This window comes from Eulemur rufifrons, chromosome 19 (assembly GCF_041146395.1).
Source record: "Eulemur rufifrons isolate Redbay chromosome 19, OSU_ERuf_1, whole genome shotgun sequence".
Taxonomy (NCBI): domain Eukaryota; kingdom Metazoa; phylum Chordata; class Mammalia; order Primates; family Lemuridae; genus Eulemur; species Eulemur rufifrons.
Window position 1 is genome coordinate 8,291,546 of NC_091001.1, and position 72,089 is coordinate 8,363,634.

Below are 72,089 nucleotides of genomic sequence, written 5' to 3' on the forward strand. Positions count from 1 at the left end.
TGCCCTGTGGAACTTGTGCCGAGGTGCTTTCTCCCTGGGGGCCGGCATCACATCCTTTGCGGGAAATTAGCTCAGAGGAGGAGCCCCAAAGGCCAAACCTCCACCTGCACCAGAGGCAGAGACGCCAGGAGACCAGGTTTGGTAGAACTGTCACCTTGCGCCATGGTGGGAGGAGGAGACCGGGGTCTCTGCCTCCTCCCAGGGGCGCCCCCCGCCCTGTTAATGCTCTGGAATAAAGCCAGCGCGGGCCTAACTTTTCATGGGGCCTCCCAGACTCTGAGCAGGAGCCAAGGTGACTGCCCGGGAAGCAAAGCTTCTCCAATATCCAGCAGTTCCCTGGCTCTTTGAGGAGCCCTAGCAGCCTTCAGGGGACCCTCATCCACCCCTCTGCCGGGGCTGAATGTTTGTGTCCCCTCAAAATCCACATACTGAAATCCTAGCCCCACAGGGTGACGGCAGGCCTCTGGGAGGTGAGGGCAGAAGCCTCCCTAGTGGGATTAGTGCCCTTAGAAAAGATGCCCAGGAGCGACCCCTCGCTCCTTCCACCACGTGAGGACACACCAGACACCAGATCTGGACTCGATCTCGGACTTCCAGCTTCGGAACTGGGAGAAATAAATTTCTGTTGTTTATAAGATACTCAATTTATGGTATGTTGTCCTAGCAGCCAGCATGGACAAAGATACTCTCCAAAGTCATCCCTTTTCTGTGTCTGCCTCGTCATAGGCAGTCTGACTCGAAATTAAACGAGAGGGAAAATGAAGAGAAGCCACCCGCTGGCAGCCCCCAGGGAGGGGCTGTGGAAGACGGCCCTGCCCTGGCTTCAGACTCGGGCTCTGCTGCCGATGGGCTGAGCGGCCCTGGGCAGGTTAGTAACCTTCTCTGTACCATGGTTTCTCACCTGGAAAATGAATACAATAAAATCCACCTCACAGGCACGTTCGGCACGTTCAGGGAGCGGATGCATGCAGTGTTCTGCACAGTGCGTGGCACACAGAAAGCCCCGCGGAAGGCTTAGCGGGTGATTAACCTGTCCCTGCAGGCCAGCCCCCTGGGGAAGGAATGTTGCCGTCGGCCTCGCACTACTGTGGCCTTTATTGGTATCCTGGCGGGATCAGTGGCAACCTTCCCGACTTCCCCAGGAGAACATGCTACTCCCTCGTCCCAACCCCTCCACCCGAATATAAACTCCTTCAAGGTAGCACCTAGATGCCAGGCAGAAGCTTTCCTTCCTGGAATCAGGTTCCTGGGCATTTGTCCTCGGGACTAAGTGGCTTGGAGTTGAGGTCAGTCGAAGTTCCAGAGGGCCTCCATTCTGACTTGTACTGTTTGTTGATTTGCAGCATTTATAAGCTAAAGTGCTCATCCTCCTGGCCTTTGGGGCCGGGGCCAAGGCCAAGGTGGCAGGCACAACAATGCGGCCCTTCTTCAGTGGCCCTGTTACCTTCCGGGAGCAGGCAGGGTGTGGCGAGGACTTCTGGGTGCCAGGAGCTCCAGGGTGTGGTGAGAACTCTGGGTGTGGCTGCCCAGAACAGGCCTTGGAGAAAGCGGCCAAGAAACAAGCCACGGGGCCTGGCGCCCAGGTCTGAATTCGGGGCTGGTGGTTCCTGCTCTGGCATGGAGTAGCTATGGGGACTTGCGTTCTCCGCTTCTCACTAGCCTCAGCTGTCAGCACAGCTGCAGCAGCGGTAACAACAGCACGCTCCCGCTCAGGACTTACAACCCGCCAGCGGCACCGTATCGCTCTCCCTTAGCCGTCACGACCAGGGGCTGCATGTGAGTCCTGGTACCCACACTCACTGGCTTCATGACCTTGGGGGCATGACTCAGGCTCTGTATTCCTCAACTTCATCTGTAAGAAGTGGGGCACTTAGGAGCACCTTCCTCTTTGAGTTGCATGAGGATTCAGTGAGAAAGCCCTACAGTAGTTTCTGGCCCAAGGTCATCCTGAAAGTATGAGCAATGACTGATGTTTCACATGCCTGAGCTCATGGCAGTCTTCTAACAACCCTGTGAACAGGCCCACTGCAGGGGACAGGCTTAGGGCACACTGAAAGAAGCAGCAAAGCTGGGATTTGATCCCAGGATTATCTGGGTTTTTGTTTGTTTGTTTTTAAGAGACAGGGTCTTGCTCTGTTGCCTAGGCTGGAGTGCAGCGGTGAGATGGAGCTCATTGTAACCTTGAAGTTCTGGCCTCAAGCGATCCTCCCCCCTCAGCCTCCCAAAGCACTGGGATTTCAGGCGTGAGCCACTGTGCTGGGCCCTTGAACCTCCTATCTCTTTTGAAGGCCTTAGCTAAAAGCATCTACCGCGTTTTGCTTGAAAATTCCTATATCTAGATTGAGGTTTAAAGTGGACTGTTAAATAAAATGAAACAAATAAACAAACTGGAGAGTCACTTCTCAGTTATCAGTTTATCCTTGAAAGACTAGAAAGATTTGGTAAGGGTCTGAGGAAAGGAAAGACCCCTACCGGGTATCTACCCTCTGGGGAAGGGCCTTCTCTGAGCAGTGGACTTTGGAAAATTGCTTCCAGATTTTGGAAAAGAGGTCAGGAAACTGTCACTCAATGAGCAACTGCAAGGAAAGTAGTTAATGAGATGGGCTATTTGCGGGTGTAACCCACCCCCACGCTGTGCCGTAGATTGATGCCCAGGGAGACTCAAAACACCAAAATCCAGTTCATGCATTTATGAAATAGGTGTTTCCAGAATACCCCATAGGTACTGTATGAGTCAGGGTTCTCCAGAAGAACAGATCCATGAGACTCAGGTATAAACCCAGTGGCACGTAACTGAACAGCAATGAGAGGCAGGCCTGAATTCAGTACTCGCCACCCAGAATCCAGTGACCAGGGAGCCCAAGCCACTAATGAGGAGGCGACTCGGGTGAGGAGAACCGCTACCGCTGTGGGTAAGGGCAGGGCCCCGGAGCCAGGTCGCCGTGCTCTGCCCCCCACTGACTAGCTGTAGGAGATGCTCCCAAGGCCTCCTGTTTTGGAGCTCTTGGGGAGGCGGTACATCCAGCCCACAGGTTTGTTGTGAGGATGAAATGGCCATCAGACGTAAGCGTTTACAACAGCCCTGGGCACTCAGGAGGCCTCTCTAAGTGCCAACGTGGTAAATTTACCCCAGTTCTGGAGCAGCCTCAAAAGCCTAAAGATCTTTCTCTGGCCGAACTGGAACATGGGCCTCCTAGGACTAGGTAAACCCAGAGTGAGCTTGAGGCTTACAGCCCCCTCTCTAGGGCCCCGCGCTGCCCACACACTTCTGTGATTGTGTCAAGACTTTGGACCCTCATGTACACATGGGTTTCCCTGAGCCTGAGAGCCTCGAGGTGCTCAGAAGAAAATCGAAGTCCCTACTAAGAACATCAAAGGACTGAACCGCAAAGCGAACGAGTCAGGGTCCCGTCAGAAAACAGATGGTGCAGGCTCACACAGCAGCAGAACCAGGACCAGAGCACAGTCTCCTGGCTTCAGTCTTGGGGCTTCTTACATTTGGAAAGGGGAAGAAAGGACTTCAAATGCACGGGAATAATGTTCTGGGAATGTCAAGCTGCACTGAGACACTTCTACAATGCCCAGCGGCTGAGCACTTCACTAGGCAGCAGGTTGTTTCAGTCCCTCCCTGCAGTCTTCACTCATGGGGCTGGGCCCCCCCCCAGGGTGGGGGCTTCATGCAACTCCTAGAGGGTGCGTGTCCAGGGCCCCGCAAGGATGGGGGCAGGGGGCGGGCCCAGAGGCCTGGCAATGGGATTGGAGGTGGCCAGGGCTGGTTTTAGAAGCAGGTAGACTTGTACCTGCAAGGCTCTGGAGAGACCGTGAAGTGGGTTGAGTTAAACAGAAACTGGATGCCTGAGCGGCCTTCAGAACAGGAGTTCTCTTTTTCTGTTAGGGCTGCAGGACCTTCTGTGGGTAGGGAGAGAAGGGCCTAGGGGTGCTGGCTCGGGTGTGGCCTGGGAGTTTCCAGGGTTGAGATAAGGTTCCCAGCCCCACCCATGTCCAAGCCCTGGAGGTATTAGAGCAGGACCCAGAAGATGCAGTTCTATCAGGAAGGAGCTTGGGTTTCACCCGACAGACAAAGTCTTAAGGGAACAGGACCTCCAAGGGGAACAGGTGCCTCTGGAATCCAGGAAATCTGAAAGAGCCAGAAAGCATTTACTGTTTCAATCAATTCAATTCATCCAACAAACATTTACTGAGCATACACTGTAGGCCAGGCTCTGTGCTGGGAGAGAAGAATCCAGCAGTGAGCAAGATGGATACACTTTTGCTGCCCACGTGGAGTTATAGTCGAGATGGAGAGACAGAAACACAATGAAATGGACATTTAATCACACTGCAGTGTGTGCCATGTGGCAGCTGTGAGAACAGAGGAGGAAAGCTGCTTTATAGGGTCATCGCAGGAGGGACTTTTCCTCGCTGCTGGCAGTGTGAGCAGCTCACCCTGGTGCAGTTCTCCCTTCTCCAGAACTGGCCCCTCCTAACTCCTATTGCTTCATCCAGCCCGCTGGTACTTTTGAAAGATTTTTTTTTTTCTTTTATGACTGTATCTAGATTTTCTGGTTTTTCTGGTCTTCTGTAGTATACTCTGTCCTACACAGAGGAGAAAGGATTCTTTTTCTTTCTTTTTTAACTACACAAATTGTACATGAATTCAGTATCTTTATAAAAATTACTTTTAAACAGTGGGAATATATGGAGTAAACCCGGAAAATTCTCTTTGTCCCTTTTCACCAGACCTCCCGCTGAAAGGTGACCATGAAGGGTGAACTCTCTCATCTTCCCTGGTGATTCTCCCCAGTGTGAAGTTGCAACACCCCTGGCATCTCTCTTCCTCTCACTTTCTGCGGTGTCTGGGAGAGGAAGGGGGAGGCTTAAGTTGGTTGGTGAATTTGGGCAAAATGCTGGGCATGCTCAGCTCAGGACTTCCCTTTCTTCCTCCTGGGAGTGAGCTGTCTGCGAGAAACCCAAATTCCCCTCTGCTTCGACATGCCCTAAACGCCACCTGCAGCCACCACCAGTCCTGAGTTGCCCCCTGGGCAGGTGAGCTGGCCGGATTCTGGGTTTGTGGCCATCTGGACCTCACACTAAGCATGTCCTTCAGCTTAGCCTTTAGCAGTAAAAAAGGGAATATTTTGGAATTTTTCTGAACCTGACTTTGAGGGAACCTAATTCTCACCCATAATCTCAGGTACAAGAGATTCCAGGACGTGTAATTTTTAGTTTGCCAGGCTCTGCGATTCAGGAAGGGAAAGCATAGGAGAATATGCCACTTTGGCCCCATGGATATATGAAACTCATCTGTTGATAAACTTCTGTTTGTTTTTTTCTTATTAATCTGTCTTTTGTTACACAGCCTGAGCTGAGAGCCTAAAAGGGTAGAAGAAAAAAGACTTTTTTTCTTCCACATAAAGGCATATTAGAAAGAGGTAGCATGAACTCAGAGAGCCGATTCTCCATGTCCCTGCTGAGTATAAGTAGTGTGTTTGATAGCTTATCTTACATCTACACCCTAGGGGCAGTTAGTTAGTCTTCGAAGTGTCCTAATCAGAACCCCACAGTTGAGGTGTGTAGCTTTTAGTATTAAGATTGTATCATCTACCTCTATTCACTGGAGTCAGTGAATTTCACCAGGAGAACCTGACAGTTGTTGCCCAGTCAAATTAGTTTAGATTGGTTTGCAACAGGTTCCTACAAATGAGATATGTACATGTTAAATTTTGATAAACACTATCAAATTACTTTCCAAAAGATCTTTATCAATCTGCCTATTAGTGTTTGAGAATGTCCTTTTCCAGTAGCTTCAGCAACTCTAGGGTTTCTTTCTTCTTTTCATTTGCTTGTCCTCCTTATTCATTCTGAAAGCACAAATAGTAATATAATGAAAATAATAACCATGATTATTGAGCAAAGTACTATGTTGCTTAAGCAGTTTGCAAACACTAATTCATTGGATCCTAACAGTCCCATCAGCTAGTTACGAGCTGCCCCTGTTGTACAGACGAGGCAACGGAAGCTCGGCGAGGTTAAATAGCTCGCCAGACGTGCATGCTGGCAAGGAACAAAACAGGAACCTCAACAAAGGCAGCCTGTTTTGCAGCCTGTGCACTTAGGAGCGAAGACGTCAAAAAGAGAGATATAATAACTAGGGTTGTTATTGTTTTAAGAATATTGTTTAGTTGGTATTTGATTATTCAAATGTATCTTGGGGTCATAGTTAGGACTTTCGGGTCTCATCCTCCAGCAGTGCAGAAATAAAGGCTTAGTGTTTAGATGGAAAATCATACTTAGGATTTAAGGAGCCGCCTGTGAATTCCAGGTGGGTGGCATTGATTTCCTCACTGCCCTGCGCTGTCTGTCTGGGAGATGAGCAGAAGTACAGGTGCCTCCATTCTGGGACACGAGGAGAAGCCCAGAGCTTCCCCGTTTCCAGTCGGTGGGTCCCGCGCCTGCGGTGCAGTTCGCCCTCATGGCGGTAGTTCCGAGGAAGACACGGGGGTGCGCATGCGCGTGCGCGCCCCCGTCGGAGCGGGGCAGGGTGTGTGCGTGTGTGGCGCGAGGAAACGCTGCCTGGCCGTCATTTCTTGAAACACCGGGAGACTTTAAAAGATGACGAGCAGTTCACCGGCTGCCGGGACCAGCTCTGGAGACACTGATTTCAGGGCTCGGTTTGTTCCCTCCGCCCCTCCTCGCGCCCCCCCGCCCGGCTCTCAGCCGCGCCGCTTCCCGCCCGCCGCGCACGTCCCTGGCGCGTCTCCGCTGGCGTGGTGACCAGCCGGGGTCGCCACGTCCCTGGCGCGTCTCCGCTGGCGTGGTGACCAGCCGGGGTCGCCACGTCCCTGACGCGTCTGCCGCTGGCGTGGTGACCAGCCGGGGTCGCAGCCCGCAGGGCGGGAGGTGGGTTTGCCGTGAGGCCGGCGAAGCTGCGGCTGCGGGGCTGTCCCCGTCCCGGCGCGGGCCCCGGCGTCGCGCGTGGCCGGGCAGTTTGCAGAAGGACAGCCGCTCCTCCCTGGACGGCAGCCGTAGGTTCTTGGAAACTGCGACTGTAACGGCAACGACATGTCACGAAAGTGGTTTTCCCATAGGCTCATTGATACAAATAAGGGTAGGTTCCTACAGCATAGTTCTGGTCACAAAAACGTCACCAAACTTCTAAATAAAGACCAAAACACTTCTGATATTAAACACTGAAATAAATAAAATGTATGTGAGCTACACATACATTTAAGAAACATTAATAAAAAGATTACTAAAAAGATAATTCTTTACCCGCTTATTACAGTTCAGGGTCTTGGGTGGCTGGAGCCAGCCCTGGACGGACGCCGCCCCTGGCGTCGCGACACTCACGCCGCCTCACCGGGCGGGACAGGTGTGGGGGGAGGGAGGAAACCAGAGGAGCCCGAGAAAACCCGCACAGTCGTGGGGAGAAGGCGCCAGCTCCGCACAGACGGAGGCCCCGTGGGAGTCAGTTGTTTTTCCTCGTCACTCTTCTAACGAAATGACACGGAACGAAACGACACTGTTTGAGGACCTGCCCTACACGTTTAAAACGTTTAACTGCACATTGGTCAACCCTGCTGTCTCCTTCCTTTCTGACTCCGTGTGCTAATGGTGCCTGGAGTAGCTGCAGGCACTTTGGGGCTTCGTCTAAAGGAATATTACCTAGGAAATTTCATTTCGTTCGGGTTTAGTCGGATATTCATGTGTTTCATGTTACTTCCATGCTGAGTTCTTGTTAGCGCATCCCAGTGTGGGAATAACGCCCAGGAAGGAATGCTCTCACCACCCCACTGTGCTGACTCGACCTGATGAGAGATGTGAAGCCGCAGGGCCAGAGGTGGTATGGCAGGGAGAGTGTGTCCTGTGACATCTGACCCAGATGTGCCCCGGAAGAGAAACAAGGTTTGCATGTGCAGGATCAGAGGCTAACCCTAGAAAATTCTTCCAGTCACCAGACTTGGACAATTGTAAGCAGGGAACTCGGTTCTCATCAACACCTGGTCCAAACAGAAGTTCTTTCTTGTCAAAAATCTACTTAATAATGCAATAAATATACTTATAAATAAATCATCTGTGATTTTCCTTTTTTGGTGGAATTGTATGAAATAGGTTTTATCAGAATTTTTATAAGGCATAAACCTGTAGCAGTTCTACAAAAGCAGGCACCTGTGTGTGTGAAGTCACATATTTTATGCATCTAATTATCAATAATAAAAAATAAATTTTAATTATCCATGCTGGGGAAAGATTGACTTGTCTTTATATTTTCTATGAAAAACATTACAAAATTATTGTCATAGAAAGGCTGTAAAGACTATGCAGCCAAAGAAAGGTAGAAAACAAGTATAGTAGAGATGATTAGGCAGGTCATTAAGAGATATTATGAAATTTTTCTAGATTTTATGATGTTTAATGTATCTATTAGGTTTTAAAATTTGTAGTTTATTGGGACTTCTTTTCTCATTTGAAATAAGTATTCATAATTATAACTGATTTTGTATTTGTTTTTATATTATTTTTCTTAAGTCTTTAGTGTCCCCCCCCAAATGGGTAGGTGTCAGGCCCCACAAAACCAGGACCTGCCCCCGACTAAATTATGCTGCATGTCTGAGGCTTATTTGCAGTGTGGCTGCCTGCTCATCCCTCTGGCCCTCCCACCCCTTCTAATAAACTTGTGTTTCTCCTTGATTTTTTTTTTTTTTTTTTGCCATTCTCACTTAGCAAGATAATCTCCTATTTAATCCCAGCCAACTTGTCTTCCCATGTATTAAATTCTTGTAAATATCAGCAGAGTGATTTTTGTAATGCCTGGAGGGCAAAATACTTGTAAGCATATTCAAGTTGGTCTAATTAAAAACTCAAATACAACCAACTGTTCACTACAGTCTTTGTTAGGGAAGACAGGTCTTTAAAAGAGAATAGCCAGGTGACTCCCTCCTTATTTCAAATATTCAGTTCAGCATTTTGCTCCACCACTTTATTTTTAGTAAGAAAGAAGTTCTGATTGGTAAGGTTGAAAGCTGTTGCTTATTGAAAAAAAAAATACAGCAAACCCAGGCTGGGTTGCACAATTGTACATGGATTTTCAAGGTGGTGGTCGTCGGGGGAAAGCAGCTGATAAAACTATGCGGTTAGCTGTGACAGTACTAACTAGACATTTCACTAACATTTTCTGTCCTGATTTTTTTTTTCTATAGAGAACTGAGTTACTCATGGACAGAATAATGATGACCCTACATGCTGAGCTGAGGTGTAAATCTCTCTTAGTTTCTTTTTTCCCTTCTTCCTTAGTTCTACTCCCTTTCTCCTACCCCTATGGGCACTTATTTTAATGTGTTTAAGTTGTGACTTTAAATATGCACGTTCTTGTAAAACATACTTTTGTTTTGCATGTATGTGTGTATCTAATTTATATGAATGGTGTGTGATATTGATACAGTGGTCCCTTCCTTATCTGCAGGGGATACATTCCAGGACCCCCAGTGGATGCCTGAAACGTTGGATAGATTGAAAACAAATGAGTTAGGCCGTTCTCTCAAGAAATTAAAAATATACAATAATAATGCAAATCCAAACAAGAAGGAAGGAAATAATGAAGACAGAAATTAATGGAATTAGATACTAACAAACTAACACAAAGCACTCCAGAAGATTAACAAAACATTGGCTGTTTGGAAAAAATTGAGAAGATAGACTTTTGGCGAGACTGATCAAGAACAGAAGGACAACATGAATGCATAAAACAGATAATAAAAAGGAAAACAGCTATAGACCTGGAGATTAAAAGCATTATAAAATGCTATTATGACTGTTTCCTAATAAATACGATAACTTAGATGAACCAGATAAATTTCTGGAAAAATATAAAGGGTGACAATTGGTAGAAAAAGAAACAGAATATTTAAATAGAGTAATTATTTTAAAAACCTCAAAGGACATCTTCTGCCCAGGATTTGGCCTAGGCAGTTTTTCAGAGGAATTTCACCAAACTTTTCAAGGGAGAATATCTATCCATTATTAGAGTTTCCAGAAAATTGAAAAAGAGTGAAAGTTGCCCAACTCAGTTGAGACTGACTGTATTAAATAAACAATGGCCAGACTGTGTATCAAAATAGAACTCTGCCTCACAATCTACAACAATTAGCCCAGGAAACTAACCCATTGTTTACAGTAATCAGCCTGATATCTACAGTCAGACTTATAGGACGTCAGACCACTATCTCTACCAAACAGTCCAGGAAGCCAAAAAATAACTTCTGTAACAATAGGTCTACAGTGACCAAGACTTGATTAATAATTGACAACATCCTTAATTTGTGTCCCTGCTTCAACTTAGGACCAAACAGACAAAGCTAAATATGCACCCTAATCTATCCATAGGGTACCATTCTTCGAGTCAGCTGCCTCCAGCTTCCCCAGGTAACAGCCCCCTCAGGGCACCCTTGAAGCCCTCTCTTTTTTCTATTATAACGCTTTCCCATTCCTCTGTCTACCCTTGAGTCTCTGCCAAAATGCACGTGCTGGTGGTGGCTGTTCCCTCACCATAGCAAGCTCTAAAAAAATGGTCTTTGTCTATTCTCACCTGGTTGGTCTTCATTCATTTTCACAGTTTGTGAAGCTGGTGAAACCTTGATCAGGCAATAGCTGATTTCATTTATTTTCATAAGTACAAAATCCTAAATAAAACATTAGCTAACCAAATTTTACATTTTATTAAAACATACATATTTATATATCCTGTGCACAAGTAGGCTTTTTATAAGAAATGCAAGGATGGTTCCACATTAAAAAAAATTTATCACTGTCACTTACCATATTAATGGCTTAAAGGAGAAAAATCATGAGTATCTAAATAGATGAAGAAGAGCAATTGTTAAAGTTCAATACCTATTTACATTAAAAACATACAGAAAGCTAGAAAAAGAAAGGAACCTCTTTTACCCAGATAAAGGGTGTATACAAAAAATTCTGTAACAGAAGTCATGCTTATTGGAGAAATTTTAAAAACCTCAAAGGGCATCATGAAGATCATTATAACACAAGGATGCCACTAATGCTTAACATGGTGTTGCATAGTTTAGCCAACATGATAAGAAGAGAAAAGCATAAGAGATATGAGGATTGAGGGGGAAAATTAAAGTTATTATTGTAGCTATTGCAGTTATTAAAACAACAACAAACCAATAGCATCAGCCAAAGTAATAGAACTAATTAGATAGCTTGGCTGGTTTGCCAGGTGCAAGATGATATTATAAAACCAGTAGAAAATATAATAGAAATAAAGCGGGAAGAGTAGGTCTACTCTAAACATTTGTGACACCTGGGGCAAGACTACAAGTGAAGATTACATTCTATATGTAAATATTTAAAATTAAAGCTATTTGAACTGTGAAATGGGAGTATATTTTATAGTAATAATATCTACCAGCAAGCTTACCACTACACCACCACCTGAAAGAAGAGATGGGGCCATTTCTTTCTGCCTCTATGCCAGTTGGTGCACGCCTAGGTCAGGTTCAGTAGAAACACACTCTGAGACAGAGATTTCCATGCAGGTTGTTTAATGGGGAACAACATCTGTAATAAAAAAGTCTCAGCCTGGCATAGTGGTTCCCACCTGTAATCCCAGCACTTTGGGAGGCTGAGGCAGGAGTATCGCTCAAGGCCAGAAGTTCAAGACCAGCCTGTAGACCTGTCTCTACAAAACAATTAAAAGATTAGCTGGGCATGGTGGTGCATGACTGTAGTCCCATTTACTTGGGAGGCTGAAGCAGGAGGATCGCTTGAGCTCAGCAGTTTGAGTCTGCAGTGAGCTATGAATCCTACCACTGCACTCCAGTGTGGGCAACAGAGCTAGACCCTGTCCTCCCCATGTCCCTGCCCCCACAAAAAAGAAGTCTTACGTGAAGTGAGGGAAATAGGACGGGACAGACGGAGACGCTGAGAAGTTTTGTTTAATTTTTTGGCAAAAATGAAATATTATGAAAATAAAACTACAGTTCTAGTATTAATATCCATGTAGTTGCCAATGTAAAAATTCAATATTGTGCTTCATGCATGGGTGGGAATTTCTTTGGATTTATCCTTTGAGGGTTTGCTGAGCTTCTTGAATCTATAGGTTTTTGTCTTTCAGCAAATTTGAGGAGTTTTCTCACATTATTTCTTCAAATATTTTTTCAGCCCTGCACTTTCTTCTCTCCTTTTGGGACTCTGATGAGATGTATGTTAGATCTTTTGTTATTGTGCCACAGGTCCCTAGACTCTGTTCAGTTTTTCAACCTATTTTCTCTCTGTTCTTCAGATTGAATAATTTGCATTGATCTATTTTCAATGCAAATATAATATTCATTCTGTTACCATCTAGTGAGTTCTTTATTTTAGATATTGTATTCTTCATTTCTAAAATTCCCTTTTCATTCTTTGTTATTTCTTCCATTTCTTGGCTGAGATTTTCTAGTTTTCCATTTGTTCCAAGAATGTTCTTAATTGCTTTTAGGACAATTTTTATGATAATTGCTTTAAAACCTTCATCAGATAATTCTGACATTTCTGTCATTTGGGTGTTAGTGTCTGTTGAATTCTTTTCTCATACAAGATGAGATTTTCCTGGTTCTTACTATGCAGAATAATTTTGGATTATGTCCTAGAAATTCTGTGTATTCTGTTATGAGACTTTGGTTCCTGTTCAAACCTCCTATTTTAGCTGGCAGTCAACCCATCTGAATTTAGAGCACACGTCCTGGCCCACTTCTGTGGGCTGTGGTTTAAATGTTAATTTCATTTTTGGACCTTTGCAGTACTGTTCTGGTCTGCCACTCTGTGCACTGCTCAGAGGCCAGTCTGAAACCTGGGTGGTATTCCTCACTGTAGTTCCGTTCTCAAAGCTTTTTCTGTGTTGATTCTGGTGAGTTTGATGCTTGGGCCACTCAGAGATGAGCCTGAGACTTCACACCTAGATTTAAAATATCTCTTTCTTCTGCTCTTTCCTCTCCATAATCCTCTCCTGATTCTCTAGTTGGAAGGGGGATGGGTGCTGTCTCTCTGGGGCTTGGTGCTGGGCAGGCATTGCCCACAGAGCTGCACCCCACGGCCTCTGGACACTGTGTGTCATGGTCAGGAAGACAAGTGCTGCCTCTGCTTGCGTTTATTTCATGCAGAACAGGAGTGGTCAGGGCTCCTCCCACTGTCCCTGCTGGACAATGGAAAGGGACCAGGAGCCACTTTGCTGATGTTCACTTAGTGCAGAGTGGGGATTCTTGATGAGGTTCTGTCCCACAGACTCCGCAGCACGGTGGTGACGGGTGTGGGGGGTGCTGGTCTTGTATGGTATTTACCTGGAGTACGGCAGTTCGAGTCAAAGGGGTCCAACCTGTATAGCTGTCCTCTTCCTGGTCTTTTGTTGAGAGTCGGTTTTCCTTGGATTTTTTTTTTTTTTTTGCCTGTACCTGGAGTGGTTCCAGGCTGTGAGTTGTTCTAGCTCCCAGACCAGGAAATATAGAAAGGGGAAAATACCCTGGAGAGCTTACTGCTAGGTTGTTCCTCAAGTCCTAAGTTCTCTAGCCAGTCAACCGTCTCTTCTTAACCTTTCAGAGTCTACTGATAGTTGCTTTATATGTCCTACTCTAGAGTTTTTAGTTGTGATTAGCAGGAGGAATAACGTGGAATGCATTTAATCATATTGTGACTAGAACCAGAAGCCCTTTTCTTAGGGTTTTGATTAATCCTATTATATCTTTAAACATATATTTTATAGTTTTCTGACAGTTTTATCATATGGATTTTTTGTGTCATGCTCTCCGCACTGTCTACTGGCTGTTGCTCACAATGTACACTTCCGTATGTGCTTTGTTCACTCAGTTGTGTCATGGGTTAAGTATGTTCTCCTAGAAGTGTTTCGTGTTTGCTTCTGTCCAGAGATTTACGGAGAAGGTCTCAATTTCAACTCTCCACCTCATTCAAAGCCAGGACTCGTTATCGCTGCCTTGGTGCCTGTTAAAACCGATCTCTTGCATAGAACAACAATAAAAAAAAACCCTTAAGTATAAATCTAATTAAATATGTGTAAGACCTGTACACAAAACCTGTAAAACACTGATGAAAGAAATCAAAGAAGACTTAAATAATTAAGTAATATACCACGTTCTTGGATTGAAATATTCAATTGTTCTATAGACTCACAGTAATCCAAATCAAAACCCAGCAGGCTTTTTTTTTTTTTTTTTTTTTTTTGTAAAATTGATAAACTGATTCTAAAATTTAAATGAGAAGGCAAAGGAACTAGAACAACCAGAATAATTTTTAAAAATAATAACAAAGTTGAAGATCTCATACTGACTTATTTCAAGACTCAGAATAAAGCTACTGTAATCAAAATAGTGTGGTTTTGGTGGAAGGACAGACACATAGATTAATGGAACACAACAGAAAGCCCAGCAACTGACCTACACATATATGGCTAATTAATTTTTAACAAAGGTACAAAACAATTTAATGGCGAAGGAACAGTCTTTTTCAATAAATGGTACAAGAACAATTGAACATACATATGAACCTTGACTTATGCATTATACAATATACAAAGCTTAACCCCCAATAGATCGTTGACTTACATGTATAGCCGAAAACTATAAAGAATTTAGAAGGAAAAAATAGGAGAACATCTTTGTGACTTGTGGTTAGGCAAAGATTTCTTATAGAGAACACAAAAGGTATGATCCATAAAAGAAAAAACTGATACATGAAACTTTATCAAAATTAAAGACCTCTGCTGTTTCAAAGACGTTGTTAAGAGAATGCAAAGATAAACCACAGACTGAAAGAAAACATTAGCAAAATAGGACTTACATGGAGAATGTATAGCGACGTCTCAAAACTCAGTAATAAGAAAAACAAACAACCCAATACAAAATGGGCAAAAAATTTGAACAGGCACTCGGTGAAGAAAGAAGACAGGGGGATAGCAAACAAGCACATGAAAAGATGTTCACCGTAAGTCATGAGGGAAATGCAAATTAAAACCACAATGAGATACCGTTCCACCTATTAGGCTGAAGAAAACGGAACACTTGGCAATAGCCAAGTGCTGGGCAGGGAGCAGGGTACCTTGGAACTCTCATACGTTGCTGGTGGACAAGCAAAATGGTACAGTGACTCTGGAAAAAGAGTTTAGCTCTTTAGTTAAAGAATTACTACACAAGCTAGCAATCCCACTTGTAAGCATTTACCCAAGAGTAATGAATACAAAAACAAAAAACGAGCAAAAAAGATTAATACTTGTACACAAATGTTTATGGTAGCTTTATGCATAATTGCCTCAAATGTTTTCCAATTGGAAACAATCCAAATATCCTTCAACTGGTGAATGTATAAACATTTTGTGGTATATCCACATTCAGTCATTATAAGGAACAAGCTACTAGTACGCGTAAGCACATGGTTGAATCTCAAATACATAGTGCTACTCAGTAGAAGACAGGCTCAGAAAGACTCACACATACATGAGGCAAAAGTACAGGGAAAAAAATAGGTAGGAGTTGACTACAAAGGAGTGTGGGAGCGTGAGGTAATTTTAGGGAAGAATGGAATTGTTCTATGTCTTGATTGTGATGATTACATGACTGGATGTGTTTGTCAAACCTCACTGGGATATACACTAAAATCATTTTATTTTATGTAAATTATACAGTATTCCTAACATTTAAAAAATACGTCAAGCCTCTTGTTGATGGAAACCAGCAAATTTCCCCCTTCCTTCACCACTTGGGGAGTTCTGGCTGTGCAAGTACTGAAGAATTAGCAGTATTTTCCTAGGTGAGGGATAGACAAGTGAGGCCTGCATGGTGGCAGGGGATCCCAGAAAATGGCTTGATATGGGCAAAGGCAAACTGTGTGCACTGAATTTTTAGAGGAAGCACCAAAATGGCCGGGAGGCCACCCAGACCAGAGACCTGTGTTTAATATTTTCAAGAGCATGCTCTGGATTTGAACTTGGGTCTTCACTTGCTATCTTTGTGACCTTGGGTAAATTACTTAACTTCTCTGTGCCACAATTTCCATCTGTAAAAAGAGAATGATAATAGATTACAGTGCTGAGAGTTAAATGAATTAATACTTGCAAAGTGCTTAGAATACTTCAGCACATATAGTAAGTGCTCAATTAATGTTAACTATTACTAGCCACTTGCTCATTTAACATACTTTCCTGGGCATATTTCCTAACACACACCCTGGTGCACTTTGTGCCTGGCCTTGAGGACTGGACACTGGGCACCTGGAGTAGAATCGTGTGAGGATGGTCTGAGATCTGGGGAGGGAAGGAGACAGATGGGCAAACTGACCATGCAGGGGACGAGTGCTAATAATTTTGGAAATCACAAGGGTTATGGGGCCAGAGAAGGAATTGGGGAGAGAGTATCTCCATGGAGAAGGGGAGTGGAATTCACTCAAGGAAAGCCCAAAGAAGAGGTGACTTTTGTGTGGGGTTTTGGAAGATGAGTAAGAGTTTAGTGAGTATCTCCCTGAATGCTCTGTGTACCCACGAAAGTCACTGAGTATGGAAAGTGATTGAAGGCCCTTGGGAAAAAAGGAAAAGATAAACAAAAGTTTGATGACATATGAGGCCTTAAAGGGGATGGGGCTGAATTAAGAATAACCAGGTTCAGGTGCAATGAGGGCCTTGGAAGGACTTTAAACAAAGGGGCAGTAACATGTTCAGTTCTTAATTTGGGAAGGATGTTCTTGGTGACTGGATGATTGAAGTGAGACAGTGAGGGCATTTCTGGGCTAGTCCCAGCGGGAAACAAAGAGGCCTGAGTTGGGGAAGGGTGCTGGCAAGGGACAGGAGAGGACAGACTCAGGAGGGGCCTAGAGGTGGCCAGCTGGCTGGGAAGGGTGAGAGAGAGGTTAGTGCCAGAGCTAGACGTGGAACTCAGATCTACCTATTCCCAGACTACTCCCTAACGATGCCTTCTCTGTGTGTGTGCTGAGGACACAAAGGTAAGCGAGTCTCAGCCCAGCCATGGGGATCTTATTCTGGTGAGGAAGAGAGTATAGAAAAAATAGAATATAATGAGTGACTTCAGGGTCAAGTGTGTTGAGCAAGAAGTAGGTACTGAAGATAGTGTAGGAGAAGCTGGTTTGAATGTGTGGGTGGGATTTTAGTTCGAGGGACCACATGAGCATAGCCTTGTTGGTGTGTCACTGCCAGGCAAGCTGTTGGACTTTGCAGCAGATGACATCTGCTCTGGAGCAGATCAGTGAGGCTTCAAAGTCCCCAAGAGCCTCCTGTCCCAGAGTTCTTTAGATGCCAAGTCCTGGGTTGATGGAGTTCCTGAGTCTTGCGAGAAGGAAGAAACGTGGAATGCAGTGAATGTGTGCCATGTGAAAGAGACACGATCTAGGAGCCCGAAAATCTAGCTTCTATTTTCTTCTTAACCCTGACCGCTCAGGGTGCCTGTAGGGCATGCAAACCAGGGATGTAACTAGCAATGAATTGTATCAAAGCAATAAAGATGTCTAGACTTGGGGAGAACTGTCTCCCCCCACCCCACCATTAAAAATGATTCTGATTTACAGCATGTGTCATTCCAATTTGGGAGTCACTCTGCATACAGCACCATTACTAACTACTGGGACTATCTATGATCTGCTCAGACAATAAGAAATGGTAACAGGTTTGGTTTACACATCTTAAAGTGAACGTATCCTTGAAGAACAATTCATTGTTGAGTTTTGTGCATACACTCTTGTCACTCTGGTCTCTTAATGGTTTAATTCATACATCTGTATGTATTTATTACTATCTCAACCCATTGCTCAAATTAATTAGGAAGGCCTTAGGCTGAGACAGCGCCAGTGCCTTGGGTTCCAAACCAAGGCCCAAATCAGAGTGAATGATCATAGCCTAAGAAAATAAAACTTAAGCTTAACCAATCAGAAACCGCCAACTAATCTCTAACTAGAGATTTTACCAAAGAGAAACTCCCAGCTAGCCTCTAACTATGGACTGTCAACTTTAACCAATCAAATAATTTCTTTGTTTTGCTTCTGGGAACACCTTATAAACACTCCCCCCAGCATCCTTGGAGGAGCCCAACTGCTTTCGGTCTGGTACTGCCCAGTCCTTGAATCGCTGTCTGCTCAAATAAACTCTTCACAATTTTACTGCGCCTGAGTTTATGTTTTAACACCATCCTTCTCTGAACTGAGCCATTTCTTTCTTTAATTCATACTAGGATTGATAACTTGTCTCCCAGCAAGACTCCTAATCCCACTTCCCCCGATGGCCTTTAAAGTATAGTCCCTCAGTATCCTTGGGGGTGGGGGGGTGAGTTCCAGGAGCCCCGCAGATACCAGTCTTTCTATGCTCTCCCTTACATAAAATAGTGTAGTATTTCTACATAACCTCCTCTATACTTTAAATTATCTCTATATTACTCATACTTAATACAACATAAATGCTATATAAATAGTACTGTGTTTTTTATTTGTAATATTATTTTTACTGTTTTTTTTCCCCCCGAGTATTTTCAATCCACTGTAGGTTGGATCCACAGAACCCCGAGACAGAGGGGCGAATGTCAGGGGCAAGCAATGGCTATGTATTATCTTTGTGTCGAATATCCTTACTTTGTTTAACCATTCCTCAAAGAATTTAGTTTCTCATAGAGTCTACATTTGTCACACCTTGGTCACTTACCTGGGCAGAATCCAGCTTGTAACAATTCTTCCTAGAAGGATGGTCTTATTTGAACTCAGCAAGTGTCATGTCATCCATAAGAAATTATAGTGGATTACAGCCCGTCAACTGGACTAATCCAAGCTGATGTTCCTTTAGGATTTAACAGCCACACACAATTGCTTTTGAGCTTGCCGTCACCTCCCTCAGTATAAACGCAGTGAAGTTCCCGGGAAAAGGCGGAGTGCTCCAAGGCTGACTGTGCGTCGCCTTCTCCTGAGCTCTTGCCACTCTCCAACCTGGGCAGCTCAGTCAGGGGTTAAGTGCCAGCCAGACATTATTTCCCATTTTGCTAAAATGAAGTCCAGGCTGGGGGAAGCTGCTGAGATCTAACAAGTCAGTATCTAGGTTTCAATTACATTAGGAGGCAGAGACAGAGAGAGGAGAGGTTATTACATTTTGCCTTAAACAAAAGAACTCTAAATGCTTGTCAGAAACTACCTGTTCCTGTGATGCTGAAGAGACTACAGTGTCCATGGACATGACTACTAAAGGCTTGAAATATAATCATATTTATCCAGAATTATCTACTGCAATGCAGTTATTGTCCAGTTCCTAATTCCCCACTTCTCAAGATATGATCTTGATATGTTACCCTAGTGAAAAATTTAAAGTCTTTACATATGTGTCTTTTCATACAAGGCACTGCAAATTCTTTTTGGAAGCAGGTAGGGGTAATAAACCACAATTAAGTAAAACATTTTAAGAATCTACTAGGTATTACATCCTGTAGTTTTATGGTTTGAGCTTAGAAGACTCCTTCTAAGGAGTTGGCTGTTACCAGAAAAACCAGGGACATAGCTCTAGGGCTGAGTTAATACTTGCGTGCATCTTCCAGTTAGAACTTTTTTCCCCCCCCATTAATAATGATTACCCATCAAGGAATGATTTACTTTGAAACTGCTAAGCAGGGGCTCTTGCACTTAAGAGCCTCTTAAACTGCTCGTTCCCAGTGATCACTGCATATATAGTAATCACATGATCACACTCAATATTCTGATGGTTTTATTAACAAGTATATAATACATATATTGCATACTGTATATAGTATATGAGGACTGTACAGTACAAATTTATGTTCACAGTTTGACATGACAAAATGTCATTACTGAATTCCCATTGGACTACAGAGTAGAAACAGAGAAGGTACATTAAACATTCACATCTTTAGTAAGAAAGATTACCAAAATGTCTCAGTATTTGCAAGTATACTAATGCATGCTAAAAACCTTTACCCATTCAGTCTTATTAGCTTATAAAATATATTACACTTTATTAAAAATTTCTGCATAGTTTATACAAGTATTAAAGTACTGTAAATGTAATAATCCTGCTATACTTGCAGGTATGGTTTAAGAGATGCTAAGCAGAAAGATTATTTTGACCCTCTAACACTAAGTACATAACAGGAAAAAAAGTGCTAGTATTTGTAAAACAATATCGTTGTAGCCCTCGTTTAATGCATGTAAAATGGCTTTGTAAATGTATTATTTAGGTGAATTTGCAATCACTTAGAAATTAATCTTGACCAAGAGAATAAAGACAACTCTGAGCAACTTCATGTACGACAGCAATTCCTTCAAGACAACTATATTTTCAAACCAAATTATTTTAAAACCATAGATCTTTAAGATTGTCTTTAAAACAATCTAATTGGGAATGATGTGCAGATATATAGTATCAGCGATATAATTTTTCAAATTCCACATTAGTGCAATACTGATAGTGCAGATGGGTGTTTAATAAAATATACATATACATATATAGTTCCCCTGTAATTCTGCTCAAGGCTCTTGAAACAGATTCTGTGTATTTAGCATCTCCTTAGTTGAACATAGCTATGCTGCTAGCACATTCTCCAAACCAAGTGATTTAGAATGTTAATGCCCATTTATAATGTAGATTCACATTCTAAAACTCTAAAATATGATGGATTCTGAGCTAATTCTGACTTCTCCAAGATGACATTCGGGGTACTAATTAAAGAAACTCTAAAACAAACAAAATTTACATGACATCAACCTCATGTTTACGTATCATTCTCACCAATGTAAAACATTGCAATTAAAATCATCACTGATGGTGACATCATTAAAACCACACGTTCAAGGGCATCTTATCTCGTATTTGAGGTCTTCCACAATAACAGCTAAAAATGACTAAGAGACTAAATTTCTCAACTATCATAGTAAAATACAAATATATATATTTAAGAATTTGGTGATGGCCAATTGGTAACAAAAGTACATTGACCAGCATGGAACAGAGAATGGCCTCTATGGGCTGTTTTTCCAGAGTTGAAATGGATCTTTGTTAATGAACTGTTAATATAATCTAAGCAAGAGTCTTAGCAATGTGTAAGTGCAATGTGTAAGAGTCTTTGCAGGGTCTTGCTTGATCTTTTGAATAAAATTTAAATATGCCATAGCAAATGCATCAAATTTCATGAGAACTCTTGAAGCTTCCTATGAACTAAACTCAGACTCAAAGCTGATTCAAAGATCAATTCTATCCTTTCTTGTCCCCTTCACCCACCCCATATGGGTTGGAACACACATAAACTAGTTATTTCCACCATAACAAAAAAGTTCCTTGCATTCCATTTTGATTCTGTGTGTCGCGGAAGAACCATTTCAAGAAATGAACACTTTGGCATGAATGTGATTAAGCATTTACAATACAGACAATATCTACTTTTCAAAGAGCCATTTTTATCCCTCAATTCATGTCTTAGTTGCAAAAAAGAAAAAAGCCCAATTAGGAAGTTTTAATGTTCTAAACAAATTTTGCAGTGCTAACAGAAAAAAAAAAAAAAAAAAAAAGAAGAAAGAAAATCAAAACCAAGTGCCAAGACAACAAATTTCTCAACTACATTTCCTTTCAGTTGGTTCACAGGGCTGAGTGGGACCCGCAGGTACACAGTCCCCACAATTTTTATTGATGTAGTGCCATCAAAGTAAGCTCCCCACAAAATTCACAGGCCTCTAGAATCACCCATTTACTGATGTTTTAAAAATGCTTAAACAATGTATTCCTCCCAGTTAAGGTTGTGTTGGGTCCTGAGTTGTGGCTGGGATGAATGTTCGGATTCCATTCTTCTCTCTTCTCGACTCATCAAGGAGGGATGAAGGGGCAATTTGGTTATCTGCACCTACATCTAACCACTGTTGCCCACTTTCTGCAAATTCAGGACCAATGGCATTTCTATGCATGAATCATTTTTATTGGCATCAACTATGGTGCTCAAAAGCCTGCTTTTGAAGACCTTGTTCCAATTATCTTCAACATAAACATGAGTCATTATTTTCAGTTTGTTCTGATACTTGACAGTGATAGGAAATTGCCAGCTCTAACAGTAAACTTTTGGGAATTTTTGAGCTATATATGTGAATCCCTGATCTGTGGTTTTCTGTATTTTTCAGAAATCCCCAAAATAAAGGTATGTGTGCTTCACAACTAATCATATTTACAAATAGTGTCACTCTGGGCTTAATTCAATGAATCTACTAAAGCATTAGCAGATGCTTCTTTATGATCTGTGTCATGAACACAAATGACAGTCAATTTGGCACCTTACAGCTCACACAGAAGACTTTCTGTATAAAAGCTATGTGATTAATTTGATATGGGAATACAAGTACCACTCAACACTTCCTGTTTACAAAAAAGCTGTATGCAGGTTTAGGTAAAAGAAAGACCATCCATACTCTTACCTGAAAGATTTTTCACTGTTACTAGGCAAATATTTTCGTGGAGTCCCTACTATCAATGCTTGGTAATCTCCTATTAAGGACATTGTAGGAATGGAGATAGTTGCAAGGATGACCCCATCGGCATTTGGCTTTACGCATGGTTCCGCACAGCCGAGCACGCAGAGACTGAAGCCCTGGGAATGCACGGCACAGCTAACCAAACGTTGAAATCTCGCCAACCCCTAGCCCAGGAGGAAAGGCTGGCTTCCTCCTCTGCCTCCCCGGCCCCCCAGCTCAATGGCCCCCTGCTCCTGCTCCAGGCTATAGGAGAGCACAGCATCCATCCCTTGAACTGGGACGCGTCACCCACCTAAACCAAAGCTCTGGCTCATCTCCCAGCGATGGCGAACTCCTCCACATGAGCTGCCGGCACGAAGGAGGGAAGGAACTGGATTCAGATGAAGTGAAAAATCCAGGTTGACAAGCAAGAGTTGTGAAGGACGATGGAAGAACTGACTGTACTAGCTTGAAACCTTGCTGTACTTCTAGCTAACCGGTGAAGGAGACCACCCTTCTTTCCGCCGTCAAGAATAAAATGTGATCACAGGGCACAGAGGTATGAATGTCTCTGGCAAGGACTAGCAGGCTGGATACTGTATTTCTAATACATTTACTTTGACATTCTTTTGAGGAATACATGGAAAAAGCAACAACTGGTTATGTTAACTTACATGTTCCCTTGTTCTCATTACATTAAACGTATCTATAAGAAGGGTTTGCTTAGCATCCCCGAAAAAAAAAAATAAAGTGTTCACATTCTTTAGGTCTGACCCGTGGTAAGGAGAGGGAGGATTAGAGAATATCTACTACTGACCATATGGAAGTTCTGAATGATATAAATCCATAGATTCAGACCAGCTGAATCAAAATTAAAATGTACATGTAAAAACTGTGTTAGACAATGGGAGGGAGGACAGAGAGAGCCAGGTGAGTGGGGAGTCGTGCTGAGGCTGGAGACAGAGGCACTCAGACCAGCATGTGGCGTTTCCTATGCAGGGCAAGGTGGTCAGAACGGGAGAAGCTGCGGTCACAGTCCGGACACTGGAAAGGTTTGATTCCAGTATGTTTTCGGAAATGTCTTGTTAGCTCATCAGACCGAGCAAACTTCCACGTGCATCCTTCCCATGTACATTTGTAGGGCTTTTCTCCTGCAAAATAGAAAAATTGTTTAATTTTCCTGTAAAGAAAGTGAAGATTTCTAAGTTAATGCTTGAGATATATTATTTCCAAGGTATGTTCATACGTTTGTCCCTCAATAACACAGTGCCTTATAAACCACTACAGGACAAGCAAGAAAAAGATGAATTCTCTTAATATTTGGCTCTCTGCCAAAAAAAAAAAAAGGTGGGGGAAGATCTTTAAGAGTTCTGAAAACATAGTTACTGAAATCCATTCTGAGAGACTACCGCCAAATAATGACTTAGTTGGTGATCTGCATTTGTCCATCTCCATGCGGTGCTATTCCTTTAATGAGAAGTCCAAATCAAAAGTTTGTGGGGCTTTCTAGTACTCTTCAATAGTTTTCTAAAAATATGAAGTCTCTTATCAACTGAACTATCCTGTTAGGGATTTCAACATCCTGTTTTCTTGTTTAGTCAATTAACAATTATGCCTAGGTATACTGCTTTAATTCAGAAGTACTAAAACCACAGTAACTCCTCCCCATCTGTCCAAAGCTAGGTTTTTACAACCCCCTCTAAGGATAATTTACAGAAGAGGAATTTACCTTTGTGGGGAAATGACAGGGAGAGCCAGTATAAAGGCCCTTACGAATAAAAAGGGTGTTATGGCAATCCTACATGTTTAAACCAGTAATGAGGGGTAATGAGTATCACGAATTATTTCCATTTAACACCCCTTGTTCTCTAGAAACCTTGCAGGACTGCTATTCCTTAGCATTTCGATGAGATATTCAGAATTTACATTATCTGTTTCGCCGTACAGAATATACACATTTTTCCCACATCTGAACTGTCATCCAAATAGTCAATGTCTTTTTTACTGTAGGTTGGAAGTTGGTAACATCCACCTCCTGGGTCCCATTAAAGCCCTAGGGTTGCTTTTATGAGTTGATTTGGCATTGCTGTTTTCGTGTTCTTCTTAACACAAGGCTGCGACCTTCTGATTTCTCTGGGATAACATTGTGTCAAAGCAAAACAACAGTGGAATGCAGGCTGATTTTCCCTCTGCTTCCTCTGCCTCCCCCCAGGACTCAGCTGAACTCCACTTCCACACTGCCAGACACTTTCCTTCCTTTTCTCTTCCAAGCCCCAGATTCCTCCCTTCATAAATATTTCAAGTAAGAATGACTCGCAAGACTCAGAAAAATAATCTCCGCTCCAAGTTAGGAAAAATATACACAGAGGCAAGTTGCTGTCACACTAAAATGTCACATCTAAGAGTCTGGAGTGAGATGAGCCTACTGTACACTAATCCCCGATTCTGACTGCAGTCAGTCAGGCTAGGAACGTGTCTGTGTGATTCTCTAAGATGTTTTGCTACAATGTTCAGAGGCAGGAAGAACAATTTCACATTTGCTTCACCTCTGTAACAATTCTTGTATGACCTGGCTAATCACTCTCTATATTCAATACCAGGCAAGGTGGAAGATACCCTAAAACAAATACAGCAGATGATGACACAGGAGTCCCCTCCATTTCAGGAGACAAAAATCACCCAAATTTCTTCACTTTTCTTTCTTTCAAGGATAATCTTCTATTTGGATTCCATTTCTATTAAACTGCTGCATGTATTTGTTCCGCATAAAGAACGGTTCTTTGCTCTCAGGAATTTGATAATGTACGTATGTTAAACGAAAGCTCCTATGAAGGCCACATCCTCGACAGTTAAAGCACTTTCTTCTCTGTTCCGGTAGCGAAGGTTCCATCCCGTTCTCCTTCCCTTACTGGAGTGCAGAGCTGTGATTGTGAGGGACCTTGTTATGTGGATTGCTTTCAACCTATTCTAACTTACCAAAACCTTCACTCTTTAAGACTAATAGAGATATCCATAGATGACTAGGATAACTTTCTAGATGCCCAAAAAACTCTTATTATAATAACCTTTGAAAGCTAGAACTTTTGTCTTTAGCATTCCATTCTAATATTTCCTAAGAAGGATGAAGGCAGTCTATTACCTGTGTGTGTTCTTCTGTGTGCTTTCAAGTGGGAGCTTTTAGTGTACACTTTGTTGCATCCGTCATAATCACATCTGTGTATCCTCCGCTTCCTCTGGGTATCCGGGGACTCCACAGGTAACGGTCTCTTCCCAGGCTGCACTATGACTGAAGGATGATTCCTACGAAAGCCAAGGTTAAATACAAAATGTTGAGAAGGCTCTTCCCTTTCTTCAGTCTACTAAAAGCATTAACAATACTGGGCAAAACAAACAAACAAAAAAACCCAACAAAATAAACAAAAAGAAATTAGCTCATCAACCCAAGAAGCACTGCTATATTCATTCAACAAACATTTAGTGAGCACCTACCATGAGCCAGGCACTGTGCTTGGCACCGGGACACAAAGATGAATAAAAACAGGGTTCCTGCCCTCGAGGAGCTCACACTCTAGGGGAGACAGACATGGAGATAAGTAAGGACAGCAGGAAGGGTCGGCTGCTATGCTAGACGGGGGTGCCAAGTGCTAGAGAGGCTCTTTCCCTCAGTAAACATTTGCCTATCTGGAGTCTCGCGGTACGAGGCAATGCTGAACACTGTATCTTTTCACAGGTCCTCCTTTTCATTATTGTTCTTTAGGGGAATTGGGAAAGGTCAAATTCCCGAGTCTCAGGCAACCACGCTGTAAGATGTACCTGTATTTTATCCTTTACATAACTGGTATTTCGTTGGAGTCTTAGAGACTGCCAATTCACATTTAATTTTTAAATGCTGGCTCTTCAAAAAAAAGCTGGCTTTGCTATCTTCACAGTCACTACCGTTCCTGCACGAGGGAGAACTTCAGTGCTAGCAGCCACCCATGACTCCAGCTCCCCCAGGGGACACGTGACATTCTCCCTCCCTTGATTTCTCTCACAGGGCGGATTTGAAGTCAAACCCTGTTAAACACCATTACTACGAGCTTTCTCTTTTCCAGAAAGAAAGGTGCAGAGAGAGAACGTGGGTGGGGAAGTGCTGGGAAGTCTGCAAAGCTGCCTCAGGCTTCCCCTCTGACTAACGCAAGGACTTGAACGTTCTCATCTGCTCACTCACTTTTCCTACAGACTAATCACTGGGTGCAGCGAAAGCGTATGCAGCTGGGCCGCAAGTGTAATCAAAGACTACTCTTTCAAATTTGAATCTACAGCTCCTACAATGTTCCAAATAATACATGAATGTTTTGTCCAACTGTCTATGGGGAGAAAAAAGATTGGTGAAAAGGAAAAAAGAATTTCATGAGAGTGAACACTCCAGTTTGTGAGGCTAAAAATAAAAAATAAAGATAATAAGATTGAGCCATAAAAATCAAAGGAGAGCCCCTGAAATGAAATTTGCGTTTTTGTCTTGGTAAAAACTTGAATACACATCCCTTGTCAATAACTTTTTCAGGCATGCTAAAGAGTGATGAGAAATAGAATAAAAGGTGAGTTTATTTTAAGTGACCGTAATTCTCACGCTTTATTATGAGCAAAGAAAAACTGTCAGTTTTGTGTACCACTTTACTTTCCTACCCTGATGTCTGGAAAAGGGGTACACACATGGATAAAATAGTCAAGTTTAGACACATGGACAAGTGAACATGAAATAGTGAGGAGAGGGGAAAAAAGAACACGGACTTCAATTATATATATGTGCAAACAGGGAAAACAGAAGTGAGAGTTTATGGAGAGTTTTTATAAGGCTGAATTATTCACTTAAAATTCTTCAATGAAAAGAAAAAAGCTACCAGTTTAACTTTCAACCATGCCATCTAATGAAAATGTCTCCTCTTCATTAAGAGAACGTCAGGAAATAAAATGCTGGACAAGACATTTAATGATAAACTAAATACTCTCCTACCTCTCTGGGATATTTCGAGAGTATCTGTCTCAGACTGCTTGAGAAATCCCTCCAAATTATGGGATTTTGTGGGTTGGGAATCTAATGGTTTCTGTGTCATAATTATAATTGCTTTTTCCAGCTGTTTATTTCATATATAAAGGTATGCTGAAAGGCTGTGGGCTCTAACTTGAAATCCCAGCCCTGGCACTGACAGTCTCTGGTCCTGGGCAGGGACCTTATTCTCTGTGTCTCGGTGTCTTCCCTATAACATGGGGACGATGGCAATGGCGCTGTCAGTGACATGCAAAGTGCACTTAAGAACAACGTCTGTAAAATCACTAAATGGGAGCTGTGAATATTCTGAAGCTCAGAAATGTTTTACCCATTTGGAACTTTGAATCCTACAGTTGTTTAATTTCATGAGGAGTTTCTGGGGATGTCCCCAGACTAGGGAATCTCTCCTTGAGTTACTGTCTACCTTGAAAGTAGTGACACTCTGCGAGCGGTTAGCAGCTCACCTCTGAAGAGCCTGATGGTTCAGGCCGAGGCCAGGGAAGAGTCCTGGGTTCTTACACTTCTTGGTCTCACCCCTCATTTTTAAAAAGGTAGTTTGGGACCGTTATAACCAAGAAGTTAGAATAGCTTCCAAATATCCGATACCTGGTCACTGTTTTGCATTAAGCTACAACTCATACACAACTAAATAGGGAAATCTGATCCTCAAGCTTTTTGTTCTAAATACATTTTCACATATGTAAATATATAACCCACTTTTAGAATTCAACATACCTTGGAGTGCCTTTAAAAATAATTCTACGGCTATAACACTATGGCCAAGCAAATGGATTTCAAAGCTGTCCTTTCAAGTCTGCCTCTGGAAAGGAAGGGTTTCCCAAGGCAAATAGTATTGGGGCTGCCTCATCGCAATGGTCCGAGGAACCTAGTTTCAAGCGACTCTTCCTGGCTAGCTGGTTTCCTATGTGGGCTGCTGCTGGGCACCCTCCAAGACATTACTCAAGCACATCTGTGAGAGAACTGCTTAGAGAGTACATGTCCCAGTTGTGGCTCATCTGCTGAAATTTTTTTTTTTTTTTTTTTGAGGAACAAAATGCATTCTTAGGTCAGCACTAAAATAAGCATATTACTCATTAATCATTAAAAACTACTGGAGCTTAAGATCATCAAAAAACAATACTCAAAATACGAAAGAAAAAAGAATTTTCTTTTTAGCAGAATTCAGAGCATGGAATATTGCCTTCAAATCTTCTACAGACACAGTGGTTACTGGAGAAAAGCCATCCTCTGTAATGTTTTACGCTGTAATTCGCATTAACCTGGACTTTGGGACGACGCTTTCCCAGTCAGTGGATCCCCCCTATGTAGGCACTTGGGTTTATTTAGTTTTATGGCATCTTTTTAATCGCCTGAGCGGGAACAACTATAAGTACATGGCATGTTCCTAGTTACCTTGCCAGAGATACCCCTCTTCATAAAAAAGAAAAGAAAAGAAAAAAAGAGAGACCATTCTGCCTGTAAGATGCGTCCATTTTGTTTAGCCACTCTGTTTCCTTTCAGCCGAGAGCAGGGGCAGTCAGTCAAGTAGGGCAAGACGGCACGAAAAGCACTAATCCGAAAGCAGCTCCAGGAGAGCCGCCCGGTTGTGACAGGTGATCACAGGCAAGTTACCTAATATCTTGGTGCCTCAGTTCTTCATTTGCTCTGACTCCCACATGTTGTTGTGGAGGAATAAAATAATTCCTTTGAAAACACTTGGAAAAGTTTTTCTTTCTTTCTTTTTTTTTTTTTGAGGGAGGAGGGCACTATGCAATTGTGAACAGTGACGATGCACATTGCAGACACTCTCTCCCTCCCGCTGCTGCTGCTAGAAGAGTCACTCATCCATCAGGGAGCATACGACAATGGGGGGAAAAAGATATGATTCGGTGCAGTGGACAATTAATCCCTGAGCTACTAGGAAGGCACCTACCCAAGCTGAACGTGGATACAACTAGGATGTATTTGAAGTTATCAGAAAGTAGCTGTTCCTAAACCGGAGGATTCACGTTCTGCTGCAGAGTTAATCGTGCGAGGTAGAGGGGTGAGAAGACAAAGCAGAAAGGTGGGTGGATGGTTTATTCAAATTGGAGAAAAGGCGATGTGGGAGGACCATGGAAGGGGCCCTGCACGGACATCAACCGCTGCCTTTGTACAAGGAAGTGGCCACCAAGCCCAATGCTGAAGCACCATAACCCAAGATAATTATAATGACAAAAATTACAATAAATAATGAAAACAAAGAAGAGAGGAAATGGGGGCAGCAAGATTAAGGGACTAGTCCCAGGTCATACAAATGGTGGAGGGCAGTAATGGATCCTTATTGGATTCAAAGGCCACCTTAGTGACTACAAACCCAGCGTGATCACTGGTACACGTCAAGGTTACCTACAGTGGCAGACCCCATGAATGGCATTTAACCTACGTGTGGTACCAACACATTACAGCACATTAGACCTGAAACAAACCACCGTTCGAGTGCCTGGATGCTGACCAGGACAGCGCAAGCTTCCCAGCAGACGGCAACTGTGCAGGAGACTGAGCTCTCCATGGGCAGTTGTGATTCAAAAGACCAGAGAACAAAGGGTTCTTCCAATCTGAGCTCCTCCGAGCTACACGGACAGCTTGCTGTTACCACCACTGTTTACAGGACTTGTTTTGGAGTGTCTCTCTTGGGCTTCTGCTTGGCCTAAAGTTTTTGATTAAAGATATTCTCCATGATAGAAACAATGTACTAGATTAGAAGTGACAATTCAGAGGACTATATGTGTCCACATGAAAACTTTTCATCGTCCAAGGTTGAGCAGAATATCTGGAACACCAAATTCAATCTATGCAAGGGTTCTGATCAGGGGAAAACTATGCATACATAACTGGGAAGGATGAAAAAAATAAAAATGATTTATGTGGAAAGGTACAAAATCATGGATGACTAATTCACTGAAAAGTTGACATAATCCGTCATAATGCCGTCAGACTAACAGAGAGCACATTGTTTTTGGAAAGCTTCTCCCATCTTGACTCGTGGTCCTGGGCCACTGCCAGTGGCTGCCACATACAACAAGGCGTTCGTGGCCAAACACCACATCACGCATTTGAAACCTTGTGCTGCCACTCCAGGTCTCGAGACGCATGCTGCCACGCAAGTGCCAGGCAGACCTAAATATACTTACTCTTGCAACAATGCTTGCGGGGGGGACACTGAGTTCATTAAAGGGGGTGACATTTCTTCAGGATAATAATCTGTCCTCTGTGGTTCGATCCCAGGTTCTATTTTAATTTTTTTCTGTAATATAGGCTTCTCATAGGATTCAATTACAGGTACTAAAAAATAAAAATAGAAAAGTCACTCTGTGAACAATTTACCAATTTCAACTTTTAAGTTTATTGCAGAGCTCCTATCTATAACACTGATGTGTGAGATTTATTTGCCTTTGACAAAATCACAGCAGGAATGAATCTGCGGAGGATTCTTGTTTCTCCCAGCCATTATTTTGCCAACAAGCAGCAAACGAGGACCTGGACTTCTAAGACACAGCCCCTAAAACGGTTCTTCTTTATGATTTTTGGTTCTTTCCTTTCAATCCCTTAGTCCTCTGTCTATGACCAGCTGGTAAACAAGGTGGTTTTTGATAGCCATTCGTTATCACCATGATCAAAAAGTATTTATTAAATGCCTTTTATACTGAGAACTATGTTGGTATCCAATAAAGCAATATAAAATTCAAGATTCTTTGCATCCCCAAGCTGACAATCATACAGGGAAAGTAATCAATCATCTTGGTATTAAACAGCCTGACTTTGGGGAGCTCTTCCAATATCAACACTTCAAAAAACAAAAAATGGCAATGCCTTAGGCGGACGAGGAATCCTCTGAAGAGTTCAACAGCTCCTGCCCTGTGCTTCCTCACCCAGGCCACCTGGAGAAGACCCAGTCTACTAAGCGTGTGCAGCGGCACAGAGCCGTGGTGGGATTTACCTTGCATGCTACTATTTGAGTTTTCCATCTCCTCCGACAAGGAGACCATGAGAGGCTGCTGGAGGTGGCTCGTGTACATGAAGGGGACGGGCTGCACCACCACGGGCTGTATGACGGGCAGGATCCCCGGGCTCCGTATGCCATGCCGGGAGAGGGCAGCTGCCATCACTGGCGGCATGGACAGTGGCACGCCGAAGGGCTGCACGCCTGGAGAGGGGGGCGAGTACTTTTTCATCGGCGGGCTAGAAGAAGGCATGCTCAAGCCAGGCGAGGCTCTCCGGTGTGAGGACGGGAACTTCAGTGAGGAAGGAGAATTACCAGCCGAGGGTGGTGAACTCCGCTTGTTCACTGTGAGGTCCACCGGCTCCATCTGTATTCCGGGCAGGCCTTCCGGGGTTTGAAAGAACTTATCAGGTAATGGTGTAGAGTAAATGACCCCGTACTTGTTGGGCTTCATTGATTCCATGTAATTAGATGGGTAGGACTATCGGAAAGAGAAAAAAGAAAAAAGTGTAAACAGCCAAGCAAGTGCCTTTGCTTGAAACATGAATTAAGACAAAAAGATGTAACAAGGCACTTGTAATTACATGGGCTTTAAAAAGCAGTTTAGATTTAGATACATACTTGACCGTAGTGGCTCCTGTGTCACAAGGAAAACCTGAAATTTAATTCTAAGGGGATTCCCATGTCAAATGTTAAGGTTGATATCTGGCAAAATTCTACAACAGGCAACATCACAGGCTCGTGGCCTTTTTCGTTAGGAATCAGAGTTGGAGTTTAACAAGAACCAGCAGAGCCAAACTAACCTGTTGCTTTTCCGATGGGGCTCTTGGCTGGCAAGAAACGCTCTCTAGCTTTAGTGTGTCCAACCTCAGCAGGACTTGTGTACCATGAGGAGACATGGGGCTGCATGACAGTACCTTGCGATGGCCTACAGCCGCTGACCATCCACGCCTAGGGTGGCCAGCAACCTCAGTTTGCACGGCACTGTCCTGGTTTTAGCATTCAAAGTCCCACATCCCAGCTAACTCCTCAGTCGTAGGCAAACCAGGAGGGTCAGTCCCCCTGCACACCTTCGTACTGAAGGCCACACTCACTATGGCAATTGTGTCCGTGGCCCTAACTTGTTCATTGGTCTTATTCATAATCTGGATGAAGCTGTAGATGATGAGTTGATTTCCAAATTTGTGGACGACACAGAACCGTAAGAAATGACCCACGTGAGCTGACTCACACGAGGAAACATGGCGCTTGGAGCCACTCACTCCCAAGCTGAGGCCCAGTCTCCACCCCTCTACGCCTGCCACTCACACGTCAATCAAAGCGGGAGGCAGCCTCGCGAGACACCGGAGGAGGCGAAACGGTCTGTCTCATCCCAAATCTAAGACCTGTTCCACAAGTGACCTAATTTATCTTCCAATACCTTCCTCTCTTGTCCTATCAGCATTCCCTAACTTTCATCTACCAGCTTTAAATATAACCACAATAATTTCACACTATCCTAGACCATGGAATTCACCTAAATTACGTCTATTCCTTAACTAAAATTTTGATGTATTTTGGTTACATTTTTTTTGTAGAAGCATGTTTAATTTTTAAAAAATTAAACTCAACATGAGCCATTTTCTATATTCATAGGCATTTTAGGGGAATAACTTTTTAGTGGTAACATGCCATGCTTACTTGCAGAAAATTATTTGTACCTGAGTGTTTTACTGTGACAGTGATAAGTAACACACTGTGTGTCTCTCTTCCAGCTCTAAAAACCTACGCATTTATGATTGGGAGGCACTAGCAACTCGGGATACAACCAGCACTACTGATTTCTGAGCTTCCCTGGCTCCTCCAGTGCCCACCACTGTGTGTGCAGACAACTGTGGGGTAGCCGTGGTTCTGACTGGATTACTACCGAGATCAGACCCTTTCCTCTCTGGGCCTAGACTGCGTGAATCTATCGGGTTATGCATCAGAATCACCTGTGCTATTTTTAAAATTCCAGGTGCCTGGTGCTCCTCCTCCAGGCCTCCTGAGCATCAGAGCACCAGGGCACAGGGCCCCAGGCAGTCACACTTTTTATTACATAACTTCATCTGGTTTTGATGTCAGTTTCTCATTGTTAAGATTACATGTTTTGTTTTCTTCTGTCCTTGCTTTCTCCAGATTGTTATAATCTGTGTAAGCTCCTAGAACAGGGATTCCCGCAGCATGGTGCACACCTCTCTGGTGGTACACAGGTGGGGCACAGAAAGAACATACATTACTTTAAAATATTTGTGTGTTTATTTGAACGTGCTAAAAATCCCTGATACATATTTTTTTACAGTAGTGATATAAAGTTCCTCTTTAAAATAAATTTATCATGTTAAAAGAGCAATTCCATAAAAGAAGGCAAGAAAGTAAACGATCAGAAGTGCAGGTGCTGTGAGGACACAGCAAACTTGTTAGGTGGCACTTCGGACCCACCTTCCAGGAGGCTGCAAGGTGCTGAGATAACCTATGTGATGAGCCGAACATAATGCCTGACAACCAAGTTGTCCTAGGAGCCCCTTCGTAGTCAAGAGATGCTCACTGTTGTAGGCTTTGCTGCTCAACCAGGATTTCTCAGACATTACTGTGCACATGCATTCATCTGGGGCTCTTGTTAAAATGCAGCCTTTGAATTACTGGAGAGTGGCCCAAAGGGCTACAGACCACCTATTTGAATAGCAAGACTCTAAATGAGAGATAAAAAATAAATATGCTAAAGGTCAACTTAAAGGGAGGAAAAAGAATTTTCACTACTAATACTGCTTAAAAACAAGGACATGAAGGATATAAAGCCAGGAAATACAAAGTATATATAAAAACAGCTTTGATTTATGTATCAAGGATCAAATGAAGACCATTTCTATCTTTCTTCAGAGCCAGGCACACATAATGTAACATAAGGTGCAATGTGCAAAACATACAGCAACATTAATATTAAATATTAAGTTGATTTAAATTTAAATATTAAAATAGGCATTATTAAAACCAGCACAAGGTTCATTAACAAAGAATATTATAAATTATATACAATGAGAGTTTTAGGAAATAATCAAATAAAAAGGGGAGAAAGATTTCTCCTAGTTCTAAAGTCTAACATGCTTTCTATAATTCTCTAAAGGGCAATAGTTCTGGTACCAGAACAAAACTTCAGGAGATGGGAGGCAGCATTATTTCTATTCAACTAAAATGTAGCTTCTTCCTTATTTTCAGCCTTATTCTTCCAAGACCTCCCTATGACCTAGATTTTAATGCCAATAGTTTTTGGCAGCTAAATGGGGAGCAAAATGAGGACATACTTTTATTGCCGTCGTGGCTGGATTTTTCTATCCATGGGGTGAGTGTAAGGAAAGCAGGAATTTAGAACCCAAGTGATTTGCAAATTTAATAATATTCTCAGGTTTCTCAAGCCATTAAGAAAGAGAAAGTGACACAGAAATATTAGTTTGCTGATAGTTTGCTCTCAGAGGAATGCCGCTATCCCCTATATTGGGGAATGCATTTATTGTAAAGTTCAAGGCTAAAGATAGGGAGACACATTTTAGATATACACACCTAACTCTGAGTACATAATATACTATTTCTAGTCCACCTGTCTCACAAAAGGATAAAGAAATGTGTTCCTTCAAACCAGCTCACTGACAAATTTAATAGCCGTGTTTACCAGAACCTTCTATAAGCCGGATTTACTTTATTTGGGTGGAGCACATGAGCTATGGCAACAGCGTGCAATAATGTGGTTCTCCACAACATAAGGACTGACACAGCGTTTGATCAGGGCATGTGCCTTGGGCGGGTACACTCTGGAAGCAGTCACACCCCCTCTGTTCCAGACCATTCCTAGCGTCTAACAAAGCAGTGCAAGTAAGTAAAGCTGTACCCACCTGAAACCCAAACCAGAGGCAAGTGGTGATGACGCAGAAAACGTGCCTCTGGCCACGGATGGACGTGCAATGGCCTCCGTGCATACTGCCACCCCAGGAAACCTGCCTCCTAGAACGGAGCAGCACGAAGGCCACACACACCCGGGGGCTGCCCCATTCCCCACCCCCCACCAGGGATGGCAATGGGTTTACTTTTCAAAATGACCTGCTATTAAGAAAAAGTTCCTTCCTTCTGTTGTAACATGCATTCCAACGTTCACACCTCTACACAGTGTATTCACTTGCTGACTGCCGCTGTGCTTCCCACGGACACGCGAGACACGGGCCTGGCACAGGCGCTCGGCAATACTTGATGGAGGCATGAAGTGGATTAACACACTCTTGCAGCACGTCTGTGCTCATGAGGGCTGAGGAAAATACCAATTCTTTTGAATCTCAAAAAAAAAAAAAAAAGGACTGCAATTGTGATGGAGAAAAAGACACAGGGTTTGGAAAATTTCCCAAAACTCTAAATAAACTTTTTATACTAAAGTGAGAGTTACAATAGTTTCTTATTTTATTAGGAATACTTTGGTGAGTTTTCCATTACAAGACATATTAAGTGGGTGGTGTGACTGAAGGACACACGGATGAAGTCTCTCCTTCACTATTCACTAATATGAAAAAAGTACACGTCCGTGACATGGCAAGTCAAAGGAATCTTCACCCAAGGGTCGAGTTCCAAGAGCAGAAAGGCATGGTGCATTTATAAACACACACTCTGGAAACAGCGGATGGCATGCTCCTCTATGCAAACCAAAGTTTCTACCAAGCTCAGAAAAGTCATGAAAAGTTTCTGTTAGAATGGAGCAAACTACTGATTCTTCTCTATCTGTAAGGAGCCTGTTAGATGACAATTTTCATTAAAAACAGGAAAAAAAAAAAAAAAAGGAACATACTTTCTTCCAAAATAATCTTTCTATAGGAATAAAAAAAAAAATCAAGACTATTTAAAAAATTTTGTGGGTTTTTCTTTTTACAATTCTTTTTTACCTCTTGAATTAAATCCTTTAATTTTCAACCTTTTTGGAAATGGTCAAAACAACTTCTTTACATGTGCATTTTATGTACCTGTTGTTCATATTTCACAAAACTTTAAAAAAAGGAGGCTCAGAGAGGTGCTCCAACACTGTGTGGAGAGTGAGTAGCAGAGATTCAAGGCACAGACCTGGGGAGGGAGGGTCTTCTTTGCTCCCCACTCTTGCATATTTTAACAAAGTGCAGGTTTAGCAGAGAATGGTATGAAGGGCTTATATTTTGGTAAGAGAGAAACGGCACATCCTCACTTTCTCTAAGCCATAACTAAACACCAAACAAACATTATTTTTGCTGTGCTATCCTTTTAAAAGTGGGGGGAGGGGTCAGTTACCGTAAAATATTTTTATTTATTTGTAGAATTAAATTTTTTTACAAATGCCCTATATAATGCCTTAATGTTTACAACATTGACTTGAGTAGCCAAGGACTTTGACTTTCAGATCAAAGACTGAATTAAAAATAAAAATGATGGGCATGGTGGCTTGAGCCTATAATCCCAGCTACTCAGGAGACTGAGTTGGGAGGATCACTTGAGGCCAGGAGTTTGAGACCACCTGGCAACATAGAGAGACCCCGTCTCCACCAAAAATAATAATAAAAAGGAATAATAAATTAGGTTCAACACACTTTGTCTATGAAGGTAGGAAAGATGAAATTTGAAGATTAAGAGTGGAAACAAAAGCTTTTTTTTTTTTTTGTTGAGACAGAGTCTCACTTTGTTGCCCAGGCTAGAGTGAGTGCCGTGGCGTCAGCCTAGCTCACAGCAACCTCAGACTCCTCGGCTTAAGCGATCCTACTGCCTCAGCCTCCCGAGTAGCTGGGACTACAGGCATGCGCCACTATGCCCGGCTAATTTTTTTTCTATATAGATTTTTAGTTGTCCATATAATGTCGTTCTATTTTTTTAGTAGAGATGGGGTCTCGCTCAGGCTGGTCTCGAACTCCTGACCTTGAGCAATCCATCCGCCTCGGCCTCCCAGAGTGCTAGGATTACAGGCGTGAGCCACCGCGCCCGGCCTAAAAGCTTTTTTTTTTTTGAGACAGAGTCTCACTCTGTTGCCCAGGCTAGAGTGAGTGCTGAGGCATCAGCCTAGCTCACAGCAACCTCAAACTCCTGAGCTCAAGGGATCCTCCTGTCTCAGCCTCCCAAGTAGCTGGGACTACAGGCATGCACCACCATGCCTGGCTAATTTTTTCTATATATATTTTTAGCTGTCCATATAATGTCTATTTTTTTTTTAGTAGAGAAGGGGTCTCGCTCTTGCTCAGGCTGGTCTCGAACTCCTAAGCTCAAACGATCCGCCCACCTCGGCTTCCCAGAGTGCTAGGATTACAGGCGTGAGCCACCGCACCCGGCCAACAAAAGCTTTTTATTTAATGTTTTTAAGTAAAATAATTATAACACCCTATTCTTCAAATATTTCTGTTAACTGAGGTTTCACACATTAAGATTTTAAAAAACCTTCACTGTATGGACCAACGCTAACTTTTGGTGAAACTAATTGAATTCTGTAAGTGTCAGCTGAAGTTGAAAACTAGCGCATGAGAAAAAGGTCATTAATGGCAAAAAATGCTTCTACATATTTTAACTTCATGTATTAATACAAGTTACAACATTACAAGTTTAAGAGTTACTTCCAATTCATTTTATTTCCCATTTTTTCAGTTAAGTGCATTTCCTTGCACTTAATTATATCATTCCAACTTAGCAATGTGGATCTTCATTTTAGCTTTAAATTAGGCTCTCAAGCCATATTCTCATGCTTCACTGCAAGCATTGGAAGTACACTGCATAGTAAAACGCATCATTGACGGTTCCGCATCATTTATAAAATCAATCATATTCTCCAGTATTAAAAACCTGTTCATATTCCAAGGATAAATTAATGAGGAAATTGTGTACCTTCATTTTCCTCCAACATGATCATGCAACAGTTGGAGGGTGTACATGAATACGATGACAGCACTGAGTAACAGTAAAAGTAAATTTATTTTTTTGATTAATAAAAGTCTGAATGCTCAGTTATTATCATATTCAGACGCTTGGTTATCCAGTTATCATGCTGGAATGTAAATGTTATTTCCTTATAGGCTGTTTGACTTAACTTTTCATTACAGATACTGGTGAACACTTCACTAGCTTAGTAATATCCATGGCAACTCAGTTCCAAGGGCCTCGGAGTGACCCCTGAGTCTTGTCTAAACATTTTTGGCAGGAACCTCCACAGCCAATGCATAAGGATGATCTAATTTTGCAAGCGTGTCATTACCAACCTTCAGATACACAACTCAGGCCAACTTTTTCCCATTGTGAATATTTTCCAAGCCCGTGGAAGAAAAGAGCAAGGCAGAGTGGGAGCCCTGCCTTGTTATTCAATATTCAACAGAGCAGATCCCCTCAAGTCTCAGCCACTCCCTGCTCTGAAGTCAGACGCTTCCTTTGTCACAAGGTCTCATCTCCATGGCACTCCTGTGGTACCTATATAAACACCTGGAGAAGCATCTAGTGGCGTGGCTCACAAGAGGGGCTAGCTTAGCACTGAAGTGTTGAAAAGGACAATGACTATAATCCCCACCTGGTCACAGACTCTTCCAAGAAAATGAGATTCCATCCTCACCGTCAAGTCCTTTCTTGTGCTGGCTTCGCAGAGCCACAGCTCTACTTGCCTATTGTCAACAGTTTTTAAGCAAATCATTTTATTCTTAATATATTTTTACACATAGAAGGGCTGAAGAGTTTTTGTAAACTTACTTCTGTCACGACTGGATTCTGGTCTGAGTTCTGTGCTGATGGTATCTTGGGGATGTGGGCACAAGACTTAAGGAAGCGCGGATCCCACTCATTGAAAGGCACCCAGTTGATAGGAGAGTATTTATCTCACTTATTACTAGGGGCTTTGAGAAAAGATTTGCCTATGAAATGCCTGCCAAGTGATGAGTAACTTTAAGGAATAACACAATACACAATAATGTTACCATCCCTTAGAAGAAATAAGGAAAGGCATTCAATTTTGGAAAACTTACCACTGAGACAGGGTCCATGGCCTCTTGCTTGACAGGGACTGGGTCAAACATGAGCATTCTTTTAGTTAAACCTTCTAGGGTGCTCTGGTGTTGGGTCTAGAAAACAGAACAAGGTAAACATTTCAATCTCAAGGTTCTTTTAAATACAAACTAGTAAAAATAAAATATAATACTCCTCCACCCTCCTTCTCTACCCCATTCTCCACTAGGCCCCTGGAATGGCTGGAATTTGCTTCCTTTACCTATGAAAGAGGCCATTTTATAAAATTAAAACCAGACCCCATGGTCATAACCAGATGAGAGCCAACTGGCATTTCTAACTCAAAAACATAAACCCTGACATTTCTGGAACAGTACGTACAGCCCCTTCTCAGCAGCAAAGCTTGCTTAGGATTGCTACGTAACTCACCAGAAGTTCACATTACATAAGATTGTTAAACACCTTTCCTTTTCCCCTAGGTTCATTACAAAAAAATCAGGGGAAAAAAGACAAGCAAAAAGAAAACCTAGAAGCAAACATCATTAAAATCTTTATCGTGACAAACCCTCTCTTTTATTTTTTGAGATGGGGGTCTCACTATATCACCCAGGCTGGTCTTGGATTCCTGGGCTCAAGTGATCCTCCTGCCTCAGCCTCCTGAATAGCTGGGGTTACAGGTGTGAGCCACCACTCAGGGCTCCTCTTTTTAAATGGGACCACAGTTTACATGCTATTTAGTACCTTTCGTTTCACTTAACAATTATTGTGAAAATGCTTCTTTTTCAGTAAGTATGGTTCCATACCATCAAATTAACTGTGCCATACAGTGTGAACAGATCAGTTAATTTATCCTTTTTTACTGGCACTTAGGTAGCTTCTAAATTTTCCATTACAAGCAGCAATGAGCCTCTTTATACTTACATCTTCCTGTACATCCTTCAGCAATTTTTAGGATAAATTTTATGAAGGAGAATTCTTGGGTAAGAAGTGTATACATTTTCCAAAGCATCTGATGTATTATCCAACAAAGATGCTCTATTATTTTCATTAATAAAATAGAAGCCATTTTCCAAAATTTCAACCACTTAAAAAAAATAAAAACTTTGCCAATTTGCTAGTCTCAAAATGGCAAATTATTTTAAGTTGATCTGATTATTGAAGTTTAATTTTTTTCATCTTTATTGACCATTTAGACTTCTTTTGAGAAATGCCTACTCAAGTCTTGAGCCTTCCCCCCCTTCCCCGGGGCCCTTTCTTATTGTTTTCTAAGCACTTTTCACATATGGAGAAAATCAGCTTATTTTCATTCCAATTTCTCCTAATTAGGAAATTGGCCTAATGTAAAGGAAATGTCCACCTTGATCCTGTCCTGTGCTTCTCTTCTATTTTTCTCTGCTTGTTATCTCTCTGTTTTCTTCTGTGTTCTATACTAGTCTACTTCTAACACTAATTTACAATCAAGCCAACTATTACACTTCCTCACAGGACAAAATATTCAGTTTCCTCAATATTCAACTGCATTTCACAAGGTTACAGAATCACTGTCCAGCTACTAGATTGATCTTCAGAAACCTATTTCAGGCACTTACTATCCAAAGTTGGTTTTAGTGTTCAGCACTTTGATTAGAGGTAAGACCTTTATAGATCACCCTGGTTTGGGCAGCAAAGTGAAAAATTTCTAGATTGAGTTCTACATGAAGAAGTTGCAGAGGTCCTGGGTTCTGGGTTAATTCCTGTGTTTCAGTATTAAAACCCCCTGCCCCCACCTCCACAATAGCAATCCTATAGTTTACTGAGTCTATGCTATATGGGTTATGCTAGGATATCTTCTCATACAGTTGTGGACGTAGTATTGTGTAGTTCTCATACTTCATTGCTTCGTTGAAGCCTCTTCTGCATCTCCTGCCAACACATGAATTTCATCAGTAACTCATCAGGCTGACTTCAAAATTCTATTTTCCTTCATCACAGGACATACTAAAATTTATAAACACGATTTGATACTAGGCTGCTCAACTGAATGGGGCTGCCTCCCTTTTATGTATCCCAGGAAGAACAAACCCCAAAAGCCAGTGAAAAATAGATGATTTCATAATGAAGGATGAAAACGCTTTTGTGTCTTGGGATCTGTTATTAACCAGTTCCCAGCCTAGCGGCTGTATGGATGGACATGACTCTAAGAATTATCGTCCAGTGCCCCACAGTGGACCATAAATAAAAGATGTGAGATCTCCTGCTTACATCAATAGGTCAGATAATTTAGCAGCCCTGACTCACGGCTGGCTATCCTGCTACAGTCCCCCTCATCAACCTTTTGAATTGAATTCACTCTTACAGATTCATCTGCTACACTAGTCAGGATCTTGATGCAAATCCTAAAAACAAAAGCACTCACGTTCTCAGGTGTATAAGGCAAGAGCCCTGGTCTTAAGACTCAAGCAGACTGCCACCTATTCCAGCCACGGGACAGGTTTTTTCACATGTAAAATGTAGACCCCCACCCTCCCTTACCTACTTCGCAAGGTTTTAGGTCTATCAGATAAGATTAAAAAACAAACAACCCCCAAACCCCCACATACCCTTTTGCCCTCTAAATTATTTATGTCAACAAATATGCACATAATTTTGGGATACACACAACACTAAATTTGTTGGTTTCTACTTCCGGAGCCGTGTCTGGTATTTGCCTCTTTGCTAACATACCTAGCCTTAGAGGTCAATCCCCTCACCCTTCAATAAAACTCCGACTAAATTTAGTTTCAGAGTTAACAGTTGCCTACGTCCTGTACGAGGTCTCACAGAAGGCCTTGTCACTTCCTAACTGCACTACTGCAACAGCTGCCACGTGAGGCTAGCGTGGTCTCCACACCTTGCCTTATCTTGCACTCTTTACTAATGTGTCACAGAATAAATTAAGATGATGGGTTCCTGAGTTCCTTTCAGTTTAAATTCTAATATTTAGCTCCTACAGCTTTCAATGACTTTGTCTAATGCCTGGAGCAATGACTACTGAATCCATTTAGAAATGAATTACACATTAGCCTGTAATAACTTTTATCATTTTAAGACATTATTTAAATCATTATTGTTCTTAAGTTTTTGTTTTATCCAAATTTAAGGAAACTGGTGTTTCGCAAGTATTGTAATCCCAAGAGAAACAAAGTCTAGTATAAAACACTGATCCTAACAAAACACGATTCATTTTTGTTAAAAAATAATTACAAAGGTATGTTTATTTGTACCTCAAAGTAATTCAAATGTTGATGAAGGACTATTTCTCATTATAGAAGCATTTAAGCTAATAAATGAAGAAGGATAGGATTAGAATACATCATTTCGCATCTTCTATCTAAATAATGCATCACAGGACAATAAAAAAAGTCTGTGCAAAATGCAAATATCACGATGAACAGAATCAAACTCACTGACCATTTACATGTCTAACAGCACTTTGTTCTTATTTCAGTAACTTCTGAAATGACTTTTAAATGATTATGCTTTTGGTGATAGGCATACAATATGAAAGGGAGAACATGCAAAGAAAATGCCTGGAATGATACATCCTAACGTGTTACCAAGAGCTTCCTGGGAGTGGTGGAGAGTGGGGGTGGGGCACAGCTTTATACACACCTGTGTGCTAACTTTTAAGTTTATTAATTTTGTAATTAAAAACTTAATAAAAACAAGTGAAAGAGGTAAGCTACAAAGGAACCAAATTTAAGAAAATCAAACACATTGATACAAACCAGGCTTTTATTTGCAAAAAATTTCTGTACTTTGTACCCATATCTCTGAATAGACCACTTTTGTCATTGGTATTGACTTTGTTTATGGGTTCTGGTCTAGCATCAGAAGTGAGGGACTGCAATGTCTTCAAAGTGCCTTCTGTGTAACCGAGAAGTAACTTAAGCACTGGAAGAATTAGGCTCCCTAAACTTGGTGGTCTCTGTTACCCTGGGGCAGTTCAGTGCTCCTGGGATATTACCATCATTTTAAAAGAATGCTAAATAAACCACAAACGCTTAGGAAATCTATTACTCAACACCGGCAGCAATCTTAAATAGCACCAGTAGGTGGCACACTGCAACAGAGATTAGAGACCAGGCCACTGGCAGTCAATCCAGTGTGCCAACCTCAGTGTCTTTAAACCTAGTGTTTTAACCAAGCTCAGGAATTCTATTAACCATTTTATGTAGGGTATCACAGAGATGAGGCCCCAAATGTGGTTCTATTTTTTTCTCACAACTATTTCCCAATAATAAACACATTTACATCTTCATTATATTTAACTAGCTTAGCAGCAATACATTCTAAGGCAAACTAAGCAATCCCAGGATAACAAAACTGCATTTAGAAAAGAAAAAAAAGGGCAAAACTGTTTTTTAAAAAATTCTAAGTTATCGAGGTGCTTAAAAGGAAAAATATGTAGGAACATCTCCATTGCCAAAATACTCTTTCCCAATGTGTTATTTTGCTGAAAAGGGCCAATAAAGCAGAATTGTTGCCAAAAAGGAAGAAATGGATTTCCCTTCATAGTTCTTTCATTTACATTTCTGACTTTTCCGATGTCAAAAAAAGGGTCAAATAATGCAAAACTGTATGATTATGTATTTAAAACCTTGGAGAATCATTTCCATGAAGTTCCAGAAGCAACACAGCCCTGCCTGCAGTCCTGGACAGTCACTGTGTGACGGAGGGCACACATGGGCCTCCGCTTAGAAATCCACACGGCCCTTACCGCAAGAGGAGGCTGGGGGAGTTCCCAAACCTCTTCTGAAAGTAGCTTGTCTTGAAGCTGGAGTGTGTTTTATTACAGAAACAACCTTACAGATGACTGGCCTGCCCCTTCCCCAGAGCAGGGGGAGGGAGAGAATGAGCGTGAGCCAGAGCAAGGTTTCTTCCCAGCTTCCTGGGGATACAGCAAGACTTGCCCCTGACATTCTCCCTTCTCATCTCCCGTTTTATTCCCCTTTCCACGTCCTATTTCTTTCCTCAGATCCTCAAGGGGTCCCTACATTATCTTCCCCCACCCCAGTCTGAACCGAAGGCTCCAAATTACCTGCCTCCCTCCAAGCGAACCGTGGTCTCCTGGCTGACCTCAGCAAGGTGCAGGGTTTGTGGAAAACAGCACAACTCAACCAGCACACCATTGGTTAAGTGCCCCTTTTAAACTCCTCCAACTGTCTGGATTTTTAAAAGAGGAAACATGCCACATCCCCCACCCTTTACTCCCCAAAAGAACTTCAGGGAAAAAAAGAAAAAAAAAAAAAAAAAAGTTGTGTGTGCATATGTGTGCAATTCTCAGCCAGAAGGAGAGCCAGGCAGGCGAGCAACATCCCTGCAGTCAAACTTCCTTTCCAGAGAAACTTTTCTGTCTTCATTGCTTTGCCCAAACTCTTCAAAATCTCCCGATGGCAGCTGCCCGGCCAGAAACACAGGGACAGGCAACAGAAGTCAACAGGCATTTTTAAGCTGGAGGCTCCTTTAAGAAAAGCTGAGTGCTGGCACCTACCTGGAAGTGCGTCCTTTTCATACCACTCCACGATTTTCACCTGCCTCTGTCTTCTATGGCTGCCTTGAAAGGAAAAAAACTCCACGGAGTATCTCTAAATCTTTGCCCCTCATGGGTTATTTTGCATGAACGTGTATTGTAAGTGGGAAAGAAGTTAATTATTTCGTTTCAGATGAAATATAATGATCCAGTGAGCAAACAATCCGCCCTCTCTCCTCTCTCTGCTAACAAGCCACCCAATTTTACTTTCCTGCCTCCACCCATCTGCTCCACCCTATGGAGAGCTGCCAAGGCAGTCCAACTTGTCCAAACAGGACATGGCTTCAGATAAGATTCTGCCCACACCCTGTACTTCGGAAAGACCAAGTGAAGCAATTGATTTTGCATGTAAATAAGGACAGGTGCAAAGGTAACAACCAAGCAAAATCCCTACATGTTTCTCACTGAGGCCCGGCAAAGCAGGGGTGGGGGCTGGCAAAACCCACACTCACTTTTAGGTTGGCTCTCAAGTTCAAGGCCACCTAGTTGGTGGCACCCCACACCCTTCCTAAAGAAATTATAACAAACTCGAATCATTTTCCCTACTAGGGTTCCACCTTGTTCTCCTTCTTTATGCTGACAATTCTGTTTCTTAGTTTTAAGGGCAAGCAACCCAAGATAAATTGAAAAATACCCATAATGTGTAATCCTGCTGTGTACGTATCTCACCAGGCCTCGAATAAGCCCTCACAATTCTCTTCTGTGAAGCGTTATATAATCAAACCCAGAGGGCTGCGTGAGGCCACACGCCTCTCATCTGCCTCTGCCTGCTGCCCTCCCTATCGCTACAGACCCACCCGACTCCACCCTAGGGGACTCCACCCTCAGGGCCCCACCCTGCAGGGAGTGGGAGCCTGGGAGGGGCCAACTGGTCTGGGCAGCAGCCAGTTCCTGGAAATTCCAGCCTGAACAGGGATGGCTGGAACCTTAAAAATAACCAGAAAAAGTCGTCAACGTGGTAGTAATTCTCTCTGCTCCTGAGGACCCTCCATTAAAGTTCACCCCCTAAGAGCCACTGAACCTTTGGATACAAAACCATGAGCGAATACTGCTTTCCCTTCAAAAGTAAACAAAAAAAGAAACAAACAGAAAAAAGCATTTTGAACCACTGCTATCAACATGGCGCAAACCCAAATCCTCCCCCTCCTTGCTCCTGCCTCTAAACGGCTGGCCCCTCCCAAACTTCCATTTGCTTTATTTTCTGGTCATTCACCCTGGAAACCTAGAGGTCATCTTCAAAGCCTTCCTCATGTCCTCTGCTCTCCATCTGTACGCCTGCCGCGGGGCCAAGCCCTCAGCACCTCACACCTTTGTGGCTGGAGCTTCTCCTCCACAGGTCTCCCCACCTCCGTGCCCTCTCTGGGTCCATCCCGACCACCTGCCACGTGCACTCTTCACAGTCCTTCCCAGCTCACAAGCCCTCCTCCCATGGATTCCCCGGGCTGGCAGAGCAGGGCGCCCATACCCTGCATCCCCCTCCAACCGGCTGCCCATGCTCCAGCAAGTGCTCTTCGTGCTGGCTGCCCCGTCTCCCCCCTGCCCTACCCCACGCCTTTGTTCATTTTTGGCCCCAATGCTGACGCTGGGCAACCAGTGTGGAATGCCCCCTCCCCTTCCGGCTTATCTAAATCCTCCTAATTCTTCAAAGACCAGCTCAAGGCCCTCCCCACTCCGTGGGCCAGCTGATCCTTCCCTGGTAGATCCCAGGCTGCCTCTTACCTAGATACACGCTGGGCCTTTTGGTTTTCCCAGTGGTGCCACCACCAGTAAGGGGAGCACCTGAAGGAGACAGGTGTGCCTCACCCTTTCTTAGAGGGCTCCCTCCCCCCACTCCCCAAAGGAGATCAGGCTTGTCAATGAATGAATTTTTTCTGTGAGTATATAAGAGCACTTAGCCCATAGTAGGAGTTTTACGCTCATTTCCCTTTCCCTCTGAATGCACTAGTCTCCCTTATACAGGTAATGGGTATGAAGGGGGGCCTAACCCTAAAGGACACCTAGTAAACTAAACTTCCTTAAGAAAGTCATTACCCCTAACCTTAACCTTGCCTGTCACGGGTACTCCAGAGACCTTATCAGTATCATCCTCAAAGAATTTATTATCCACCCAGCAAGGTCTTCTAAACAAGTCTAGTGTCAAGGTCTGTACTCTCTGTTTGAAAGACTAAAATAGAGAAAAAGAGAGAGAGAGGGGGAAAAGAGGAGGATGAGGAGGCGGCAACTACAGGGGGAAGGTGTGTGTGTATGGGGGAAACACAGGTTTTTAAAAAAGGACACTTCCCTTGAGCAGGGACAGCAAAGGGCTAAGCGATGTCACAGGCTTCCTGCTGACCATCACCATCTTCATGGTTGGTAATCACCAGGTGTTGTTCTTCACATGGACTGTGTCATTTAATGCCAGTGGGGTGGGTACTGCCTTCCCCATTTTACGGATAAGAACACTGAAACAGAGAGGTAAAGTAATCTACCCAGATCACACAGCTGCTAAATTGTACAGCCAGAATTTGAACCCAAGGTAGTCTGACTTCAAGGCTGGTGGCCTTAGCACTCCATTCTACCACGTCCCCAGGCAGAGGACATTACAGCACAGACAGTAAGAGTGGGATAGTGATTTCTGTGAACAGGTTGGTCCTTGGGGAAGATGGAACACGGACGGGGAGCGTCTACTTAGAGTAGTGGCGATTTCTACTCCTCCCAACTGGCCCAAGCTGCCCACTCTCCGTCTTGGCATGTGCGCGTGGACACAAGATCAAAAGACACATTCGGAAGGCCCCAAATTAGGTTATTATTCTTCCCAGCCAATGCACCTGCAATTGTCCATAAAACTACTGAGAAAAATTGGCAGCTTTACCCAAGTAAATACGGAAATCCTTATAATAACTGCACAAGGGTGGAAGGGTCAGGTCCTCATCCCCATTTTAGAAATGAGGAAATGGAGGAACAGAGGTGAAATGACTCGCCCAATTTCACAGAGCTGGTTGGACCTTCCGCCAAGAACAGAAATTTGTCTGCCTGCAGACCAGGGCTCTTTCTGTTCTGCTTCAGAGCCTGTGTGCTATGGGAACTCACACTGGGCCAGTCCCCCAGCAGGGAGGGCGTGGGTGCGCTGTGCCACTCTGGCCCGCGTGAAGCAGGGCCATCAGGAGGTTCCAGCAGGCAATTAAGATTTCAAAATGCCTTTTCAGGTTATATCACTGTAGATCCACTCCATCCTGTGGCATAACTCAGAGTAATGATTGCACATAATCTGAGATGAGCTCTAATAAGTAGGTGCTCAATAAATACTTGTGAGATGAATAAATGAATGGATATCAAACTACACTTCTCACATGCTAGAATAAATGAAGGATGAAAGGCCCCGGAATAATCATATACCAGGAGTCCTACATGGAAAATTTATCCAGTGGCCAGTGAAGCCAGCCTGAAACATCATCTTCTAAAATGCAAAGTAAATGTGAACAGTTTTGGGAGCTTGGGAGAGAAAAACTCCCTTGTTTGGAGAACTAAGCAGAACAGAACTTGATCATACAAATGAAAGCAGTTTTTGAATGCAAAACTATGGAAGGTACCAGGGTTTAAAGTGCAAGAAGAGAAAAAGGAGTGGATTTCAGTGATTAGACTCAAAGAACAGCAGCGGTAGTTGTAGAAAGAATAGCACATAGGCCAAGGGAGAAAAAACCCACACTCGATTCAAAAGTCGCTCTCCAGGGTAGAATGCATTGACCTCAATATCCACTTGATCTCTTATGTCCAGATTGGGCCAAACCCCACTGATCTGGGCTGAGACTACCTCTGGGCCATCCTGGCGGGATCCCCAAGCCTCCCAGAGATTGGCAACCATCTTGAGTATATCAGACTAGGCTGGGCACTCCTGGGTCCTCCTGCAAGAGGGCTGCCTCAGGGAGCACCCACTTCCTGGAAATGAGGGTACGGGGCAGACCCAGCGGTTAAACTAAATGCATGGGCTGGAGGCAGCTTAACTTGCTCCATTCTAACTCCAGCCCCCCTTAATAATTAGATGGAGAAATGATAATGGATTCAGCCTGCCAACACAATGGAGTGAGTTTCAAAAACCTCCAGGAACCTGTTTTGCTAAAGAAAGAACTTTACTATAAACCCTCCGACCTGGGGATAACAAAACATACAGATGATTTTTTAAACGTTCCATTGAATATGGCAGCACTTCAGAATCAGTACAGGGCCAGTGGAGAGGATAGTTTTTTACTTAGGGAGAAATCAGTCCTAGTTCTGGCTCTGAAACTGTTTGTCTACAGCATTGTGCCTCTTTTATTACTACTAAATTTCAAGGAAGGAGAGTTTGAGTTGGGGGAAGAAAAAGCAGGGCCACCCCCTTTAGACAATGCTCTCCCTTATCAGGGCAGACTGCTGTCTGGTTTCCTGTCTCCAGCCCTGGCATGACTGCTTAAGATGAGAAACGGAGTCTAAGAAAGGGACAGGTCAGGCTTGAAAATGAGAATGCTAACGACCATCATAATCCTCTTCCAACTGGTTGGAAGAATATCACATATTAGCAAACCTGATAACAATTGTTTTAAGACTCTAGAGATTTTTTTTTTAAAGATAGAACCAATGACAAATGAAGCACTTCAGAAAAAAATCTGATTTCCAGAATAATGTATTTTCTAGTTATTTAAAGGACAAGGCTGCTTATATTTTTGTTTTTTTAAAACAAAACTGGGTGTAAAACCAGTAAGAAATGCTGCCCAAGAAAGCTGTCATTTTATAGCAAAAATGTTGACTGGGAAATACCAAGAAGGCAAGCATCAAAAGGGAAGATAGATACAATGAGACCGAATTAGGAATCATGGTTTATATAGTCAAGAGATAAAACTATTTTTCTCATTTTTTGGTAATTATAGAAACTATAAGATAGCATAATTTTCCTCAACTATTTAGCTTAGCATCTAAAAGCTTGCACAATTTTTTTTATGCTGGAATATATTAGATCCTAATCATCTCTATTACCCACTTCCGTCTCCCCACAAAAAGGGGAGGGGAGAATTTGGAGAAAGCCAAATAAAGACTCTGTTTACCAAGTCTACTTGGACTGTTAACAAACTTTGGAACTAAAACAAAAAAACCTGCTTCAATTTGGGTTACTTAAGAATTTAAGTTTAAAGGCCTCTTGTCCTACGAGTCAGCTTAATATTTCAAGTTGCTCTTCCCAGAAGGGACAGGAAAAATCTCGAGACTTTCCAAAACTCCCATCTTTTCTCAAGAAAAGTTATCAGTAACCAATTATTTGATTCTAGTACCTTCATATCAATGTTTTACACTTTCCTTTTATATATAAAGAAAGAATGTGACATTTAAAACCAAAGTACTATTATTATCAATTTTTAAGAGTTTAGGCCTAATTTGCTGCTTCAGCAACTCTTTGAATTCCATTAGAGACACTGTAGATGATTCCTTTAGATTTTAAAGAAAATCCCCAAATAAGTTTAGAAAAGAAACTTGACATAAGTTTTCTTTTTCAATAATTTCTTTAAAACTTAAGTTTCTTCAAGAAGAGAAAAATAATTTGTTAAAGTAGGTTTTAAGTAGTTACCCAGAAATTCATTAACTTACAACTGACAGAATACTAAAAAAAAAATGGAATTATGAAAAAAATTGTTATTGAAAAAAAGAGCAAGAGCATTTTCCTTCTGTTTTCAAAATATAAGATTAAAAATTTCCAAACTATCACTAAATGAATTTGTTATTGCCAGTTCTCCTTTTCTTTGAGCTTTTTATTCATAAAAACAGTTGGGAAATCAGATCTAGAATACTGTACAGTGAAATATTTGTCCTTAAAAACAAATAATCCTGGGACCTTCCCATTATGTCTTAAGCTTTGCTTCAGTTATTTTCCTGAAGATTTTTCCTTCAAAACATAAGTAAGACTTTCAACTCAGCCCAGGCTACCAAGCCTGCTTAAATTCTGCATCCCCAGAAGCTGCCTAGAGTGGTATGTGTTAAACGTGAACAAGGGGAGGGCCACATCTTTCAGGTAATGCTAGGTCTTCCAACCTGTAAGGTGTTAATCCTGATCCAAAATTGACAGCTTCAGGGCAAAATGCCTATCTTAAAACAAATACACTATCCACCTCAACACTAGAATTACAAACAAAAACAACCTCCTTTGGATTTCTTTGCCAATATGCACTGAAATTTCTCAAAACCACAATCTGGCAATGAGAAATTTAAAAAAGGTAAAAGCATTTATTCACTCTCATGAACGCAGTGGAGCAAAGGGTGTACGTAAAAAGGTTAACTGACTTCTCATTATGACATAACACAGGCATCTTGAGCAATAGCAAGTGTGTAGAGACATGATAACTCCCTGGGTGGGGATACGGAGTTTAGGGGCAGGGACCACGGCCTGGTCTGGGCTACTGATCTACCAGAAAACAGCCTGAAACAGGAAAGAGCACACATATGCCACTTGGAATGTATGACGCAAACCCCAGCCTTGAAACAAAGAACAGGAAACAGCTCTGCTGGCTGTGCTGGAGAGAAAGCACAGAGAAACATTTAGCCGGCCCTCCCTGACCCTATATTCATGAGCAGCTGGAGTTTTTTAAGACAACAACAGGGGGGTGGAGGTGTTTGTTCTATGGGTGTGAATAATAACACCAGCTTTATACAGGGGACCTGCCCTATTTACAAATAGGAACTGCCACATACAGTAAACATCATAAGTGAAATGTGATTTTATCATATTCAAGCAGGGGAGAACTTCCTAATGAACACCAGCCTCCCTCCTGATTCCTTTTGTCTCCTTCTGCCCCATCCCAGTGGCTAGTCTCTAGCTCTGATCAAATTCCAGATTAGGATAAAGATTATCATTTAGCCTCAGTACGTGGTGAAGAAAATGAAGATAGAGCACTGCTGCTAAGAATTCAGATTACAATTCGGTTACTCCACACAACTAAAATTGGACCAATTTTTAAGCCTCCTTCGGTCACAGAACTAAATTCCAAGACACAGACTATGGGACATCTAGAGTACCCAGAATGTTCACTGTCTTTTTCAAATGCAGTTCTAGGCATTTTGTACAGAGCTTCTCAACTGTTCTTCTTATACACACACATCTACAGAATTTCACCTTTTGAGAATGTGGTTCTGTTCCTGACATTTCATTTAATCCAAAATTGTTATACAATCTGTAGAGTACCAATTTTTTACAAGATATTCTAAAATATCTGTTTTTCCTTTAGGTATTTTTAAGGTAGTAAAGTCCATTCATAGTCCCTTTCCCATTATTTCTCTTTACTTTGTTAGCCAGGACGGTTTAACTCAGGTTTACATTATCACTGATTGAAGAACATAGACATTACTACAGGTAAAAAAAAAAAAAAAAAAAAAAGAAAGAAAAAAAGCCATCACTGTGCTCATAGCAACAAGATGACTGACTGGGTTTTAATTTAGAAACTTTGCAGTGAAGAAAACAATAGCTTTCTCCAAAGCTCCGTTGTTGTTTTATATCTGACAAGGTTTTGTGGTCTAAGCAGCTACTTTTCTTTGTTATGCTCACATTGAGATTTTTATACTTGCATTCTCCTTCATGCAAGCCAAATTGTTCTCACAGTGTATCTTCATTGACTTACCAATAACACATTAGGTTTCTTCCCTCTAATAGTTCTGCAGCAAACCCTACTGACTGTAGAAATGAAATCAGTTTCTCCAGGGAGTTTAAATTAATCAAACATCTTCTTTCAGGTTTCTACTAACAGTCTACGGTCAGCTAACATGCTTCATGTTTCAAGCCAGAAAAAATCATTTGTGGACCCTTTCTTTAAACAATACTACTAACTTGAAACATTTTTGAGATGTTAATGCTATCATTTTTTCCTCTAAAAACAAGTCTTCCCTAGGGTTAGGCAGATTATCAACCAGATGAATTTCTCTCATAAAAATGCTCCTCAAATGCATGCATAAAGCGCTCAGAAAAGGGCAGCACAAAATTGCTGTGTGGAAAAACCTGTAATAAACAACCGGCCTATTCCCCACTTGATTTTGCTTAATAATTACAGATACTAAATCTAAATTTAGTCAGACTTCCACTTCATGCTTTCCCCCATATAACAGACTTTTTTGAGAATATCATCAATGTATGTAAATTGTCTTGGGTGATATTAATGGAAAAGTAATTCTGAGTTGGTATAAAATTCAGTGGTTCAGTGTAAAATGTTTATTTTAGTGAAATACAAGAAGGTGAACAATTTCCAATTTCTGTCTAACTTTACTTATTAAAAACAAGTCCCACGAACATACTTCATCGAGTATTACTGTACACTGCTGTAAAATTTAAAGCAGAGAAGTGTTTCTCCCTGTTATCTGCCCCCTAAATGGATATGACAATTCCAGGTCTTATCTGCCACCTCTAAGCAAGCCATTCTGAAATGTTAGGTAGATCCCACCGGTCCTGGTCCAGGGATCTGCCCCTCGGTCCCACCAGGCTGGTCTGGAGGCAGCTGCCTAAGGCACTCTCCGCCTCCAGCCGCGCTGCAATCCCAGCTCCAGGCTCTGCAGCAGGTTCTCTCCGTGCCCCCAGGAGGACCCTCCAAACCCGGCCAGCTCTTCCTCCTGCCCCCAAAGATCCAGACGCCCTGGCAGCTCCTGGGCTCCAGGATCGGGAGTGGGATGCTGCCTCCAATCCTAGTTGCCCCAAGTTTCTTCCCGGAGAGCCCAGGAGTCTGCTCCAAGTTGTCTCAGCTGGGCGAGCAGCTGCGCGCCCTGTCCGGGGAGGGGGCGGCGGGGGGCGGGGAGGGGCAGAAGCCCCGGAGGCGAGGGGGGTGCGGAGGGGAGGAGCAGGAACGCGCGGCCTCGGCGCTACCTTTTTCCAAACGCTGCCACACGCGCAGAGCACCGAGATTTCTAGGGCTTTGGAGGGAGTCGCGAGCGGGCGGGCGGAGGCCAGGGACCACACAGGTGAGCCCCGCCCGCGCCCTCCCCGGGGCCGCGGCGGGCGCTGCCGGCCCCGCTCCCCCCGCCCCGGGGCCGCTCGGCGTCTCCTCAACCCCACGCTCCCGACCGCGCACCCCGGGCCCCCTCCCCCTCGCCGCCTCTCCGCCCCCAGCCCGGCCGCGAGGGGCGGCCGCACTTTCCCAAGCCCGCAGGCGCCCCCCCGCCCCCGCGCGGCACCCCCAGCCATTCCCAGCGCCCTCCCCGAGGAAAAAATGAAACCAGACAGGCCGAAAAGGGGGGCGACAGGAGTCCGGGCGAACAAGAGAGGTGAGGGAGAGGGGACTTACTTTGCGAGGCGCGGCGCTGAGCGCGGCCGACGAGAGATAAAGGCCGGGACGCGGCTGCCTTGAGCCCCGCGAGTGCAGCAATGTCAGCGCTCCGGTCCGGGCGGCGGCGGCCGCAGGGCGCGGGTGCCGGGACGGGGACAGGCGCGCGTGCGGCGGGCGCGGCGCGGTTCGGCTCGGCGGACGCTCGCGCTGCGCTCCGGCTCGGCCCCGGCTCCGCGCGGCTCCGCTCCTGGCTCCCCTCTGGCTCCTGGCACCAACTCCGGGCAGTCACATGACGCCGGCGCCGCTCGCTCTGCGAGCCTCCCGGGGCTGGCGGGGTAAGTAGAGGCTGGGACCCGGGGTGGGAGGGTCAGGGAGGGGAGAGCGAGCCGCCGCGGCCGCCCGGGCTGGGCGCGTCCCCACCCACTTGGGTGGAGGCAGCCGCCGGAGGGGTCGGCCGAGTCACTCGCGCAAACACGCACCCCGCCCTGCGCCCTTCCCCCGCCACCCCCGCCTCCCGCGCCGCCTCCACCCCGCCCCGCCCAGTCACCCGGGGACGGCCTGACAGACACTCATTATTCCCCGGAGCCGGGCGCCGCCCCGCCGGCCCAACCTGTCCCGCGAGGCGCGGCGCGGCCGTGGGGCTGGGCGTGCGCGGTGCGGCCCCCGCCCGCAGCCCCCGCCCCGCCCCCGCCCGGCCCGGCGCGCCCGGCCCGCGCCCCGCCCCGCGCCCTCCGCCCCGAAGGCCGCGCCCAGCCCGCCTGGCCCCGCCGCCGCGCCGCCGCCCGAGCCCTGGGGGAAGGAAGGGCGGCGCTGCCTGCTCCGGGCGTCACACGGCTGCGGCCCGCTGCGCCGCTTCCAAAACACACAGCCAGCCGGGCTCGCGGGCGGCCCGGGCCATCAATCAGCCAGCTCCGGCGGGAAGGGCGGCCCCGGGCGCGGCGGGAAGGGCTGGGCCCCGCGGCCAGCGCGGCCCCTCCTCGGCCGAGTGCACACAACTCTCTGAAAGAAAAAACGGCGCACAGGCAACGCCGGTGAAGGAGCGGCAGGGCCGGGACGGATTCGGGAGGGAAAGCGCGACACCTGGGGAAGGGACAGCGGTCTGGGGACTTCCAGCCGCAGCCGGCCCCAAGTTCCCAGGGTCAGCGCCTGCGGGCGCGCTCCTCCATAGTGCCCCCTGGGCCCGAGTCCCGCCGGTCGCCGTCTGGTGGAGGGGCGGCCCGGGCGGCGCCCCCGCCTTACGGGGCTTTCTTGAAGGCCAGGAGACCCCTGAGGCAAACCTCCCACGGCCAGGCCTGCCACTGGAGCGAAGGGGCGACATTTGTTCAGCCGGGCCTGCCTGAAAACTTGGCAAACTTCGGTCGGATCCTCCCACCCAGATAGCTCGGGGCCGGCTGAGGGCTTGGCCCGGCGACCCTTCATTTTATGTCGCTTCCCTGGGACCGAGCGCGACCCAGCTCAGTGGCCTTCTCCGAGCTGCGAACGAGTGGGGCGGCGGCAACGCGCTTTCTGTCCAAGCCAGGCCCCCTTCGAGGACTTTGTATAGCTTGATACTAGAGTTTAATGCCTTTTGAATTTCTTTTTAAACAGTATTAATGTAATAAAGAATGCAATAAAAAGAACAAAGGACAAATTGGTTCAGTTGTTTTAGTTCTGAGTAATGTTTAAAAACGCCACTGCTTCAGTCCATGGCTTATTATTGCTTCAAGATGTTTTAAAGGCCCTTTAAGTTCACCCTTCTCACTTTGATGCTTCATCCAAGCTGGTACTACTTAAAACGTAGTGATATAGTATGTTCTGAGCTCCTTCGTGTAGCTACACGATATTATAAAATTAGTACCCGGTAACCTCAAGTAGTGAAATTGCATATTGTAAATAATGCACATACATGAAAGACCACTTGGAGGACACCCAGAACTGATACCGGTTCCTGTGCCATCATGCTGTCCCATGTGATTAAACTTTAAAGAGGTGAGGGTTTTTTCCTTAAAGATAAGAACAGTTGCAAGAAAAAAAAAAAGTTGGATTCTTGTGAATTACTAACTGCAATTCATTGATCTCTGACATCATTAAATATCTGATTGGATGTGTTAGATTTTTATTCGCTGAGAAACCGTGTTAGTGACCACTGATGGAATTGTTTGCATGTTAGTGCCTGGCTCATGGTAGGTGCTCAGAAAACATGGATTTCCCTAAAGGGATGTAGTGATGAAAACTTCAAACACCTAAACCATGTTTTTGACATTGTTCACGTGGGTGTGGACTCAAAGGGGAAGAGTGTAATAGGCCTATCAGAGAAAAGTGTGACACAAGATAAGGGAGTGGCTTTGATATGGAAGGTGGGGGAGGGAGAAGAAAAGGCATCAAAAAAGGTTAATGAACACACGTTCAGTGCCCTAGGGGAAGCAGCTCAAATGCAACTTGTACAAAAATGAATCTATCCAGTGCTGGATAGATAGCTTAGTGAAGGACACCACCATCCTTCCAGGTGCCCAAACCAGCAGTGCCTGAAGTGATCCTTGACTCCCTTCGTCAGCAGGTCATAGCCCATCATTCACTGAATCCTTGGTCACTACTCACTCTCTGGCCACTACACTGGTCCAGCCTATTGCCACAGTGTCTTTTGGTTACCCTGTTTGTAGCATGGCTGAAGTGTGGCAAAGGGATTGGAGCAGTGGCGTAAGAGTGCCCTTTCTAGAATGCAAACCTAATTATGCCTGCCCCTTTGATGGCTTCCCTTAGGATCAAGTCCCCTGTCGACCTGGCCTCTACCCGTCATTGTCATCGTAGACTCATCTCTCCCTGTTCTCCTTTTCCACTGTTTTCTCCAGCAGTGCTGAACTTCTTTCTTTTCCTTTCCTCCAACTCTCTCTTCCCACCTCTGGCTCTTTGCACATGCTCATTTTTCTAGGTGGAAAAGCCTCCTTACCTTCTCCCCCAACTCCTGACCGCTACTCCCATTTCCCTAAATTCTACTTATCCTTTCCTTGACTTAAATGACATTTTCTCCAAAATATATCTTCTCTTATCCCACCTTTGGATGAGTTAAAGTGCTCCCTCTTGGTGCTCTGGGAGCACTCCTGCTTCCTCTCTTCTAATACTTTCCATTCTCTCTTATAATTGGCTATTTAATGATCTCTCTAAGGCACTGGAATGGGAACTCTGTGAGGGCAGGGAACTTGTTTCTTCAGCAAAATTGTATTATATTCCGGGGCCCAGATGCTCAGTGAATATTTGTCAAAGGAATAAATGTGTTTTATGAATTGAAAAGAAAAAGGAGTCATTCTGAACTGAAGACATAAGCAGAGGCTTCAGGGAGGCAAGTGACCATGAACTGCACCTCGATTAATCCAAGGGCTTTGAAACGGGGAAGAAGAGGGACGAGGGAGTTCACTGAATGTTTTTAATCAGTGCTGTGAGATGGTAAAAGTGGTGCCTAGGTCTTCTTTTTATCCTTAACACTAGCACAGTGCCTGGCACATGGTTGGTATTCAATAAATCCTGGATAAAATTCTCAGGTTTGGTCTTTGTGGGAACTGCTTTACTCTTGTTTCTTACTGAGAGCAGGCCAGTATGGCTGAGGCTGGCAGCATGTGCTCAGGGAAGGACACCCTCCCTGGTCCCAGCAGAAGAGACGTTGTGGCTCCCAGTCAGTCATTGCAGTCACCATCTCTTTTGCAGGTGACTGGTTGGAGGGTAGGTATGTGACCTAGTTCTGGCAAGTGGGACATGGAGGGAAGTGTGCTGGGGGGTGGTGGAAAGCATTTTTCATCCTGATAAAAGGAAATCTCCGGACCTGCTTTGGAAGTTGTTATGTGAGGCCGAGATACTCGATGCTGTGGCAGCCATCATGTAAATTGGAGAGCCGAGGTTTCAGATTTCCATGTGAATGTTCCTTTTTTCACCATTTAATTTTCAGCTCAAATGTTACCTTCAGAGGGATGACTTCCTGGACCACACAATCTAAAATATACCCCCCTTGCCATTGTTATATTTTGGATGTTTGTTCCCTCTAAATCTTATGTTAAAATTTGGACCCCCCCAATGGTAGAGGCTGGGCCTAATGGGACATGTTAGGGTTATGGGGGCAGATCCCTCATGAATAGATTAATACCCTCACTGGGGGTGGGGAGTGAGTGAGTCCTTGCTTTGTTATTTCCTGAGAGAGCTGATTGTTTTGATCTGGTCCTTAAAAGAGCCTGGCACCTCCCTCCTCTCTCCCCTGATGTGATCTCTGCACAGCCAGTTCCCCTTCACCTTTTGCTGTGAGTGGAAGCAGCCTGCGGCCCTCAGCACATGCCCAATCTTGAACTTTTCCAGACATGAGAATCATATGCCAAATGAACCTTTTTTCTTTATGTGTTACCCAGGATGAAATGGATTAAAACATCCATTCATTGTCTAGTCCTTGTCCTATTTTACTTTCTTCTTTTTCCTATCATTAACTAAAATTACCTTGTTCATTTTTTTGCTTCATTTGCTACCTTTTCTTCTCATTAGAATGTGAGCTCCATGAGAGGAGGGACATTGTCTTATTCACTCCTCTTTCCCAAGCTTGTAGAACGGTGTCTGGCAAATAACAGGTGTTCCATAAGTATTTGTTGATTAATAGATGACAACTAAAGTACCCCAAGACAACAGCACCATCTTGAAATGGATTCAGGGCCTCATGGACACAAGCCACTACAAACCTCCCCTTTGTCTTTGGTGGCTGATATCACAGTTGGTTCCATCTCAGGCACTCTCTTTCTGCTACACAAATACATATCCTTGACATTCCTTCTTCCTTCTCCACCCTACTTTAGAGGTTTTCCAGTCCTTCCCCAGGAAAGTTTCTCCTCCTCATTTGATGATGGACAAAGTTATGAAGGCAAAAAAGTGTTATATGCTTATGAAATTATGAGAAGCACAGATACATCTACCTTAAAGGAAAACAAAGCTATATGTTTTGAAGTAAAATTGGAAATGTTGGGCTATGGATCATCCATATCTGGAGCAATACAGAGGGCCTGGAGAGCCTCTGCAGCATCTCTGCAAGTCTCCACCTATATCATCCATCCATCCATCCATCCAATTTAGAATTGCCAGGAAATACTGCGGTTGAGTTAGGTGACCAAGTGTTGTGATAAAGATCAAACTGGATGTATGACCCACCCTTCCTCCAGGAGCTCTCAGCGTGGCTAGTACAGGTGGACAGTTGTCCTGGATTGTTTTTGGTAGGACAGTGCAATCAAAGGACAATGGCACAAAAATAATCAAAATGTTGGATCTCAGAATTTAAGTTGGAGAGGTAAAGCAGAAGGAGGCTCTGGAGAGATAGCCAAGGGATTGATGAATTGGACATTCCAAACAGGTTGAAGAGTGGGTGTGTTGGGAATAACATAGTGAGTGACCGGGAAGGTAGGGGTGGGGGGTTGGAGTGGAGACCTGTGAGTTTAACATTTAGAGGTGAAGCAATCCCAGGGGATAGCAGGGTCCAGGGAGTTCCTGTGGGAGCGGGAGACTAGAGGGATGGAAAAGATCCCCAAAGCAAAGAGACAAAGGAAAAGAGTGAGTGGGGTGTTTCATGGTACCCTGTGGATCAGAACTGTGGCTAGACAGACGCCATCCAGAGGAAGATCCTCAGGCCACATCTTCATTCCACATAAAAAAGTCTCCAAGAAACTGGTGGATGATGGCAACCAGGAGAGGATGGTTGGAAGATATCCTCTTTTTTCTATAGTTAAATCTGCTTTCCTTGAATTGTGATTATTAAAGTTTAAAATAATGACTCATATTTGGTTGTTTATTAGTTATTTTATTAGTAAAATATGTCAATAGTTTTATTTTCCACTTTTTATTGCAAACATACTATTTCTGCTTCATTGAGAATTTAAATCAGCTTTTGGGGACTTGTCAGAGATCTTAAAACATTATTTATAATATTATTTCAAAGAGAAATGATTTGTAATTTCCAAATCAATGACCCACATATATAAAGATTGAGAGTATAACTTATTGCTGAGTTGGGGACTACCTAGATTTCCCATATGCTGGTGGACAAAGTAAGAAAAACTACTTCCCTTGTTTTGGAATCAGGCTGTTTTTCAGCTGTTTTGGAATAAGGGTGACTCACTATGTTTCCAGCCCTCTCCTCTTTGTGTTAAGGAAAAATTATTGGCATTTAAATCTTGGATTTAATGTAGTTGAGTAAGTATTGCTTGAACATTTACTGTAGGTCTGGGGTGGGAACAGTAGTATAAGAAATATGTATGATGTAAGTCCTGCATTCAAGGAATCTGAGAGAATATATGTTATTCTACTTAATTTTAACACAATGAAGAATATAATGAGTAAAATTTAGAAAAGGACAAAAATATGGGAGTTAAATGGATAAAAAGATAAATTTATTTGTTCAAAAAATATGAGTATATTTGTTACGTTGACTCAAATGGTACAAAAGCAATTTATGTAACCAAAACATTTGTACCTCTGTAATAGTCTGAAATAAAAAATTTTTAAAAATGAGTATTAATATGTGGTGTAGCTTTTGTCTTCAAGGAGCTTATGGTCTTGCAAAAGAATCAGGTCAGGAAATTGCCAAAAATCTTCATGAAGGAGGTGATATCTATGTTTGCACTTCATGGTTCAAGGGCAAAGGAACTAGAAGTCACATTTTAGGGTCGGGAAAGGGCAGGGGAGCACAGAGGGTATGGAGCATGGGCCACTCAGGAGTGGTGAGCAACAAGGTGGGACAGGTCAGCTGAGGCCGGTTTGTGGAGGAAATTGAGAAGCCATGGAATGAACATTAAATATAACGTTAATAAAAAGTTCCAGCAGCTCAGAGCAGGAGACAGCAACTATAGTACATGTATGAAAGGGTGGAATACACATGTACATATATACACACATTCTCTCTCTCTCTCTCTCACTCCACACACACACATACACACACCCTTGCATTTTTCTCCCTCAGTGACTAAGCCAGCAAAGAGATAGCGTGCAAATTGCCTTCTAGGGAAGTAGTCTTGTCACCTTTCTTTTTCTGCCCATTCCAAGAGTGTCGCATGCCTGCACTTCCAAAACCCTCAAGTTTGAAGCATTTCCCTCTGTGTAAAAGCTCAGTTGCACAGGCTTCCTTGGTACTTGTCTGGGAAGAGGACTTCAACCTTTTATTCCTTGGTCTCCCAACCTGGCAAGCCAGTCTACACTCACAAATGCACTGGAAGTTTTGCTGATCTGTCCTAGAAAAAAGTAAGCATACCTAGAAAAAAGGTCGTACCACATGAACGGCAGAGAGCTTCGTTACCCTTGTAAATAAAAAAGATTTGCTAACAGAAAGAAATATAAAGATGATAATGATGGCCAGATCAAAGTGATAGAACAGAGGGGGATATTTTTTCTTTGCCTTTCAATACTCTCCTGTGTGTTTCTCCTTTAATGAGCATGTACTACTTTTATAAGAAAAAAAGTGTGTTTTTAAAAATAGGTAAGAAAGAAATGGTCAAGTTGTGTATAATCAAATGTAGGATCTCAAGGACAGCTTTGCAAGGCGGCCCCTTGAAAGCCCCCCGGGCCCAGAGGCACAGTTCTCTGCTTGCAATTTTGAAGGTGCGGGGGTTCGGGGAGGCTCTAGGAGGTGAGGGCAGTGGGAGAAGGCGACCATCTTTCGTTGACTCTTTGGCTTTTTAATGGCTACTTGGCTAGTTGGGCTTGTGCAGCTTCTTGGAACTGGAATTCTTCCTCAAAATAATATGTACAGTATTTACTTAAAAAGCCTCTCCAGAGAGAAAAAGCTAAAAAAACAGAAGAGCCAGCAAACTAGACTGAATAGAGCCCAAGTTCCTATTTCTCAAGAGATAGAAATGTACTTCCTGGAGTGCAGGGTTCGCTCCTCGTTGCCCGTTGCCCGTGGGCTTTCGCCAGGATCTGTTGGTTGAACGGGAAGCAGAAGTGTCAGCAGCTGTGGATGTGAGGGTGTGAGAGGTTACTTCCAGGCCCCCCAAACAGTAAGGTTTGGGCCACCATCTCTGCTGGGGGGCTCCTAGCTTCTCTCCTGCGTCTCAGCCCCGTTTGCTTGTCTGTTATTGTTCTGAAGGTTTTCTGGGTAACTGTAAGCAACAGCCCCGGTTAGTTCCTCTTGAGATTGCCCACTCCTCCCCACCCTCCTTTCTCACCTCCCGGCATCCTGTTTGTCTCCCCAACTCTGTGCCCCCGCCCCACCCCACCCCCACAGAGCTACCAGAACTTTTAGCCATGCTTTTCTTCCCTCAGATAATTAATTTCAACTGTTTATTTTTGTTGTGTTCTCACAGCCAACAAGGCATGCCATCGACTCAATTTTTTATTCGTTGATGTGTGTTTTATTGCGAATACCTTTAAAATATGTCTAGATATGTATTTTAGTGTTTGTCTTCCCCTCTCCCCTTGTCTTGAAGATACTGTATTTCCACAAAAATCCTAAAAGAATGGAGGGGGATAAAAGGAAGTATGGGGAACTTTGTGCCATGCACAGTACCTTTTTGGTGCTCTTTGCCTATTTAAAGTCACTTGGTTATGATAGGAACAAGGAAAGCCACACTGTGTAGTATGCTCATGCTCATGTTGGCGTGATGTTTAGTGTATTTGATTTGAAAGACTCTTTCAGCACTGTGGTCCCCAGCCCCTGGGCTGCGGATCAGTATGGGTCTTTGGCCTGTTAGGGACCGGGGCTCAGAGCTCTGTGATCTGCCCTGTCTTCCACGAAACTGGTCCCTGGCGCCAAAAAGGCCGGGAACCACTGTCACGTCAATAGTTTTATATGAACTATTTGGACTTACCTTTCAATTTTTCTCATTGTTGTTGCCAGTGGACCTATTAACTATGAAACATTATGGAATCTAGCATCTAAGTTTTGCAGGTTTAGGAGAAATATTTAAAAAAATTTTAGAATGCCAACATAAAAGAAGTCTTTATCAGTGCTTTAGCACAACTGAATATATAATTCTGACCAGTAGTTGTATCTTCACAGTAGAGACAATTTATCTTCTAAAAAAGAGAAAAATTCATTTTTTGAAAAAGGAGGGAAATACTTTCAAAACTCATTGAGTATAAGTTTTGTTACACAGTAATTTCTCTGATCAGTTCCCTTTTCTGTGTTGAAGATGAGAGAAATAAAGATTCAAAAGAAGCAGAAATTGATGATGGTGGAATTCTAAACTCATATCAGTGTCTTATGTTTCTCTTACTATTTCATGGATATCTGAAAATGAAGATTTTCCACAGATTCATGCAAGTTTTTCTCCTTTTCTGTTTGTTTGCTTTTTTCATGTGCCAAATTTTTCAAATACAACTCGTTTTATTTCACTTGGTGCTAAGAAGATGAGGGCATTTTAAAGAAGTTCCCAAGATACAGGAGGAGACAGGAAAAGGCTTGAGGAGGATTTATCACAGGGCCCCAGGAGAGATACTCGTAGCAGAATCTCAGTTTACTTTCCCTCAGCAAATATCTCAAGTGTCCCCTGTGTGTTGTGTTTGAAAGTACCTTTCCAAAGTCCAGTCCTTGGGACTTTTCGGTTTTCTTTAGGTGTAGTGCTGCTATCACATGAGTGGTGTGGTTTGGATAACAACAAATTAGTCACATTCTTAATGTATTTCTCTTAATTTTCTTCTGTACTTGGAGGAAAAGTACCTTAGATCCTTTACAAAAAAGAAAAAAAAATCCCAGTTAATTTAATCTAGACATTTGGCACAGATGACCTGACGAAGATGCGTTGTATAATTCAGACACAGTGATTGCTGTGCTGGTGCCTCCCTAATAACACTGGAGATTATGTTATTTCAATTCCAGGTAACTGTCTTTCTATTCCATAGTTTCTAGGAACTGGGGAAGGAAGGCAAAGTTTGTTTAGCTTATTTTAAAGAAAACCTTTCCTGTTTCATTGTCTTTTTTTTTTTTTTAAGTGTGTATAGTTTAAATCTTCTTCTCAAATCTAAAAAATAAATCCTCCAAAAAAATTTTGTTTACTCTAAAATTATCACCACTATCCTGTACAGTTTAATTTCCAGTTAGCTTGAACTCCAGTTGTTGCTTATAAGATAATTAGGGAAAGGTTTTTGACTTTTTTATAGATTGTTACAATTTTTATATTTAACAGACTGTTCTGTATTATTCTAACAACTAATTTCTTGACCAAATAAATGACTCTTAAAATTTGAATTTATTTGCCCATAAAAAGTATGCCTGTACTATTATTTATATAGTATTGATTTATAGTTTTATATTTTATGCCTTTTGTATATCGCTTGCTTTAGTGTCTCTGAGTTATATTCTTGAAAATATAAACTTTACTCAAAATAGTATTATTTTGAGCCTTATTTCCCAAGAAAAATATCGTAATTAAATAACATTATATTTTAAATATTACAATTAATATAATAGTTAAATATTAATATTTTATATTAATATTATAATTAATACAATATTTAAATATTAATATAATATAATTATTAATATTAACCCCTCCCACCACACCCCAATTATTTTTATTTATCATTATTGCTTATATGCAATTATGAAAAGAAACATAACAGCAGGACTTTTAAAGGTCATTTGAAGATGGGATCAAGTGGTCAGAAAACAGCTTGAGGAATATACTCATTTTTCCTAAAGGCTTTGTATTAAATCAAAAGAATTTTCCTTACAATGGCTCATGTTTCATGTCAAGTGAATGAGAAGAATCACTGATAGTAAAAAAAAAAATAATAATAATTCTTTCTAGTATTTCTTTGACCTATGATTGCATAAACATATAGCTGTTTGCCAAAGCCCACAAAGGCAGAGAGCAAATGTATTTCTGCATCCTGCTGCTGATTTGGTTATCTGAGGTAAGTGCCTAGTCAATCAAAAAACAGCAAGGGGAAAGAATAGTACCAACCTTGGAAAGGAAAGTCCCAGCATTAATCAAGTAGGCATTTTTCAAAACTAGGGCCTCATGGATGCTTATTATACTGATGTTAATGGTAAAGCTGTACCTTTTGGAAGCCACAGCATCACTGTTGACTGTTATTGCAATTCTGTATTTCCCAATTTTAGTAGGATTTGTCCTCATGTATTTATAGAGAATAGGATTTGCTAGTTCCTTCTCTGGCTGTTAGTACTGTCAGGGATGGGGTTAGGTGCAAATGCTGACTATGTGTTTTCCAATGATTTAAGTCAAAGTCTACTTACAATATTTGCTGGACTCCTACTTAGATAGAGATAGAATTAAGTATTTTTTAAAGGCCGCTGTTCTCAAAGAGCTTATAAGCTATAGTGGAAACCAGACGGATTGACAGAACTAATGGTATGAGGAAGTAAGTGATACCTTTTTAAAAAGTAGTCCAAAAAGAGAGTGGCATCACTTTGGCTTCAGAGGGTGAGGAAGGCTTCATGTGAAAGGAGGGGTTTGAGCTGAGCCCAGAGGGATGGTATTTCTGGAGGTGATGCAGAAGCCAGCGTGGCTTTGGCAGGTGGATCCTGTGGGCGACGTGGGGAAATGAGGCTGGCCTGGCGAGAGAAGGCTATGCAGTGCTTACATGGAGGCCAAGTAGTCTGGATGGTAAACAATTAAGGATCTACTCTACCAAAGTTGGAATTTCCAAGACCAGCTTGGATTTCATGACATTTTGCCCTTTTCAATTAAGGTGATTTAAGTGTGACAATATTTACAGCATTACAAAGCTTGTATAAATACATTTACAAATCAGGTAACATTTTTTTTCAGACTGTGTCCTGATTTGATATTTGGAAGACAGAATTATTTATCCAGTCTTCAGATACGTGCTAAATATCTGTGCCAAGGTCAGGACTGGACATTTATGTAATAGTTCAACAATTATTTATTAGGTGCTTACTATGTGTCCCACTCTGTTCTAGGCACTTAGGGTACAATATAGAACAAAAAGAAAAATACCTGCGCTCCTGGAGCTTTTATTGAGGTGGTACATTAGTTTTCTAGGGCTGCCACAGCCGGGTGGCTTAAACAACAGAAATTTATTTTCTCATACTTCTGGAGGTTGGAAGTCCAAGTAAGGAGTTGTCGGCTTGGCTGGTTCCAGGGAAGGATCTGCTCCAGATTGACTCATAGAGGGCCATCTTCTCCTGGTGTCTTCACATCAACTTCTCTCTTTACTGTCTGTGTCCACATTTCCACTTACAAGGACACCAGCCATATTGCATTAGGGCCCATTCTAATGACCTCATTTTAACTTAGCTACTTCTGTAAAGACAGCATGTCCAAATTCAGTCACATTCTGAGGTACTGAGGGTTAGGATTTCAACAGAGGAATTTTAGCTAGGGAAACAATTCAGCCCATAACAAGTGGACATTGGTGACAGAGCAATGAATAAATCCCAGAGCTCGGGTGGTCTTGGGTGCAATGTGCCAGGCACTGTACCAGGCATGTTCATGTGCATCATTGCGTTGAATGCTCGTAACCAATCCACTTTACAACAAGGAAACTAAGGGCAGACCACGTTACTTCATGGGGGCTCCTTTAGTGATAGTGTGTTTAATGCTTTCATCAGGTCAAAGCCTTGCAAATGGAAACTGAGCCACAGCTAAATGTGTAGGATGTAATGCATAGCTAATTCTGACTCAGAACTGACCATTTTCTGGATATTAACATAGAGATGGGGGTGGGAAGGTTTTTTTTTTACTTTAGATTCTAAGAATAAAACCAAAGATAGGAGTAATTTTTGATGATTAAGTACCTTTTTCTCTCTGTAGACAGTCCCATATATCATATTACATAATAACATTTTAATAATATATTATTATTAATAATAGTTTATAATTATAACTAAAGTTATAAAAAATAATAAATACATAATCATTTCTGACCTGTACCTTTTGATTTCCTCCCCAGACCAACAGCCCAGCTGGGCAGTCCTGCCATGGGAGAAATCCTGTTTGCGTTATTTGCTTTGCTTTTGATTCAACTCTGCTGCTCGTCTGGTGGACAGATTCCGATTCAGCAAACACTGCGGAGGTCCTGCCCACCATGTGGCAAGTCGTTTCACACAAATCCATGCTTCTCAAAGACATGGAAGCCAGAGGATAACATGGGGCATTTTTTATGAACATCAATTTTACTTCATTATTTTATGGAAGAAAAAGTTATGTCAATTAACTTGTGAATAAATTTAAAACGTAATTTCAATATCAAAGCAATGTAGGTATATATTATATTATTGCATGAAATGCAAAATTTGCATGAACTTTCAACATAAAACCTATTTCAGAGAAATTGCTTTTGTTTTGAGTGTACCTTCAGTTCAACACAGATGTGAAATCCCCCTTCTTCTGGAGTGGTTCTTTGGGAGAAAACATTTAAGAAGTTTTGAACACTTTCTTCATCCAAGCTTCATAACAGCCTTATAAGGTCTATTATCCTCATTTAAAAGATCAGAAAACAAGCTCTGATCAGTTATCTTGTCCTAGTGCTAACTAGCACAGTAAGTAAATCGCAGAGGCAGGTGTTCGACATCCTAATTCCTGGGTACTTTCTGTTGCACTCCAGCCACCCCTTGGATGAACAGGCTTCAGTCCTCACGAGGCTCGGGAGGTCTCACAGCCCTGCATTTCCACATGTCCCAACCCACTTCATTCATGAAATCATGCACTTTTTTATGCCTTTACTCAACAATTTATTGGGAGAGAAATACGGGCCAGACTTTATGCCGGCCCTCGAGGACACAGTGGATAGCAATAAAGCCATAGCTGCTTCCCTCGTGGATCCTGTAGTCTAGTGGGAGAACAGCTGTTAAGCAAATATTAATAGTTACCAAAAATATTTTTAAAAAACTGTAATAAGTGATATAAAGAAAAATATAGGGTGCCATATAGGAAAAAAATAGGTGAATTAATTTAGACTGATGATCAGGGAAGGCTTCTTTAAGGAAGTTGACCTTTGATACGAAGTTTCAGGCATGAGTTAACTGGGGGAAACTTATTTAAAATGGTTACAAATTACTACCCAACAACCCTTCACTACAGTTCCCTCTGTGTCCACTAGATTTCTTCTCTGTCTACAAGATCAAAGTTTCACCCTCAGCCATCAAACTTATCTTTTTCTATTATATTATTCCCACTGTCTGTCCATCCATCCCTCTATCCATCCATTATCCATCTAGCAAACCTTCAGTGAATACTTAGTATGAGCTGACACTGGATGGGAACCTGTGGCCTCTTATTACAAGCTTGTTCTTTTTTAAGAACCAAAGGAGGCAAGAAAAGCTTCATCTTTCTCTGCTGCACCCCTTTTAAAAAAAGGATTTGTTCTGTAAAATTTGGGTTCAGTCAAAAGGCTGCACTTAAGGACCTAGAAGGCCACATGCGGCCGTAAGGCCCCAGGTTCCCCACTCCTCTATGGATTCTTCACATTTGTATGAAATAGATACTTTTCTAATTAGGTATAGATGAGGTGTTTTTGGTGTGTGTGTCACCTGATTGGAGTTTTTAATCCCTTAATAAAGAAATGCCACTAATATAAAACAAACTTTTTGGGAGGATATCTATCTATCTAGCTATCTGTTTCTATCACCTATATTTTGGGTTGGTTCTTTCTTTCAACTGTAAATTTCTGGAGGTAGACAGTCCTATTTGTTTAACTTAATATAGCATCTGGAGCTAACGGTAATTGCTTGCTACACCTTTCACATCCTTTTAAAAGAGGCACATCCCTTCTGGGCCTGCTGATAGACTTGTTGTACCTCTGATATAAATGTACAAATGAATTCAGAATTGCACCGCTCAAGATTAACCTTCTTTCAGCTTCTTCTATGAAGTCCTCTTTGCTTTTTCTGTCATAACCTGGACGTGAGAAACTCAGGCCAGCGCTAATATAGCTTATCATCAACTGTGTAGGCAAACTCATCAGGAAAAGCCTCTCAGGCTCCAGACAAGTCCCACCACATAAGGTGGGAAAACGTTTGAGGTCTGACTAGCCAAAGGGGCGTCCTCATTCGTCCTTGGAACATTCAGTGGAGACCCAGAGTAATTGTGTCTTAGTAGGACTGAACTATCCCTGGAATGAAGGATACTCTACACCAGGGTGTGGAAATCTTTTCTTAAATTTACAGAAACCAAACATTTTGAGCTTATGAGTCATGTGGTCTTTGTCACAACTAATCAATTCTGTCATTATAGTGTGAAAGCAGTCATAGACAATACATAAGTGAATAGGTATGACTGTGTTCCAATAAAACTTTATTAACAAAAGATGTGCCTAGCCTGTAGTTTGCTGACCTCTGCACTGTCCAATAGAAATACAATGCATGCCACATATGTAGTAAAAAAGTAAAAAGAAATAGATAAAATTAATTTTAGTAATATATTTAAAAATCCAACATGTAATCAATGTAATCCAATCTGTAACAAAATCCAATATGTAATCAATATAAAAATTATTAATGAGAAGTTTGCATTCTTTTTCTCATACTAGGTCTTCAAAGTCCAATGTGTATTTTATATCTATATCACATCTCAATTCAGATTAACCACATTTCAATAGCGACATGTAGCTGGTGACTACCATATCTGACAGCTTAGCACAAGCCTCTCTCTAGTAAAGTTAGTAATGTAACAGTAACAGATGTCACCATCAAATAAAATTACTAGACATGCTAAAAAGCAGGAAAAAATACCAATAACGAGAAGAATCATTTAAGAGAAATAGCCTTAGAAATGACAAGATAATGGAATTACAAGACAAGGATGTTACAACAGATTTTATTATTATGTATAAGTATTTAAAAGGGAAACACAAAAAAATCAGAAAAAAATGAAAACTGTAAAAAAGAACCAAATGGGACTTCTAGAGGTGAAAAGATACAATATCGGAAATGAAAATTTCATTAGATGGGATTAATAGCAGATTAGGCAATGCAGACGAAAAGATTGTGAAACCTATAAACACAGCAATTTAATCTATGCAAGATGAACCACAGAGAGACAAAAAGACAAAAAAAAAAAAAAAAATCAGTGAACAGAGGCTTAGTGATCTGTGGGATAATATCAAGTGATCTGTATACCCAGGCAAGAGGAGAAGGAACAGAAAAAATATTTGAAGAAACAATGGCTAAAACATTTCAAAATTTGAGGAAAACCACATTTCATAAATCCAAGAAGCTTAATGAACCAGAAGCTGAAAAAACTCATAAAAAAGGAAATTAAGGTAGCTGGGCATGGTGGCCCATGCCTGTAGTCCCAGCAACTTGGGAAGCTGAGGGGGGAGGATCACTTGACCCCAGGAGTCCAAGACCAGGCTGGGCAACATAGCAAGACCCCATCTCTTAAAAAAAAAGAGTAAATTAAGGCATATAGTAATCAAATTGCTGAAGATCAGTATTGCACAGAACATCTTAAAGACGATCAGAGGAAAACACACATTGTATGCAGAGGAATAGACTTAGGAATGATCACAGACTTCACCTCAGAAACTTTGCAAGCGTGACACAATGAATTAACATCTTTAGGGTGCTAAAGAAAAAAGTCAACTTCGAATTCTATCTCCAATGAAAACATGCTTCAAAAACAAAGGTGAAATAAGAACTTTATCAGACAAACAAAACTTGAGGGAATTTGCTGCTGGCAGATATGTGCAACAAGAAATGTTAAAGGCAGCTATTCAGGCCAAAGCAAAATGGCACCAGATGGAAACTTGGGGTGCAGTATGGTAATAGGTGGGGAAATAGAAAAGGTTTGCTTTTCTCATTTTTAAATTTCTTGAAAAGTTAATTGACTATGTAAAGCAAAAATAATAACAATGTATTTTAGAGATTTATCAAATATACGGAAGTAAAATGTTCGATAGTACCTTGAAGGACAGGGAGAAATGAAATCTACAGATGCTCCTCAATCTACAATGGGATTATGTCCTGATAAACCCATGGCAAATTGAAAATATCATAAGTCAAAATGGGCATTTTGTAGATGTGATGGAATGTGAAAACACAAAGCACAATTTCCAAAAAATGCTGGCAACACAGTACACTGTATAGTGTCAGTTGTTTACCCTGGAGGTCGCGCGGCTGACTGGGCTCTGCAGCTTGCTGGTGCAGCCCGGCATTGCAAGAGAGTGTCCTACGGCATGTTGCTAGCCCAGGAAAAGATCAAAATTCAAAATCCAAAGTATTGTTTCTATTGAATGTGTATTGCTTTCCCACCATCATGAAGTTGAACCACCGTAAGTCTGTAGCTGTAAGGGTTTTACATTACACGTGAAGTGGTATGATATTAATTGAACATATATTATGAATTAAAATGAATATTATAAAGTGTAGAGCAATCATTAAAAAAAAAAATAAAGAGGTTATATATATATATACATACACATATGTGTGTATACATATACATATATATATCTGACAATGGAGATAAATGAAATATTGAAAAGCATGAATTAATTCAAAAGAAGCAGGAAAAAAAGAGAAAAATAACAAGGACAGAGGAGACTAATAGAAAACCAGTAGCAAATAGTAGATTTAAACTTAACCATGTTGATAATTATGTTAAATGTAAATGGTCTAAACACTCCAATTAAAAGTCAGAGATTGTCAGACTGGATAAAAAAAGGTAAGATCCTATTGTATGCTATGTACAAGAAAACCACTTTAAATATATAGACTAGATAGGTTAAACTAAAAGGATGAAAAAAGATATACCATGAAAACACTAATTACAAGAAAGCTAGACTGGCTATATCAATATCAGAGCAGACAATATAAAAAGCCATATTACTAGGAATAAGGAAGGACCTTTTATAATGACAAAGGTGTCAATTCATCAGGATAATATGACAATCCTGAATGTA

General features: G+C 42.6%; 1 protein-coding gene across 2 annotated transcripts; it reads right to left on the reverse strand.

Moving 5' to 3' along the window:
• Window positions 1-19,995: 19,995 nt before the first annotated feature.
• On the reverse strand, window positions 19,996-54,424 carry KLF3 (KLF transcription factor 3). 2 transcript variants are annotated; one of them, XM_069494069.1, is made up of 6 exons: window positions 54,297-54,424; window positions 39,509-39,604; window positions 31,500-31,983; window positions 30,694-30,844; window positions 25,628-25,788; window positions 19,996-23,639 (listed from the first exon to the last, which is right to left on the reverse strand). In XM_069494069.1, the coding sequence occupies exons 2-6, from the start codon at window positions 39,563-39,565 to the stop codon at window positions 23,458-23,460; spliced, it is 1,035 nt and encodes a 344-aa protein (XP_069350170.1). In that variant the 5' UTR covers window positions 39,566-39,604; window positions 54,297-54,424; the 3' UTR covers window positions 19,996-23,457. The 2 variants fall into 2 exon arrangements, with proteins under 2 accessions (XP_069350170.1, XP_069350169.1); XM_069494068.1 differs by lacking the exon at window positions 54,297-54,424 and adding an exon at window positions 45,001-45,224.
• Between the last annotated feature and the right edge of the window lie 17,665 nt (window positions 54,425-72,089).

What these genes read in the sequence shown, in the direction of transcription:
- KLF3 (XM_069494068.1), bottom strand. Translation starts at nt 45,021, where the DNA reads ATGAAAAGGACGCACTTCCAG. An exon ending in TGAAAAGGACGCACTTCCAG is followed by an intron (nt 39,605 to 45,000) that starts GTAGGTGCCAGC and finishes TCTGTTTTCTAG; the next exon opens with ACCCAACACCAGAGCACCCT. An exon ending in ACACAGAAGAACACACACAG is followed by an intron (nt 23,640 to 25,627) that starts GTAATAGACTGC and finishes TCTATTTTGCAG; the next exon opens with GAGAAAAGCCCTACAAATGT.